The sequence below is a fragment of the Mytilus galloprovincialis genome, chromosome 10 (genome assembly GCF_965363235.1).
Source record: "Mytilus galloprovincialis chromosome 10, xbMytGall1.hap1.1, whole genome shotgun sequence".
In the NCBI taxonomy this organism is placed as follows: Eukaryota; Metazoa; Mollusca; class Bivalvia; order Mytilida; family Mytilidae; genus Mytilus; species Mytilus galloprovincialis.
In genome coordinates, this window is record NC_134847.1 from 76,271,534 (window position 1) to 76,323,267 (window position 51,734).

The following is a 51,734-nucleotide window of genomic DNA, read 5'->3' on the forward strand; positions in this document are numbered from 1 at the left end:
TTACCTTTCTTTCTCCGGAAGAAAATACTTTGAAAATGCAAATGTGCAGTGAAAAAGAGTGTATCGTGATATTTAAAAGTGCAAAGTGCTATTTTTCCATGATAAAAATTAACGAAATTTGTAAGATTTTTTTTAAAAACAGGACGGACCACGACTTTGAAATTAAAAACAAGTGCCATTATCTAGCGTAACAAAAATGTTTCTCTAATTTCTCCTAAATGTATTATTGTATGTTGGTTCTTTCGTCATGTTGTTCTTGAGATCATCTGAGAAATTTAACTTTCCATTCGGAGGTCTCCCCAATTATCCTACAACAAAAAACAAAACAAAACGAATTTAAAAAAATGTTTTATGTAAAAATAACATATGAACTATAATACACAAACCATAGTTATTTCACAGATTAAAGCAAAGATATGCAGTAAATGTACAGTTGTTTAACAATTAGAATCTTAAATGATTAAAAAGAACAGATTACATTGACATTTAAAAAAAAGAGTAATTAAGAATAACCATTATAGAATCAGATTTCCAACATGTCACAAATGTATGTTTTCAATCAAATCAGATTGTAATAAACTTTTTGACAGTTTATGAAAAAACGATGAACTGAACTTCTTTAATTCACGTTTTAATTAATTTAAGTTAAAAAAAATCCGGTCGATTCAAACGGCCACGTCGAGTGCAAAGGGCTATATTGTGGCAATATCGATTTTTGTTATAACCGAAACTGCACAAGAAAAATTGAATGGGTAATGCAACTCAATTAGTTTGTATCCTACATAAAATAGACTTGCAAATAGGCAAGTATCACTTCTTATCATGATGAACTGTTTGGCATAGCTGTGGGTATATTTAATAATAAATCACCATGAAACCGCTCACATGTGATGCACACACGTCCGTGGATTTCATGTAAGGCTTAAATTTAGTACTAGGACTTTACAAGGCAAACCGTTTTGAATTGATTTGAATATAACAAAATCAAAAGAAAACATATTATATCTAAGCAGTTTACCAATGAATATTATGAACGACACACAACTGATTTCCACAGTGTATGTGTTATACCGATGAGTTAAGTCGTAAAACATTAAACCTCTTAAAAGCAACATATTACATTCTGTTTGGTCATGATATATAATTGATATAACAACATTCGTTTGTATTCATTTCACCTAGGAAGACATGGACGTATTTTGGGATCAGTGCTATCATTTGTGTTTCTATCATTGATGCAGTTCAACGTGATTTACATTATTAAACCTTAATGTTGTAGTCAACTTCTAGGAGTAATATAATATTTCAGGCATATTTGAAATGGAAACGGTCATTCTTTTTAATGATACAAATGTTATGACTAAATAAGAATTTTCCTCATTTATGCCAAGCAATTTTCGCTTTCTTTGAATTTCCAGCTAGTGGATCCATCTCTAAGTTTCCTTGCCTAATTGCTTTAAGTTTCCTGTATCTTTCATATAGACATGAAAAGACAAAAATTCCAATTGAAAGAAATGATCCTATGCCGATACTCATTCCCATAAGCTCAGATCGACCTGAAAAAGTAAACATAAGTATGCATTACTTTAAACACTATCTAATAGGCTGTAAACACAATGTCAATGATAGCCCTTTTTGAAACATTTTGGTATACAATTTGGTAAAACTGATATTTTCTGATAAAAGGCCACTTGAAATCAACTGAGATAAAAGATTAAAAAAGGATAATTTTTAACGTTCTCGTTTAAAACAAAGCTCGTCAAAGTATCAGGTCTATAGATTTTGACGCAAAACGCGCGTTTCGTCTACATAAGAATCATCATTGTAATTGATGAAAAAAATATTGGAATGCCGGTTAAAAGCAAATTTGTTGAGCATTACAACCCAAAAATTCCAATTACCAAATTCAAATATGCAATTTATGCTTTGGGGAGATAAATACTTAGTGTTGCAACTTATTTAGAACTTAAACAACAGTAGATTTACAGGTTATGAACATTGAAATGATATTCCTGTATAAGTGCTTTCTACTGGGCTTGTGATACCCTTGCCGATTGAACCTCCAACAGTACTGACATGAGCTTATATACAACAATTGTGTCGATGTCTCTGCTAGTAAAGATTTCTTCACAAAGGGTATTACCCGCCCAGTAGTCAAAACTTGTGTTGCCATAAGTTATCATTGATTTAGTCATAGCTATACATTAACTGTTCTGTTTACAAGACTATGAATATTTCGAAATACTATAGCGTTTCTATCTCAGTCAAAGACACCTTATCTTTATTTGGTGAAACTTTTCCAAATTTTGAAATGCAACAATAAAGTGCTGTTACAAACGTCTCAATGAATCTTGCTTATAATATTTCTTAAAAATAGTGTACTTATGTTATTTAATCGTTCACCTTCCAAACTTAAAACGTCAAAAACGCACTTGTATAGCTTTATTTCGAAAGTTAAAGACAAACATCCGATTTTAAATTCAACGTGTATGTAGGGTGTTTTATTAAACCTTTATTACTGTCGATAAGTGTTATGTTATCAATGGTTTGAAAGATCACTATTACATATCTGTATTAAGTTTGTTATTGTTAGATTACTCACTAAATGGTAGTCCAGTGCACGCAGACTCGTCACAATCACTGCACCCACAATCCTCGAACCCATCACATAAATAGGCCCGCGTTAAACATATACGATTGTCACATTCATATTGAAAACTTTTACAACCTGTAAAATAATGAAAATGATAGTACATTTGGTCAACATTAATTATGATTTTATAAATCTACTAGTGTTGATAGTCAGATTGAAATATATTTCTTTTATAGACAATTGTAGACTGGTATTTTTGTTGTGTGTATCGTGTATCTGAGATCGAATTGGCCGTTTCAGAATAATATTCGTGTACTTGTTTCTGGTTTGCTGCAAGCCAAAGTACTCGGAAGTCAGTCAAAAGTCTTGAAAGCCAGAAGTGCATATAAAAAGTGGTGGATGAAATTGGAGAGTTTCATTTCTTTCTGAGACTTGTGTCCCATATCAATTGGTACAACAGAACTATTTTTCTGAGTGTATTGAATGAATGCTTTATCAACGCATATACGTTCTTTTAATATCAGCATATTGACATTGATAAAAAAAATAGTAAGTATACTCACTTTCTAAAGGTGAAGAATAATTACTTATGACTGAACCTGAAACAAACAAACAAAAATGACTTTTATAGTTTAAAACAATTACTTCTATCATTTTCATCAATAGCTAATATTAAAACTTTACTATAAGTGACTAGTATGGTATCTTCTTTTTGTTTCTCAATCATATCTTCATGGTGGCTTTTTTTATTTGATGATATTGATTCTTTTTCGATTTTGTATACTAGTACTCTATGTTGGTACACAGTATGATTATAAATTACAGAGATATAATTTTGTACATTATTCATACCTGCGTATACTGTAGAAAGTTTTGCTGTCAAACCGGAAGTTGTTATCTCTCCATCACTTTTAAACTGAACCCACATCCACCGAGCAGTGGAAGTGACTATGGAATTAGTTAACGTTGTGCATGTTTTACCTAATACTTCATCTGCGCTATCACTACCGTCCCTTACCTAAAATAACGTAATTCTGTTTAGTTTCAGATTCAAAATGAGAATTTAAATTATAAAACAATATTTTCTTACATTAAATGGGGTTTAGGTTTTGATACCTTATACCAGATTTATTGTATACGTTTGCTTTATTTTGTATTCAAAACCCCCAGGTCAGTTGCGCTATCGGTTTATTATCAAATGTGAAATTTTATTAGTTAAATAAACAATCAACATTTTGAATGAACAAAGCACATATTTAGTATTTATGAACTCAAATGAAATTCACAATTGATTTGTTACTCCCTATACCCCCGAAACACTTCAGGGGTAATATCCAAAAATTGTGAATAATACAATGTGAGCTTTGATATCCCTATCAATGAACACTTGCACATCGTTGCATCTGTGTCCTTAATTAATGTGAATACAAATGTTACATATACTTTGATGAGACAGTCAACCAACGACACAAATAATCAAAAAACATCTGGAGGTCAACTTACAGTCTTCAGCTAAAACAGTTTTCTATACATAGGTCATGTTCTCAATTTCACAGAGTCTAAATAATGGCAACAGTAGTATACCGCTGTTCAAAAGTCATAAATCGATTGAGAGAAAAGAAATATTGGCTACAAACTAAAACCGAGGGAAACACATCACTTATAAGAGGAAAACAACAGAACAAGTGCAACAAATTGAAACCAAAATTTAAAAGAGCTGCAATCATCACCATGTAGTCGTTATGTCAGTTTTCAATTTGATTCTGTTATAACAATCTAGACAAAATATGTCTCCCTTTGCCAAATTGTAGACTTGTTCTAAATAAAGGCAGCAGTAGAATACTGATATTCAATAGTCATTAATCGAATAAGCGAAAATAAATTAAATCGAGGGAAACACATCAACTATAAGAAGCAAACAGCGGAACAACAGAAACACTGAACTGCAACAAAAACAAACACAAACATACATAGAAACGGACTTATTGACAACAACTGTCAAATTCCTGATTTGGTTCAGGACATTGGAAGAAAAAAATGTACTGTTGTCCGTGCAAAGCATGATTCTTTTGATTCGTTCATTTTCGTGGGTATAAGTTTTTCATAGAATGAGGAAAAATTGTGCTTTTACTGATATTTTATTTCGAGGTTTTGCATAGTCCTGATTACAATCCCATAGAAAATATATACATCGACAAATAAAACATAATATAATTTGATTTTTTTTTAAATGATTCTACGCATTTTGCTCAAATGAATTTGCTCTACCTGCGAGATCTTCATTGTCAATAACAGTTTTGGCACTCCAACCAAGGAAAACAACTCGAACAAATTAACCTCTATTACGGAGTTTGTAAATAGACTATTTTCTTAATAACACTAATACCCTTACCGTTATATAGTCTACACAACTTCCACTTAACTCCTGACCTACAAAGGACGATATGTTGAGTTCTACACGATATCCACTATCTGCTTCAACTACCCATATACAGTTGGAATAAGGAGCATATGAGTTTGATATCGATATACTACTGGTAGATGAACTACCAAGTTCTATGTATTGTCCACAAGCTGAAAAAAAAATACATTGATTATTCCCAAAAAGTAGATGCTCTTTTTAAAACCCGCAGTGTTTGTTATAGATTACAAAATCACTAGAACACACCCGCGAAATCGCGGGCATATACAGCTTGTGAATTGTTGTTGGATGATTTTTTGTAAAAGATATTATGTATGAAGAATTTAATAAAAGGTATCAAAAGCCCTCTCCCTTTTTCCAAAGTCCGATATTTGTTTCTTTTCTGTTAAATTCAATTATAGTCGTGTTTCTGGCCGACCACAATTATTCTTCTCCTTTGCTACAATGCTTCTTTTGGTAAAAGTCAAATCAAATTAAAAATTTGCACCGTTTCAAACATGAAATAAATGTAACTGCTTATATATAGACCATTATTAGTATAATAAAATATGCTTCTAGGACAATCCATGAGTGCCTTTTCTTTTGAGAGTCTTATTAACATATACCGATGGTAGGATATGAATCATGTATAAATGACTAAGACCGACTTAGTCTAATTTGAGGGGTGGTCGGACGGGTTCTGATCCCGAAATCCCAGGCTTAAAATCATGAAATCCCGAGATGCAGAATTTAAAGAAATTCATATCCCGAAATCCTGAATCGAAAAAAAAATATTCCCGGATTCCGTAAGGATCAATCCCCAAATCCCGAGCTTAAAAACACCCGATCCCGACGCCCCGAAAAAGGTCCTGTCTCCCTCTAATCTCTACCTTACTTCATTTTTCCCAAATCACTATTTTCCCTTCCAACCATAAATTTTTATGCCCCATTTATGGACATTATATTTATTAGTCTGTGCATCCGTACGTTCGTTCGTTCGTTCGGTCGGCCGTCCGTCTGTCCCGCTTCAGGTTAACGTTTTTGGTCGATATAGTTTTAAATGAAGTTGAGCATGTTTTACTTATCAATTATGCAAGTGGTATGACCCCTTGAATAGTAAACATTTCAAAGAAAACAGTAGACAGAATACAGAGAGTCTCTATATATTGAAGTAGTATAATCGTAGTTTACATGTAGATAAACGCGAAAAATAATTGTCCTCTATAAGGAGGTATAATAGTTGTGGTTCTTGCGATCTAAACACCATGATATTGAGAACGCTCTGATTGGCTTATTTATTTTTCATTTTTGTTATCTATCATACGATTGGTTGTATTTGTGCATGTTTCAAACCGGAAGTCTTATCTATGACTAAAATTCAGTCTGATGACGGAATCATATCCGGACTCCTTTTTTGTCGTTTTTCTCCCAAAATAACTCAATCTGAATAATCATAAGAATGGATGACAAATGCGACTATGCATGTTACCTATAGGACATAGAGGCATGATGATTGATTTATTGTGGAAGGAAGAGAAGCGACACATAAAATGAGGTCTTCTCGTTTAATAGTATAGATGACATTTGTTTGCCTTCAAATACACCTTTTCTATTCGAATGTATTTTTCTTTCGTTATCGTTCTTTTGCTCATACACGCATTTGCAACTTGTTTTCATAATTCGGAAATATGTACAATAAATTCCAACATCAAAATCTTTCTCAGTTTTTTTGTACATATTCAAAGCAGATAAATCGCCAAAAAAAAAACAAACCTGAACTACAACTATTTATGTCATCAGTGTTTAAAAAAAATAACCCATCTTTGTTTTATTAGGGAATAAATGACTAAAACAAAATCACCTCGTCCCAAATCCGAAATCACACATATAATAGGGCAAAATGATTATTTGATCGGGTAATTAATGAGGACGATGTAAGGTTAAAAAATGGACACAGTTTACTAAGCTTTATCAGGGGGGAAATAATCAGATTACTTAGTTACTTATTTAATCTATTATATTCATTGACCTTGATTTGTGTTTATAATCATAAGAATAAACACACGAATTTGTATTTTTAAACAGATCTTTCAGGGGTATAATGATAATCCTCTTAAGAACTAGGTGACGTAAAATGCCTATACTGCAGGAAAAATGAACACGTTTGGTCAATCTAATCTTACTTAATGAGTCTTGTAGCCTGTCTGGAGCAGGGCATTGATCAACGCTTTTGGTTTGATATAGATTAATCTTTTTGACAAGTATTGTGTTATAGGTTTGGTGTAGAATAATCTTTTTGACAAGTGCCGTGTTAATACGTTTTATGTAAATTTCAAAAACAAAGGTAATGAACTCTAGCAAATAGTAATCAAAGATACCAGGCTTATGATTTGAAACGCCAAAAACCTGAATGGTTGAATAAATTTCGCTTTATTTTGAACTTCAATAAGCTAAATTAATAGGTATAGTAGTAAGTTCATTTAATATTGATAAATCCACTAACACATGTGAAAAACTAGTATTAAACATGATTTACTTTGAACAAAAATTTATTTGATAAAACAAACTTTTAAAACATACCAGTAATAGATGATTTATATGAATATGAATAAATGTATATATAATGCATAGGTCAATTGTCCCTGTAATTATAACGATTTAAAGATCCCATTGTCGTAGGAGCCATAATGGCTGGGTGGGGGTCTGCGAGTACTTTCCTATCGGTGCTTTGTTTTTCTTTAATTTGGCTTTTGTGCTTCGTACAGGTGAAATACGTGAAGCCATTTCAAACTGATTTTTACAATTTGCTATAAAGTTGTACCGTTACAGCAAGGGTGAGGATTGAGCGGTCACAGAAACGTTTAACTCTCCACATTATTGATGTCGCTGTTCCCAGTCGGGTGCCTATAATTCAGTGGTTGTCGTTGGTTCATGCCTGTCATATTTGTTTTTCGGAAATTGAATTGTTATATTTAGGCAGTTACTTTTATTGTTAGAATTGTTTCACATTTTTCATGTCGTGTTTTTTTTATTGTTGGATATATAATATCGACTTTTTATCGTTGTCTACGGCCACATTGTGGCCTATAATTGGTGATGTCCACGTTATTTGAATTCTGGTGGATAGTTGTCTCATTATATATCTACTATTTATCGCAATTGTCAAGATGATATGATGAATTATTGAATAAAACGATACGTATTCATGACTACTGGTTTAAAGAGAGAAGAGGTTAATTGCCATTTTTGAAGTAGAAATAAAATTGAGAAATTGCTGTTCAATATCGAGAAACTAATTTTTCCTGGACATTTGGTAGGGTAGAAATACAAATTTCATAAAGGATTTTTGTCTAGTTCTGTTGGAAATTAGAAAATCATAGACTATATTTGTAAGGCTTTTTTAACTAATGTATACTTGATTTTGTTCTTATTTTACTTGATTCACGCATTGATTTCAAAACTGAAAATATATATGTTAAAAGAAATAATGTCAAAGTGAATCGACAGTTTGGTGTTGAATGAAGACATATACAATAAAAGACACCGTTTTATTTTACAGAACACTTACGCTAACAATTAATGACGAAGACATTTCACTCACGACTATTCAATTGTGATAGATATTGTAGAAATATAATTGTATAATTCATTGCACAACACACTGTTATAAATTATATCATTATCCGATAATTTAAAAAGATTTGAGTATTTAACACTCTCTTCTGAATGCTTAAGTTTATGCACTAATTTGAAGTCTTATGTGGTTTTTGAAGTATGTTTTATAATATTGTATACGTACATAATTGAATTAAAAAGCCCAAAACAATCGAGTAGGTTATGATTCAAATTGCATTCTTAGCCCAACATAATTATGTCATTTACAAAGACTGATTTATTGTATGCTATTCGTCCGTGTTTGTCATATCTATTTATTCAATTGATCATCGAGTATGATAGTGTTTAGTTTGCTTTGTTGAAGACTCACACGTGTTACATCATAATATTTTTTTCACTATGGTGTTATAGATGTTTTCTTCTACTTTCAAAACCACTCTTAATGTCAGATTTACAAAAGAATCCCTGTTGAAACTCTAATATAATGACCATTGGCTTAACGATTAAAATACTAGTATCATCTTTTAACTTACTTTGAATATTGGGGTCACAATGATCCATATTTGCTGTTTATGGGCGTTTTATTATTCATTCATTTACATGTATTGTCACGGTTTAAGTTTTAATGTTTTTTAATTGTTTTGACTGTTAGCACAGTGTGTATTGAGCGTTCAATGTTCCACTTTTGCTACCCATCGTATTGTTCCTATCAATACTTAGAACTAAAATGCAAGGAATACAGTCTCGTTTTAATGCATCAATAGAATTATTATTTCCAATGAGGTGATTTTCATTCAAACCAAAAGATATTTCTATACCGTGTGGCAACTTCTTATGTCTTGTAGTCATGAAGACTTCGATTATTTTCATACAAAGATAATTCACCATGTTTGTTATTTTGAAGTCTTTTTTCCTTGAAAAGAGCAATAATACTTTTTTAGTATTCCAGTACAGATGGTATCTATTAGTCAAATGTTGTAGCAAAATAGTGAGACAGTTAAACCATGACCAAAAGGTGTATGTGTCTATCTGTATTGCAATCTCGTGCTCAAATACATTGATGTTAAATGCAACGTTAAGTATAAAGATAGCATTGTTCGATTGATATTTATCTTATCCAGGTTTTAATTCATGAAGTTAATTGTACCAGCTAACGCAAATTAATGATGTAATAACCCATTAAATCAATTAAAGTTGATTTGTTAAATTAGGTCCAAACAAAGGAACGTTTTTATCGCATAGATTACAATGATCTTTTTGCTGTTACAGTATATCAAAAGGCATGAATTTGGCAGTGTTATATATACACAGGGGCAACGAGGATGGGTTCAATATGATGAAGATTATTGTAATTATATCGATGAAAAAAAATAAGTTTTACATTGCAATAATACATTGCTTTACCTATCTTCAAAATAAGTCAAAGGGTTTGGCGTCTATACTAAGAGAGATTCGGTCAACTTTCTGCACTGAATTCAAATCAAGAATCCAAAAAAAAAAACAGAACCAAAGAAAACTTGATCCTGCTCTATTGTTTTGGACACAGATGACACTGACAAAAATAACCAGTCTAAACCAGTCTATTGTTATCAATTAAAATTCTTATTTATCGTAACTCGCTTAATCGATATAAACTCCATTTTAATTGGATTGATTTTGTTATTTGCGTCTATATTGGTTGCAGTCTTTTTGACATATTCAGCCTACTATTGAGTCACACAACATGAAAAAACATTAATGATCAAAATGTTAGAAAATACCAATGAGGCCATTAAAAAAATTAAGCAGTAAATAGTTAACAAAGGTACCAGGCTTATAATTTAATACGACAGACATAAGACTCACCTGTCAAACTCATATCAAAATAGTTATAAATCCAAAGAAGTACAAAGTTGAAGAGCATTGAGGACCTAAAATTCCATAAAGTTATGCCAAAGTATTTCAAAATATTCATAATTTTGTAAACAGGAAATTTATAAAAATGACCATATAATTGATATTCATGTCAACACCAAAGTGCTGACTACTGGACTGGTGATACCCTCGGGACGAAACGTCAACCCGCAGTGGCATCGATCCAGTGGTGTAAATATTTATCAAAGGTACCAGGCTTATGATCTTATTCGCCAGACGCGCGTTTCGTCTACATAAGACTCACCAGTGACGCTCAGATCAAAAAGTTATAAAGTCAAAGCTGTACAATGTTGAAGAGCACAGTAAAATGATACAATCATGAGACGGATAAAAGACTTCACGGATAGACAAACAACCGTCCTCAAAATACTAAACAGAAAACAAAAGACTGTGCAACACGACCCAAACCAACACGTCAGGTTTGCTTACATGTGTCACTAGTTGTATGTTTTTGTCTGAAGTTAAGGATGAATCATTTTAAAAACATTTTTTCTTATTTTTCATGTCTGAATCGATATAATATTTTTTTATGATTTTAAATAATTATTAACGTAATTCTGTTTTATAAAGTGGCGGATCTTGAAATGTTAACAAGAAGGACCTGACTGCCTTACAAGGGGGTCCGCTTCAGGCATGCCTTGGTGACTTCCTAAATAATCAATCATTTTTTTTCCACACAAGAGGGGGCGGGCACCGTGGCCCCCTTAAACCCGCTTCTGTTATATGTTATTATATATTGCATGTCTACCATAAGCATAGGTCTACTTCGTTGTCAATATAATGGAATTTGATGCGAATGTCATACAAGTGAGAGGTTTAGCTAGCTTTTAAACCAGGGTTTTATCACCATTTTCTACATAAGAAAATGCCTGTACTGAGCTGTACTAAGTCAGGAATATGACAGTTGTTATCCATTAGTTTGATGTGTTTGAGCTTTTGATTTTTCCATTGATTTAGGACTTTCCGTTTTGAATTTTCCTCGGAGTTCAGTATGTTTGTGATTTTACTTTTTTTTCAATGCATGTGCATAATAATACATAACCAAGGAAAACGTCAAGAAGTATATACAATTTAAAAAAAAAATAGTTAAATTACGCAATATGTCAAAAAAAAAATCTCCACATATTTTTTTATCAGGTAGTTATATTTAAACATTTCATATGACCTCAGATGTTTTCTTTAACAAAATTACATGTATCTATTCAACGGTTGACTAGCTTTAGATACATTAGTAAGTTTACTGTTTGGTTAAATCATTAATCCTCTAGTAATTATATTCGATTTTATATGGACAGCGAACAAAAGATCTTTTTGTCACTTTTTACTTATCCTTTGCAGAGTGTAAATTATATTTGAAGTTCAAATTGTTTTTGTTGAAATAAAGGCTTTAATCAAACTATCGTCCTAAATGTTTACCTTATTAATCTCAACATTTGAATAAATTCTAACGAATTTATCTTAATCATCTACGAACTGGCTTGCCATCTATTCTGGCCATAACCATTATAATAGCTGATCTGCTCTTTTCATATTTTGATCTCTAAATATGCTTTAGTAATAACGATCAACGATAAAAAAAAAAACAAAAAAAACAAAAAAAAAACAAAACAGATGAACAACAAATAAAGATAAGGCAAAGGCAAAAATCATTCGGAGTTCCGCAGACCGTCGTATAGTTCATATAGTTTGGGGGTTTTGACTCGGTCATCACATTGCATTTCCATGACGACTCACCTACATATTTTTACATGTATTCTTTTGCTATCATCAAATAATTCCCATAAAAGGATAAGATTAGCTAAATCAGTAGTAGTAAAATCTTACCTCTGACTAGTAAAACGAAGCATTGAAGCCAAACTGTTGCTGAAAAATAGAAATATATGTATGAATACAAAGTTAGTGTTGATACATGGTATGACTATAAGGAACTGCTTAATGGTTTTATCCTTGTATTTACATTTAAGCTTTCAATACATTGTATTCTGTCAACAGTTTACAAATAGCGAAAAGTGCTTTACAAATATTGTATTGGGACAGAAAACGTTACTGTTCATTGGTTCTGATGAAGGTTCCGTGTTTTATTTGACAGAAAATGCATTTATCGTGGATTTATATTCGTTTTATTTTTCCAACCACGATTTTCGGAAGATTATTTCTACCAGAAAACTGAGTTGTTAGTCTAGAAAGACAAATAAATGTAAATATATATAGATTAGATCGTTTGGTTTCCCGTTCGAATGGTTTTACACTAGTATTTTTTGGAGGGGCCCTTTATAGCTTGCTGTTTGGTGTGCACCAAGGCTCCGTGTTGAAGATCGTACTTTAAGCTATAATGGTTTACTTTTATAAAGTGTGACTTGAGTGTAGAGTTGTCTCATTGGCACTCGTACCACATCTTCTTATATCTATGAATATTATAGGTTGGATCTACCCTTTCAGCTCAAACATACTATTCTTCCTCCGCTCAAACATAAAAAATCAACGGTATTCTTAAATGAATAAAATTAACGGTGTCGTTTTAATTGATGTTCACGATGTTTCATGTAATATCTTATTGTTTTTAGACTTAAAATAATCGTGTCTATGGCATATCATCGTTAGTCTCTGCAAAGCTCAACTGTCACTATCAAACTTAACTTGACCAATATCCAAATCAAGGTCAAGGTTTTCTCTGACCGTCCATGATATATCAAATAACATGACATCGTCCAAAATCACCGAAACTTTTTCCAAATCATTTGTTGTCAGAATTCTCATTAAAGTCCATCCAAGTCTTCAGAAAGATAGGATGATATTTTATTCTGAATAAGACTATTGACGGTTGTCACTATAAAAAAACTCCATCAAAAACTTTGAACAAGAAACCTTTGATATTGACAAGAGACGATTTAGAACTTGATATAGTGCATAGACTTTTGTCTACTGATGATATCGCTCTTGCCAATCTCAATAAGATTTTTACAGTGTAAGGTACTATTTTTAGGACAAATTGTATGAGCTCCAACTCAAAATATGGACAATTTCATGTTAAGAAGGTGAGGAAAAGTTCAACCTTTAATGATAGACAAACATTATTTATCACAGCAATGAAAATATTGATTCTTATTTTCCAATTGCATGACCAAAACAGATCGAAATTAGAACCTTACTATGGGTAGGAATAAGTCAATTTCGAAGTATGGAAGATTTCCAAAATGAAACATTAACGACATAAAATTATGACTTTTTGTATAACCAGTTCAATTTTATAAATTTGATTTTGTGACTTTTTGTCTAATTCAACTAAATAAAATTGAGAATGGAAATAGGGAATATGTCAATGAGACAACAACCCGACCAAAGAGTAGACAACAGCCAAAGGTCACCAATGGGTCTTCATCGCATGCAGCGAGAAAATTACGCACCCGGAGGTGCGCCGCAGCTGTCTCCTAATTATTAATGTGTACTTGTTCAGTGAAAAAGGACATCATAGCCGACTCCAAAACATATAAATTAATGTGCAGTTTTGTCTTCTTTTTTCGACTTTTTGTGTGTGCCTCTTTCTGTTTTCCATGAAGTATATGTCCCTTTATGATATTCGTTTCAAATTCAAATGAAAGAAACACTCTAGAATATTTTTTTGTACTGGACGTTCTGTTGCAGTATTTGTTACTGATTGAATAAATGGTATATAATAATGGTTCCTACGGGAACTGTTATATAGCGTTATTCATAACAAAGGAAATGTTTACCTAAGATGTTACATTAATGTTTTCTTTAGAACATGATTAATGAGACTATATATCAATACACGCATAAAACGTAACAGCGTAACTAACTATTATAGGTCTAAAACATGTAATAGGATGATACTTCAAAGTATTTTATTATTGTTATACACGCTAATGACAATGAAGTTTGCATTCAATTATCTTTTTTCATTGTATTTTTTTTTCAAAACGTAAGAAACAATAGACATATAATTCATATTCTCGTTGTCACATGTCAAACGGAATATTTCATCCTATAAGAGTTTCAACCTATCTAAGTTCTTTATATTCATGGGATTTTGTAATATACTATGTTTTGTGATATTTGGGCTCCTATAATATTTCATTGTTCGTGGAAAAATGCGATGGGAAAATACATTATCGTGACGTTATTTCGGCTATTATCAAATGGTGAAATAATTAAATGTATTTATGCAAAATCCGAAATCATAGTAAAACATTATGTAATATTTAAAGTATGGTTTACATGCTAATTAAGTGGGGTCATTTATTATAAAAATATCTTTCACAGTTGTTTGATAAATACAAGCATAAATAACAATCATATCGTATTTGTACTAATGTTTGCAAATGAAACAAGATTTACGCATTTAAAGTTAAAACCGTCTTTATAATGTTGTTTTGAGGTGTGTGCTTGTTCATTAAAATGTACTTTGAAAACAGCATTGATTAGTAGAAATAACGAGCGCAGATGTCACATTGCCTTTATATCGGTTGAAGGTGAATTTATGTATACGGTTAATCTCATACCATTATAAAGGTGTTACATTCTTCATGTGTTCATCCCCCCTTTTTTCAAAAATAATGTTTTGTATAAATAAACTCAAAAGTGTTTGTTCTTTAAGGAAAAGGAATGATACCATATAACTTGTAATTTTGTTTCACAGTATAGTTAAAATATCATAATCTACAGACCTACATGTTTGTATCATTTTTAGAAGATTAAATAACAGTTTGTTTTATTTCATATCGGTTGAGAATAAGAATCTCTTATTGGATATTATATGTTTTCGTTAATTATAAAATTAAAGATAACATATACTGAAAAATTGCACTAAAATAAATGGCAGTATTTCTACGACTGGTTTTCACTCTTTGTCATAGAAATCGTACAACTACTCGAGTTCGCTGTAGACATTTTGAATTTATGAGAATATTCCAAAACATGGTTTCTCAATGAAATAAACATAATAGTTCTTGAAAAACTGGCCATTATTGTGATACATGGACTGTCCGTAGGGCAGTGGTATTGACTGCGACAGCAATAATGACCTCGCCTTCACTATCTTAGTCTATACCACTGTCATGTGGGCATATATCACGATAATGACCAGTTTTTCAAGAACTATTATATAAATAGTACCGATCTTTTAACATTACTGCATGCATAGGGAAGACCAGAAGCAGGTGAGATATTGTACAAAGTGATAGAACTTGACTCCCAGACGGCAAAGGCGGACTTAAGGGGAGGGCCCAGGGCCGGGCCCCCTTTTGTGGGAAGTATCTTATTGGTTTTTTAGGGAATCACTGAAGCATGACGCAAACGGGTCCAATCTTGGGCAGTTCATCGCCCCCCACTTGTGAACATTTCTGGATCTGCAACTGAACTGTCTGCTCATTTACGAACTCCTCTGCGTGAGTTTTATTGACCTCTTGATGGAGGAGAAAGCGTAGTTATATCGGAGCACGAATCTTTGCATAGATTAAGAAAATTAGAATCATACACATTTGTGTTGCCGTAGAACGGTCATCAAGACCAATTTCACCCAGTAGATGCAAGGACAATAAGCCCCCAAAAAGGGAACGAAATTATATATAAGCAACATAAAACCCAAAATAACCATGGAGCTTTGTGACTATTAAATAGCTGTCAAATGTCAACGTTCTCACAGGAAGCTAAAACCTTAGTGAAAATAAACTCATTTTAGAAATCAGGAGTGACATTTTGTATCTGCGCCAGACGCGCGTATCGTCTACAAAAGACTTTTCAGTGATGCTCGATGTGATAGAAATACAGAATTTTCCAACTTATAAGTTTTTTTTTAAATGTATCCCAAAGATAATGCTAAAACAGAAGCCTAATTAGCAAATTATTTATTTACTATAATATTTAAGGACACCTTACAACTTACTTAAAGTGCTATCATGAACCATTCTGACCAAACTATTGTTCTTGTCAAATCTCTACGTAATAACACACATCATATAATTGTAAAAACATTAAAATATTGATCTCTTAAGAACTTTTTAATAACAATTCAGAAATTATTAATATACTTTAACAATGGATACGATGAATAAGCATTATTTATCTTTGTCTTCAACAAAACAATTCATTACAATGAAACCGGAAACGCCGAAAAAGATATGTTTGCCAGTATCGAAGCAACCCTATTGCTCCTTTTTTAACATTTTTTTGTTATCATTCACTTATATCGTTTTACGTAGTTTATGACGATATTATTGATTTCATAAATATTAATATAGCCATAAATGCTCCTTCAACATCAAGTACAATACATCATGTTCTAAGGCGAAGAGACTCAGTCACGAACCTGTATAAGTCAAGAAAGACAGTGATAAAAATAAAATTACATATTTCAAATTTGATGGCTTGAGGTAGAAAAGGCTTGAGGTAGAAAAAAATCGTATTTGTCATAGATGTGTAAAAACAGTCATGGACAGCAATTAATGCAAGAACTTTAAGGGAATAAAACCAACATGTTGGTTCATTCGAAATAACCTGATTTGAAAAATAGAAAGTAAAGCAATATCACTTAACAAATGTAACATTCTTTTTCTCCATTTTAAAATGTTTCTTTGTGCGAAAAAACTTTATTTAGACAAGAGTGGAGAGAGAGTTCTAGTGCACATAATGATTATAATCAGAGTTCGTCTATAGCAATTGGGGAGAAGGCGGAAAGGGGGGGGTCTGCCGGAATGCGCAGAATATTTGACGCAATACGAAAAACAAACCATTGGAATGTAAATACCTTTCTTGTAAGAAGTTTTCTTTATCCGTCTGTGATTGAACAAAATTGATTAGAGGTAAAAAAAAAAAAAAAAAAAAAAAAAATCGACAAGGTCCCTAATGCATATACTGAAAATACTCTAGAGCAATATTTGTACATGAATATAAATGGTGTGGAAATAATATAATGTAATATTATGAACTTGATCTGATTAAAGGACAGAGCGGTTAAACTTAGAAATGCAACATCGAAATATATCATTAGTGAATTCTCCTTGTACCCGTATATAAACTCTCTGTGAATGTTTATTATTTCTCTGACGTAAATCGTCAATGGTCGAAGAACAAATTTAATTTACATAATGGTTTTTACTATTTGTTAAACAAAATTGTATCAATAATTCCAATAGGATATTGTAAAAATATTAATTAGAGGGTAAATGTATTGATTCTAATATGTCTAGTATAGCATAACGTTTTGTCAGAATGGTCATTTAATTATTGTATTCTACTCAGACTTTTTGCGCGCTATGGGATCATACTCTTTAAATGTGCACTCAGATATATCCATGTTCTTAACAACTTCCCTCTGTCACCTTGGAAAAAAGAACCAGGTGTTTGAATGCATTTCTCAAGTTCAAGGTAAAAAAAAATGTAGTTGGTAGAATTTGTACCCATTAATCCCTCTGTAGAAGTCCAGCTAGAATTCGCCATATCCAAGTGGGAGTTTTGGCTTATTCATAACGAGAGATGTGGTGTGTGGCAACCTCAAAACACAATAAAAACAATTTGAACTGCAAGTCTTATTTACATGAGAAACGATAGGAATCAGCAGAAAAAGAAAATGGTATTTAAACTATGAATTGATGTACATATTTGATAATAATTTCTTTCCGTGTTCAAATATATACAGGACAAAATGTACAAGTCAATGATGTATTTGAAGAGAAAGTGCCAAATAACGTAATGTCAGGATTTGTTACTTATTCACATGTACACCATGAGGGAAATGTTGGGTAGCAAAAAGTGTAAATACTTTGTAGTTGGGGTGGGGGTGGGGGGGGGGGGGGGGGAGTCGTGGGTAAATCACTTTAAAATAACGTGGCTTGACCATTTGTCTGGTATAGTTTCCCTTTGGTTTTTATTAAATATAAGCTTAAATCCGTTTATTGGTGTCTCAATATTATGTAAGTAAATATGTTGAACAATATATTCCGTTGAATATATATATATAGTTGAATAAACATGTTATATATTACTAACTGTTTTAATCTATTACATCCTGAGCAAGACTGACCTTAAAAATTCTGATTATATATTCTAATCGGTCTATTGAACAGAAATATAGATATTATTAAATAGACCCATATCTGAATCGCGTGACAACCTGGTTCGCCTACATTATATAGCAGGTCTATTTATAAAAAAAATAAGATGTTGTAATTTCCGAATATGCCAGTTTGCAACCAATTTTTACTTATTCTAAATACACCACATGACCTGGACCTCAACAAACAAACAAGTAGTAATCAAAGATAAACAAACTACTTTCATTACAGTATCTGCTATCCAAAAAGAGGAGATTAAAGACACTAAAGATGCAATCAAAAACCACAAAAACAGACTATAAATGCTATGGCCAAAAAGACGAGTTGCAAAAAGACAAATAAGTTCACAAAACTCTACACAAAAAAGTCCTATTTTAGCATGATGAACTCTTCCGAAAACGAGGTTGAACTCAAGGACCAGTAGTTTTCTGTTCCCCCAGTGACGTCACTTGTGCTTCTCGTGTTAACGGTTACATTCGCTGCCATGGATTTCCAATCAAGAATACCCCCCACCCCCCACCCAGAAATAAGAAATAGTGATATTCTTTAGCCATCAACTAAATCATGATGGTGTCATAGAGATAACTATACTTAACAAATGCAAACACTTCCTTGAAAGTTTTTCATTCACATTTATATGAAACCTGAAGATGACGAATATGAGGGGGAGGACAGGGGGTACCCTTCTCCCTTCTCCCACCCCTCTTCTCCTTTCTCCTACCCCCCCTTCTCCTTTCTCCCATTAGAATAAAACATCTCCTTTTGAGATATTTTTTCTTGAAATATTAGATCATTTTTTAAAAAGAGAGATATTTTATTTTTTCTCCTTTCTCCCAGCCTTCCTCTCCTTTCTCCTACCCCCTTTCTCCTTTCTCCCACCCCTTTCTCCTTTCTCCTACCCCCTTTCTCCCTGTCTCCCTTACCCCTGTCCTCCCCCTCGAATATTGTGACTGTCAATTAGTTTATTTTTTAATTGAAACCATTATTGCTATCGATCTTTCTGCATAAATAATGACTTATTTTCAAAGTATTATAAAATTCCATATCATATATCTATTACATAATTAAAAAAAATCTATAATTGATGAGTTTTTACAAGTTTTTGGTTTTAACATGTCTTCGGTGTGATAATAAACTCGACTTTGCTGAATACAAAAACTTCTCGTAAAAGGTCATTTCATATCCCAGATGGTTTGAAAGTGATAATATAACTTCCGTATAATAACGAATTATGTATACCTGTATACAAAGTAATACAGACATTAAATTCTCTGAATAGGGGTTTTCCACTGTTAGTTTGTATCTGTATATGATAAAATATGGCTGAACCTATTTTTATATTGATGAAACTTGATCAACCAGGATTCGGTAAAAATAAAACCTATTCAGTTTATAAGTGTATTCATGTGTCACTGAAATTAATTGTCAATTCTCATTTTGATATCAATCTAAAGCAATAGTCATTTTTTTTTCCAGTGACCGTTAATAACACGTAAACAGATTTACAGAATTAACAATTATATTGGACAAGCACAACAGACTACACCAAATGCCAACATCCGAATTTTCTGAAAAAATAAACCCAGACTCTCAAAGAATCAAATATATTTGAAAGTAAAAAAGAAAACTCCAAACCATCAAAATCCAATTTCACGAAAAAATAAAATTAGAAAAAAAAATGGACACACAAAGACAAACAATATGAATTATCAGATATATTTGACAGCACAAATCTACCCCAACCATGCACCTAAATCCGACTTCTCCGAGAAGAAAAACGAACGCATATAGACAAATAGCAGTATTTACCAAACTTTGGACAACACAAAAGACCTGACTGACGCATACAACACAGCATGTCTTGGCAAAGGGACACACGAGGTGGGGTTAAATCAAAAGTGCGTACACAATTGCCCTTTGCTTATATCTACCATATGTTGTAAAGGTACAGCTCGCGCTGAACAACGTACAAAATTCATTAATCAACAGGATGATACAATTTGAACAACTTTGAGACGTGTAGTATTGTCTCTAATTTTTTCATTGAAAGCCCCCGATCCTAAATTAAAGACTACATTGTAATCATATTTGTTTTGATACTAGCGATGTCAAAGCATCAACGTTAATTTGGTAAAAGTTTTCTTTCACCAGGTAAACTTGATCTATTTGAAAATCGTATGTATCAAAAGTTTTCATCAAAAACTTGTTTAAGAAAATTTTGATCCGGCTATGTTTTTTTTTGGAAAAAAAGTTTGTTTCCAGTTTTTGGAGAAAAAAATAATTTGTTTTTGATTCTGAGAAAAAAAAATTGTTTGTTTCACCCTCAGCTGCCACTATATGTAATGCTAAAATTGAAAGAAAAAAATTGTTTTCGACTTGTCGCGAAAAAAAAGTTTGTACAGAAAAAAAAAACCATAGCCCCCAAGAAAATGATAAAAGTGACAACGGGCCTTTAGATAAGATAACAAAGAGCGGTATGAATAACAAAGAAGCTAAATTCATTCAAGATAATAATAATCTATTTTATTATTGTGTCACATATTGATTGACATACATATCATACAACAATATTAAAACACACATAGAACAATCAATACCCAGTTATATCATTTGGCTTATGAGACAGATTGCACAAAATATATATACATGTTCTTAAAAATCCAACGATACCTTTGATGATACTGTATTTTTAAAACTTATTACTATGATTTTAGAGTATTTTTAACATGATGAAGAAAACTTAAGTAAAAAATATTTTAAAATTTTTCGTAAAAAAAATATTTACTTTACATACATCTAAAACTTCACACATGCATACATCTAAAACTTCACACATATATGTTCAAGTATGGACATCACAATATGGCAACTAATTACATAACAATTATTTATGTAATAATTATGTCATAATGAAATTATCACAATTTGATAGATTAATCCTTCTTCTTTCTTTTGGTACCTCATTTATGAAATTTAAAGAAAGATGAGTGGAATTACATCTGTTTAAGGATGTACACCTCTGAGAAGCCAAAAATTTCTAGAATTAAACTTTTTTTTCTTAACCTGATTTTTGGGTTATTAAGACTGTAACAAAATAATTGGTGAAGAAAAAATAATATGGTGGTGCACTTCTTTTTTTGCTACGGACCTTTGAAAATGCCCAATTTTGATGATTTTCCCATTTTTCATTGATTTTTTGGGCTATTATCGTGAAAAAAAATCACAGTTCCACAATTAAACTTTTTTTCTTACTTTCTATAAAGATGAAGTGGACCAATCTGAATAAATTTTACTTACAAAAACTATAGGTAGGTGTTAATATAAGAAAGTTTTATCATATTTTGACACTTTTTTGTGTAAAATTTACCATGCTGTCAATTTTGTATTTTTGTGATTTTTCTCCGTTTTAAGAACAAAATGCATATTATTTCAATTTTTTGTTATAAATGATTGAAAAAATACATATCTAAGAAATTTGAAAAGACCAAAATGATATGGGATGTACATGATTCTTGTAAAATCATTTTTGGTATCCCTCACCCATTTTCGCAAAATTTTGGCTAAAAATACTGACTTGATTGGTTGTAAAATTTGAAAACTGGATTACTCAAAAACCATTCATTGTAAATGCACAATTTTTTCACAGATTTATGTTTGATTATAATATTTTGTAAAATTCATTGATATTTTCCACTTCTATCACATGTTTTGGAAATAATTCAAGAACGAGATTTCAACGAGACTGAACGAGACTGAAAAGTCAGAAGAATACATCCTTAACAATCTTTATCACGTCACAACTATCAAAACATGGTGTATTAGTATTACAATTGAGAAAGTTCATCTGTTAAAAGCTTATTCAAATAATAGTACATTTAAGGTTTATTGGACAATATATAGTCGAGTTTTGGCGTTTTTTTTTTTTTATTTTTATTTCTACCGTTTATACATTATGGTATGTATACGTTTCTACTTTTTATGAATCAGATTTTAAAATTTGATTCCGTCGATCAATTATTTTGACAGGTATGAAATTAGACGTTCACTCCATTTGATTTAAAATTTTCTTTCAAAGTAATACGATATCAAAAGTAAAATATAATTATCAAGCCTGTTTCACCAAGATGCAGTACAGTAAACTTTCGGTGATTAGATATGCACTGTATTCCTCATGATTTAACGTAAATTGTGAGTTGACTGGGTGGGAAGAATTTATTTAACTGGTGCTTTTGTATATCAACAGATTTAAAAATGTTATGTTGAATATGAACCATGAACATATATTTTTCAGTTTCTTTTGATTCATATGCAATTTATTTGGATGTCATCTATATATTAGCCCTTTTAAATTTTGATGTCATATTTACTTGAATGTTTTAGATGATTTATAGTTGTTTTCAAATATTTAATACAAACTTTGAAAGAAGAACAAATTGAATATCATATCATTTGGGTCTAATTGGCCAAATTTCTTGCGTACAAAATTATAATAAATATAAGATGATGTGGTATGAGTGCCAATGGAAACTCCCCATCCAAGTCACAATTTGTAAAAGTAAACCATTATTGGACAAAATACGGTCTTCAACACGGAGCCTTGGCTCACATCGAACAGCAAGCTATAAAAGGCCCCAAAATTACTAGTGTAAAACAATTCAAACGGGTAACCAAACGATCTAATTTATATTAAAAACGAGTTACGAGAAACACTTATCACATCAACAAACGACAACTACTCAACGTCAGATTCCTGAATTAGGAAAGGTGCAAACAAATGCAGCGGGATTATACGTTTTGACAGGTACCAACCTTCACCCTTATCTGAAACAATAGTGTAACATCACAACATAGAGACACACTATAAAAAATCAATTGAAATGGCTTAACTCAACCAAAAGACACATTAACACAAGTGAACATACATCTAACGAATAAGCCTAGTATCTTTGATCAGTATTTGCTATACCCCCGGGAAAACAGTAGATGATATTATATGACAAGGTATTTTCTTTATCCCCGAGAAACCCGGAGTTGATGATATTAGATGACAAGGTATTTTCTTTACCACCAAGAAACCAGTTGATGATATTACTAGTAAATGGCCAGGTATAATTGGAAACTAATTATGTATTGGGCTTAACTGGTTCCACACGTATTAATACCGGGAGTAAAACAGTGTTTGTTTTTATGAAATAATTGTATCAAATTCCTATTCAAATAAAAATAAAACGTTGAAAATTGCTTTTAGAAATTTATTTAACTAGCTAATCGGATCAGTAAATACATCTAAACTTGAAAAGAAATAATGTCATTCGTAATGGAGGAAAAACTTTAACAAAGATATACTTTAATCCTATAAATCAGAATAACACAAGATAAGATGATCATATTGTAAACGTCCAGTGTTAAATATTTCAAATGCATATCCAACTAAAACTTGTTGATACGATATGAAGATGGACCGTGCATTATGTCTAACGTCAAAGTTTATAAGCAACCAATGAAAAGAGTGCGCATAAAAGCAATGTTACTTTACTGGGACACGTTATTCTGACGCAGACCCTACTAGTCATAGCTCTTAATTCTAAATGTCATACGTCAGCGTCGAAGCAGCAGATAACATTTTTTTTAAATTATGGTAACTATTATAATTGCACTCAAAGCGAGCACGCTACCAAGAGACACCGAGAAGGTTGAAATACACATGGGCATACTAAAAATCATATAGATCAGAGTAACACATTGATATTGCAAAGATACCGTTATTATTTTACATTGAAAATTAATATTTATGTCCATTAACATGAGATCCACTGATCAGTATCAACACTATCAATAGTATAAAATGTTATTCGCCTATTGAAACAATATGTGCCTTTTGAAACCAATTCATTCGTAATTTCATATAAATAAAAATGAAAAGATTTTTTTCAATAATCATTTTATTGTGTCAATTTTCAACTTGCTGTACTAATTTGACAATTAGATTAAATCATCGATGAATAATTGGAAATAGAAATATTGAAATTAGCATTGATTTTTCCGTGTCTAGAATGTAATTCAAAGCTTCATTTCCTAATGGAATCAATTTCTACCAATTTCTTTTCAATAATGCAGATATTTAAACTGTATAGTGAAATAAAATGATAAAACATTTAGCCCGTATTAAAATCTCAGTGGGAATTTCTTATCGAACAATTATATAATAACTTGACATTGCATTTCCAGTACTATCCAATTAATTTCATAAATGCTTTGATCATTTTATAAATTTGTGCTCGGATAAATGCTTTGATCGTTTTATTAATCAGTGCTCGCATGTATCTTTATGAAAACGTTTCACAGTTCTTTTTACAGCTCATTTAGCATCACAAAAGCTGTTAACCGGTAAATGATATATTTTTGATAAAAGGTAGTGTGAAGTTTGTACGGAATGAATAATTTCCCAAGGATATAGTGTTTTTTTTCAATTTACAGAAGACAAAATCACAATGCATGTTTTCGGAGAATGCTACTTTCATCAAGTCCTTTTAGTGGTCTACAGAATTTGATTTTTAATCTTTCCAATTTACCCATGACTGATCATGACTATTCAAGATTTCTCAAAGTCCAACAATATTAATGAACTACGAATTGATGAACTTCTTCTTGTCTTGACTTTTTATGAAATATTTGTCAACGGACGTTTAAGCAATTAACAACGAATCATAGTGTAAAGTTTTAATGTTTTAAGCGTCTTAATATCGTTATCTAAATATAAGATTTTTTGTCTACGTTTTAACTGTCTGTTTTAAGCAACCCTAATTTTTTATTTTATCTATTATTATTACAGCGAAATACTTTATCTTTATATGTCAAAAGAAGTATAAAATAAATGTGACTGCTTAAGTAAAAACCGTCGGGGTAAAAATAACAGTTTTTATGAAAAATTTTCAAGCTAGAAAAATTAGTTCAAAAGACGTGCATCAGTATTGAGGATCGGTTAATATATGTAAAATGTTCATCACTATACATGGTAGTATATTTTACTCAAAGAATCTATGAGGGTGCAGATTGAGGTTTACGGAATAGATATTAAAGGACTTAAAACAATAAAGAATAGAGAAACATGGCAAAAAAAAAAATAAAGAATAGAAAATAATGAGATGTATGAATATAAAGAATAAGAGACAAAAAGTATACAAAGAAAAAAGAAAAATGGTCTTAAAAATAAAGTGTACATTGACCTATAATGGTTTACTTTTATAAATTGTTATTTGGATGGAGAGTTGTCTCATTGGCACTCATACCACATCTTCATAATACAAGAAGCCCGTCCAGACTCTCATCTATGGGAACATTGGAATTACATCCAGTTTCTTGTTTATAAAAACTTTCAAAATATACAAACGGATTAAAAAATCTTTGTTTCATTGAAAAAAGAAAAAAAAACCCCACCTTATCTAATACTTAAGTATGTTTAATAGTTTGAAACTTATACGTAACCTTTCAAAACCTTTTCATTTTTATTATAAAAAGGCTTCTCAATGCATTATCTACAACATTTATCTACATCAATAATCAAACCAATTTGTTTAAATCACGGACAATAATACATATTATAAAACCAAATAACTCTTAAAATACACAGTTCACGTCGGGTTTTGACAAATTAAATGCTCATAGTTGTGTATAGTTGTATTCATGATATTTTAATATCCAAAGTACTTTAAAAACAGTTAAAAACCGATAGCTGGGCCTTCCTTTGTCAGTGTCAATGTCAATTTTTTGATAAATGAATTCTACATAATCGTTATTGTTTTGCTATAGTTGAAGTTCAATTTTACAAGTCTTTCACTATGGGGAAGATAAACGCGAGCACACATGCAACAGAATAACCTGAATCATTATTTATTGAATCAGAAGGAAAAGAAAAGAATTCTGTCGTTCAAGGACTAATATTATCAAAAGTTTTACACGCTATACACACACATGAATCATATCTATTGGTAGCCTTTTTGGTTGATTATATCTAAGGATCTTTAATAGACTTTGTATAATTGATAGTCAGATAGTAGCTTTTCGTCGATGGTATTTAAGTCGTACAGAAAGGCAACAGAAATAGAAGAGGATTGAATTTAATCAGAATACAAAAATTCCAATTCAATTTTAAGGTATCTTTCTAAAGATATAAAAAAAAAATGAAATTTAAAGTTTTAAAAGTGTTGTCCAATATCACTTCTAACGTATAATGAGAGATATGTTGAAAGAGGTTTGGTACTCGGTGAAGATCTCTGAAGGTGTTACTGTTTTTTTTTAATTAGACAGCTGAGTAAAAAAAAAGTGTATCTGAGCCCCACTTTATTTTCTTTATATATTAAAATTCTCCCCCTTTTTTGACTCCACATGCGTTAACAACCTAAGTTAAGTGATATTGATATTTCATGTCTGTTATGTTCGGATCATTTAGTTCTTATTTCTGAATCTACCAATGGCTTACAAAAATGCCCTGATAAGCTGTTTATATTTCAGTAGATGGTTTTAACAGTAAATATTGAGAAAACAAAAGTTATAATTAAAATAATCTGGTAAAAATACTCCATGTCTTTCATCCCACCCCTAAACAAATTCGAGATCAAAAATTCAAACCAGGACAAATATACCTTATCCGTAAAACAAATATACTAGGATCAAAAATACAAATTTCACTAATTATGTCTTCAATTATATAGTCTTAGCACTTTAAGTACATTATATTTTTATCTTTTCGGCGTTAATCCCCTTTTTAAAATCTTATTCAAATATGTGTATATAAAAAGTACATTTAAACTGCCTTATTTTTTGCGATTTCACAAGAAAATCTTGTTAAATATTTCTATGAAATAGGATACAAATCATACTTATAGTGTTCAGGACTTAACTGTGAATACAAGAATTAAATTCATTTATAATGTGATTAAAATGGATTTTGATTTTGATATTTACACTGGAACTTAAAATACATTTATTAATCGTGGACATTAACACAGCAGTAAAAAAATATAATCTATGACGTAAATACAATTGTAATTTGAAATGTTAATGGGTGATGGTATTTCAGGTTAATTGAATCTGTTGTAACTGTCATGTTAATAGAAATTATAACAGTTTTTTCGCTATGCATATTTTTCTGCATAAGAATTCGTTTTATCACCAAACATAAGACAAAACAAATCTTTTCTGTGTTCTTGTGTTTGTGTTAAGGTATTATTGATAGCAAGACAGTGGTGATTTTGAATGAGCAGTATTAACTGCTCTCCCACACTACTAACGAAAACTAGAATAAAAAAACGGTTTATGATAAAACTATACGACAAATTTTACATTTTTACGTCTTGTAATCTTTTTAATATATAACATAGCTAAGATTGACCTTACTTCAGTTATGTCATAATGAAAACACAAGCAGATTTGAAAATGATTAATGCAAACATATAACTATAATGACCCTGTAAGTATAATTAGTTAGGTTAACAACATTTTAATGTTTTATGCTCTATTATCTACGAGTCGTTATTCGCTTTTCTCCCGGTATCAGAGTGTACAATTGATTGCTGATAGAGTGTTGGGGTGAAACTCCACTTGCGGTACTCATGGCTACACCTTTTCGGACAGATTTTATTTCGGTGGAGGAAGTACCCGGAAAGAACCAACGAAATTCGACATGATAAAGTGTCAGTATACAACAAAAACACACAGAACAATCTTACCAACAAAACAAAACTTACCTAATAAGACAACATTTTTCGAATATTTTAATAAATCCAAATTTTTCCACATATCTATATAGGTTCAAGTTGAGCCCTCATGTCGGTCCAGCGTTAACTGTTTTTGTGAGCCCGCCTGATCTGATCACTTCTTTTATTATTTAATATTTCCAATTGATTGAATATAATATTAAGACATTTAATATACTCCCATTGTTTTAATTCCATACAATGATATCTATCCTCTAAATCGTTTAATATAATTCATTCTACCCGACATATTCCCATGTATCCTCCATGTATACCGTTTATTGACTGACGATTTAAATTTTTGTTTTGGATAATCCACTCTGCTTTCAATGTCTTTAAAATCCAGAGTTTAAAGTAATGTAGTTTGTGTTGAGAACTATACCAAAGGGATTTAGACTTTTCGCTTCGCTTGACTGGCAAATTCATTTAAACGACATTTTCGTATTTCTGTATCATTTTACTTTTAATTAAAACGACAAACATGATCTATTACTCTCACATGAAAAAAGTAGCCTAGTACGTTCATTCTTCTCTACGTACTAAAACATATTCTGTTACGCACGGTGAACTGAGTCTCCAGGTATAAACCTATAGAGAGATATTCGTTTTTAGGATCGATCCTAGCAGACATTTCAAAGCCATCGATTTCCATATGAAGTTACATGGAATCGACAAAAATTTCATCGTACGTTCATTTTACCTGTTAACGATATATCTTAATGGAACAATTATGACAAGTTAATACAATCTACAGGCGTAAAACGGTAATGATTTTACTGCGATTAACTGTTATGATGATAATATTTAGATAAAACAAATAAGAAACTACAAAATGTGCACAAGTATTGGATGGACAATAATTATTTTTCGCTGTCCCTCAGTTTATTCGATGAGGGTACATTATATAAAATTATCTGGGGAAATAACCTGAAGGTCGTTTTTTTTAAAATCATTATTATATCAGAGAATGACTTGACGGCTTATTGATGTTGCAACTCTTGTTACACAAAAATATTAAAAAAAGTAAAAAGTCAAAGGCCATGTAAGGTAATATTTGCCTGACACTTCCCAAAACCTAAGGCTTACAATTCATCGGCTGACGACAATTTACAACAGTTCGAAATGAATCCTGGCCACTGGCAAATCGTTCACCATGCTGTTTTATTTAAAATCAAATCCAAGTACAACGCACATGAACGAAACTAGATGTGATGAAAACGTTCCTATGAATACTAGGCTTGATTAAACAAGTGTGTTTTGCGATATCGGGCCCCCTTTTCAATCTCGTTCAGTTGACTAACGTAAGGTACATGCCATCTTTCCGTATGAAGAAAAACATTATTTGCGTATTTTCATTCAGTCATACTTTTTTGTTTTGGTAGAATAATACACTAACAAGAGACGACAGCTTTTTCTCTTTAAAACTTCTTCACTTCGAGAGGAACGTTTTGATAAGTATGAATCATTCAAGCGTAAAAAGATTTAGAGCTAAGCCAAAACTTTGTGTAACAATGCAATTTAATTTTTAACAAAAATCCATCTATTAAACTGTTTTACGATTCACTACACAAATTACAATAAAATTTACTATATCATAAAAGTACTTCATGTTTTATGTAAATCTTTAAATATTTATACATGCATTTAGTATATATGAAGTAATCATATGTTTTGAATCATCAGTATTTACAAAGGAACACATTCACGTTACATTTTTCATTCAATTTAAAAAAAAAAGAAATTAGGTATCCATAAATTAACAGTAAAAAGATGATCACATTTCAATGATTTAAATCATCCCATATTTGATTTGACACAATCTAAACGAAAAGAAATTTTTTCCTTGTTGATTTTGATGAATGTACCATTGATTTTGTAAAATAATAATCAATGTCTTAGTCGCCATGTAATACAGGTGTTTCGGAGGAGTTTAAATATCTTTTCCCTTCCTACGAATGTGACCTACCAAATAAGACTATTTACCTCTATTTGTGACATGTTTCCCTATTGTGTCTGTTTGTTTTGTTCACACATCGTTGAAAATATAAAGGAATTTGATGCGACTGTCATACAAGCGATAAGTTTAGCTAGCTTTAAAACCTGGTTAAATCCACCATTTTCTACATAAGAAATGCCTGTACCAAGTCAGGAATATGACGGTTGTTATCCATTCGTTTGATGTGTTTGACTTAATGATTTTACCATTTGATAAGGGACGTACCGTTTTAAATTTTCCTCCCTATAGAGCGAGAGCTTTGAGTATCAGAAAAACTTATCTATCATGCCTTTCACAGGTAGATAATCTCACCAGATTTCGTTTCGATGATACATTGTTTTTGCTATCTTTTAAATTGATAACCATCCTATTAAAAAAAGACAGTCATGATTCTTTATTTGATAATTGATGTCAAATATGTTGCGTTACATCTTTCTTTAAAAAGAGTGTACATTCATCAAAAAGTTTGATATGTGCATTTGCATAAAGGTCTCATATTTCAATAAACATGATATTTTCATTACTGAAAAAGTTTTACCACATAAAAGAAAATAAAGATAAAGATGTTTTTATCCTAGTTAAAGGGCTCATCACGATTTTTTTTTAGATATAATACCAGAAATAGTCAGGTTTATAACAACTGGGCTGCGTTCAATATCGTAGCGGCTACGTAGCGCTACGTAGATTTTCACTATTGAACGTGTAGCTATATACTAGTTGTTACATAGATATTGATAGCAGATACGTAGCGGCTACGTAGCTGCTACGACTTTGAACGCAGCTCTGATCACTTATGAGGCTTTTAAACTGTATTCGCGGGCCACAACCGAGTATAATTAATCATCAAAAATACCAAACTCAAAAGGAAATTCAAACAGTTTCGAATTGTAATAACTTTTGTCGTAAACATAAGACCCCTCGCGACATGACTAATGATGGTCTTATGATTGTCAACTTAAATTTTAATTACTTTTCATGACTTTTTTGCATAATTTCATATTAATTGCAATAAAGATATTTTTTGTGTTTCTGGGTTAGCTAAATAGTAAAGATTTTATTACTACGTGAATTAAAATTTGAATCTCCTGTGACATACAATTTGGATTTCTTTTCTAACTTATGGTTTTGTACAATAAATATACATATTATTTCGTTCCTAGTACTATATTTACGTATGGGCACGGGCATTACGTTAAGTGGGTACTCGATGTACCGAATCTAAAACGTATTCACAGCTAAATAACAATGCGTGTATCATGATACACGAAAGCAAAGTTCAAGATTAATCATATATTACAAACTAAATTTAAACAAATTATCAACTCATATTTCAATTCCTTTTTGTATAAAATTTCATGTTCATTATAATGAAAAAAATTAAATATTCGTAAATATGTCAAATATTAAGTATAGTTTATAATTAATATGGTCATACTTTTCATTTTCATACTTATATTTAATACTTTTTAAACATTATTTAAAAAAAAGCGAAAATAATGTTCACTTATGACAGTCAGAAGATCATCATAGCTATGACTCTCTTAAGACAGCTTTGATTAACATCCTATGACATATCATATGATAGTCATAAGATGATCATAAAATATGTCCTAAGATATATCTTATGACATATCTTCTGATACTTTCGAAAACCAGGCCCCAGTTATACGATTTGTCTTTTTTAATCATAAATGTACCATTCAATAGATCTTATTACAAATATAAAGATAGATTGAAGAAGTACGATTCTGTATTGGAATAACAAAAAAACCCCATTTATTCTAAATTCTTACCCATTGAACAATAGAGATAGATATCATACGTAACGGTTGTTTTGCATTCATTGAGACTAGTACTTTTGTGGATCAATATCAATTCATTAAAGGAGAGTTTATCTTTTTTGAAAGTAGGTTACTATGTTATTTACTCAATTGAATTGTGTTTTGTATGCAAATTTCCTCTTAGCATTACACAAGTTCATGACGTGTGATGTTGCAGTCTGAAATTTACTCCGATGTACAGTCAGAAACTAAGTTTCATTAATTTTATACGGTTTAAATCGTTATTGGTTTACCTGAAACTGCATTTTAGCTAGTGGTGTAATGGTATTCAAGCTTTGTCAAAACTGGTTTTTATTATGTTTTCTTTTATTAAAACATTTGGTGATCATGCTACTGCTAAAACAACAATATATTGAACAGATCATATCCACGACCTTGGCATGTATCTTAATCCCTCGATAATTGGTGATGCTACTGCTAAAACAACAATATATTGAACAGATCATATCCACGACCTTGGCATGTATCTTAATCCCTCGATAATTGCTGATGCTACTGCTCAAACAACAGTATATTGAACAGATCATATCCACGACCTTGGCATGTATCATAATCCCTCGATAATTAATGCAGTAAACGTTTTAATCATTCATGTTTTTTGCTCTCCAAATAATCAGATAACTGATGTCAATAGTAATTTTCTTCCTTGACGATATAATGTTCCTACGAGAGAGATTCAATTCATTTCAATCTGTATCATACATCAAGGGTATTAAAGTTGCGATCTTTATATGATAGACGGCCATTTACTGATCTGAACGATTGATTACAAAGAGATGAAAACGTATAGTAACAGACATCTTCGATCGAATCACATCTTCTGTTTTCCTAAAAAAAGATGAAAATAAGAAATTGGAGTAGAATTGATACAGCCAAAATAAATTGTCCGCCATTGAAGAAATAAAGACGTCACAAAAGGTTGAAAAATAACTTACAACCTTCGTCGATTGAACATTAAACGCAAAGAAAAGAGGAACACTTGAAATTAATACGATATAAAATTAGGTAGCCAATCTGGACAATAAAATAGATATATACAAATATTTTCGGCGAATCATAACTAAAAATAAAATATCTTGGTGAAAATCTCGGATCTTTATTTCTCAAGTTAGGTCGACTAATCGATTAGTACTTACTGAATATCCAGTGACAATTACTTCATGCATATTAAGAATGACAAAGCTTTAGCAATGAACAAAGGAGGTATATTCTACACAGTATGCCGTTGCAATGAAGATCGGGTTCTTTGGACTGCCACTGAGAATGAGCTTATATTTGAAAAGGGCAGACATATAGCCTTGTAACTGACCACCTTCAAAATTGTTACAACACGGTTATTTAATGTGAAGAGTTCGTGGTACTCTCTCTACTTTCTCCACATTTCGACCCGACTTACCTTCATATTTATACATTGCAATGGAACCAACCAGACGCTTCACTGTAAAAACGGTTTTGCTGCCGACCGGAAAAAGACCATCTTTTACCCAGTTACCCTTAGGGTTTAATTTGCAAATATAATGTAATTCAGTCAGAAGGAAAAAATCATTACTGTCATTCAAAACTATTACAGAAACTTTTTAGAAATCTTCATTCTTCATATAAATCATCCTTAATATTTAGAGGATCGCAAACACCTTTCAGATAATTCATTGTTTAATCTGTAAAAAAAAGTTTAAAATGATATCGCTAGAACATTGCTATTTTGATTTGAAATTACAATTAATTTTTCATTCCAGCAAAGGCAATAGTCTGTCTTCTAATTAGGAGAGCATAATATATTAAGTAAAAACTGAGCCAGGATTTTGAATTTATGGATACAGTTATAACTATCACTTACTAAAAGGGATAATAATGAAAATACAGAACTCCAAGCAAAATTCATATAGGAAAATCCTTTATCAATTGTCAAAATCAAAAACTTAAACACATCACACGAACGAAAAAATGTCTTATTCCTGAACAAAACAAACAGACATATATCTTTACACAAAATCCATTGGATATTGCATGTGTACTGATTGATAATTTAGTCTAAGATGGATGATTTTTTCTTATATTAGTTGTTTTTGGCTTCGAACTTGCGGCCAGTAACTGCGAGTACTATCAGATCTGCACATAGTGATTTTTGTTGTCGGGATGTACATGCATCTTGTCACGTCCATGTGTTTCCGTTTTATGTATTTAAATTTGTATCCATCTGATGTGTTAAGCTTTTTTCGACTGATTTTTATAGTTCGTTCTTAGGTTGTTCTGTTACACCATAACCCGAAGTTAGGGAGTCAGGGTCGGGATCCCACTAACATGTTTAACCCCACTACATTCTGTTTGTATGTGCCTGTACAAAGTCAAGAGCCTGTAATTCAGTGGTTTGTTGCTGTGTTACGTATTTGTTTTTGCGTTCATTATTTTGTTGTACATGGATATACCCCTTATTTTTCACGTTTGAATTGTTTTACATTTGTGATTTCGGGGCATAAGTACCGAGTACCACCACTGTGATATTACCAAAAATGTTCCAGACAATAAAGGTTAACACTGTTAAGGCAACAGTAGTATGCCGCTGTTGGAAAGTCGTAAATCGATTGGGAGAAAACACATTCGGGTTACATACTTAAACCGAGGGAACTATAAGATGACAACAACAAAACAACAGAAACACTAAATCGCTACTAAAACCAAACGACAATGTATCACATACAGACACGAACTATAAGATAACAACTTCCATATTCCTGACTTGGCACAGGACATTTAAAGAAAACATGGTGGGTTGAACCTGATTTTGTGGCCAGCCAAACCTCGCTCTTTTATGGCAATGTTAAATATAACACTAAAAGGACAACATTAAATGGCAGCAGTGCAGTACAAATAAATGCAAACACATTAAGGGCATTGAAATACATAAATAAACAATACAATAATACATTTCGACATGCTTATAGTTATCAAAGGTAACAGGCTTATCAATTAATACGCAAGACGCGCGTATCTACATAGACTCACCAGTGACGCTCAAATAAAAAAAGTCAGAAATAATTAACAAAGACAAATAAAAGCACACATTGATACGTTATTAAGATAAAAAAAATAACGTGGGTACGTAAAATCTATACTTCAGGACCATCATGTATTATTTGTTTTGTTGGTAAGTAATATTTATCAACAAAGTCTTGGTATCTTTCTCATAACTTTTTAAGAAAAGGGACGAGACGTTCTTTGACTTAACCCTGGTTCATTAACTTTCTGCTGAGACACTAGTGACGTATTATAATGTCTGGGTAACCGCTGCAATCTATTGAATGCCAAATAAGTAAGGAAATGTATATCCTATAAGCCGGTGAAGTTGGTGTACTGCTACCAAAGGTACTAGACTTATAATTAAGACTCATCAGTGACGATCAGAACAAGATTGTTAGAATGCCAAACAAGTTTAAAGTTGAAGAACATTGACGAAGGTTGGGTAAATTAATAATTTCAAAATTAAAATTGTCTCGCTTTTCATAGATTTTTTTCTACTGAAATGACCGCTTGGGTCAAATTCGAGGTATAAGTAAACAAATGTGGTAGTGGAAACCGTGTCTGTTGTTTCGTAAATTTCTTATTCTGAAGGAAATATTAATGGCACCCAATCCGAAACGTTTGGATTGTTAATTGAAAGAGCATCGTCAATTCATAATTGTGAGGTTAAATTATCTAGCTTCATTGATCTTCTTGTTATGGACAAGTGTCTGAATGAATTCTGATTCATATAGAAATAAGAAGAGGTCGATAAGGAGAGGCGCGCAGTTCTTTCCTATAGGAATGCAGACACATTTGTTGAAAAAGTCTACTAATAAATTCAACAAGTACGTTGAGTAAGAAACTGCAACATACTAATCACTTGCTCCTCTGTATAGCGTGTTTTTTAAAAAAAAATTCACAATTAACAAATATGGTATCCCAAAGTAATACATTTATAGCGGAGGCTACCATTTTTATATTGAAAAGCATTGGAAATTATTTCTTTTAAACGATTTTTCAATTACACACGGGGGATGGTGGTAAGCTGGGTTAAAAATCAAAAGTTTTGATAGAATTAAATACACAGAAATATCAAGACTTCAAACTATCCAGAAGGTCCTTATATTTTTTAGAATCCACATATGGTTATTGCCATAACGCCAGTAAACAGTTTCAAAGTATTTTTAAGGCCCCTTTACACTGCAGATAGAATGTTTGTCAATGAAACAGAATATTCTTTGCAAAACATGCAAATTTGCCGCCAACGTATCGTTATTGGTTTGGAATTCTGTGGAGCTTAGATTTCCAATACAGATTTCTTGCTTATTATCTGGAATTTAACACAAAACTTAAACATAGTCACTCTTGTTTCAGATCAAGATTGAAATTCACAAAAGCTATGTTATTTCTTTACTGTTCAAGATATTTAATGATAAAATATGGTTCCAAGTGAATTGCGGTTACTTCCATTCGTTGGTTTAGGGCAAGATAATCATACCATTGAATGGAACATCCTTACTATCCAATATGTGCACAATGATGCTATTATACATCATTGAGTTCCATAAGGACAGAAACGCTGAATTTAACAAGATACGCTCAAGGAAAGAGAGAAAAGACGCCTTCAACTATATGTTAGAGATCTATAACTAGTATTTAATAGCATGTATGGTTAAACATTGACAAGGTAATGTAGCACTAGTCCATAAACATTCCTAAAAAGTAGTATACCGAAACAGATTCACACATACACAGTTCTACCAGTTAGCAAAAGGAAAAATCGTTCTTATGTTAAAATAACATACAGTATTTCTTTAAAAATCTAAACAAATTATGTAACCGTCATTAGCATATCGTAGGGTAGTTGTATTTACGTTAATCCCAAATTACTGAATTGGTTTTTAGTCTTTGTAATTTTCCAAAACATAATTTGTATTGACATGATATAATGAATTATCCAAACATGTAATAAAGGCAGTAACAGTAGTATACCGCTGTCCAAGAGTCATACTTCGATTAAGCGAAAACAAATCTGGGTCACAACCAAAACCGAAGGAAACATCAACTACAAGACGAAAACAACGGAACAACAAAAACACTAAACACACACCAATAAACATAGAATAGTTATCAAGGTACCAGGATTATAATTTATTACGCCAGACGCGTAGAAAGTGCTAATTGATAACAACTGCTTTATTTCTGATTTGGTACAATATATTTTAAGAAAAAGTGGAAGGTTAAACCTAGTTTCATGGCAAGCCAAAATTCCCTCTATAAATACCGCTAAAATGACAACATTGAGTGACAGGAAAACAGTACAAATAAATACAAGAACACCAAGGACAGAGAAATACACAAATAAGTAAGCAGTTTCATATGCAAAAAAAATAACGTCGAGATAAGTAATATTTCCTTCGAAGACTTTCTTAAAAAGGTGCCATACAATGAAATACTTTTGGGTAATGGCCTTCATAGTAATAAAAATTCAATTATTTTTTAAAGCCAATTAAACCTATGAAAAAGTCAGTCTTTTTCACAATGAAAAAAAAACCAGCTAAATATTAAAACCAAATGGCTGCCGAAAAAATTTAAAATCAAAACAACGATTTAAAATTGTGTCCTTTGAATAATGAACCGAAATGCAAGAATTCCAAAAACAACTTTAATCTGAAGATGTATAAGAATATGCATCAAACACGTGTTTATTTTATGATAATACGATTGGTATTGACAAATGTTGATGTGTATATTGACATCGACAAATAGATGTTAAGGAGAAGTGTTCATACACTGTGATGAAAAGGATGAGGATTTTAAATGATCAAGCCTTCTTAGGACACTTCTTATCATTGAAATTATTTTAATTGTTTTTTAAGACATATGTATGGTTTTGACGAGATGTAATAAATTATCCAAACATGTAACCTTTGACACTTTTATTGTCTTAACATAATAACTCATTTAGAACAATTTAAATCTACGAGAAACCCATTGTAATGAATCTAAAGTTAATCAATTAAAACAATAATATGTAATGATCACGAAAGAACAATAGGAAATAAACTCATCATAGATACCAGGAATAAAATTTAATATTTACGCCAGACGCGCGTTTCGTCTACAAAAGACGCTCGAATCACAAATGTTATACAAGGCCAAATAAAGTACGAAGTTGAAGAGATTTGAGGACCAAACATTCCTAAACGTTTTGCCAAATACAGCTAAGGCAATTTATTCCTGAGGAAATTTTCAAATTTTACAGTGGTATGGATAATAAAAAAAACATTAATAGAAAAGATAATAATAACATGGCAGAATGATAGAGATATTATAAAAAGTTGAGACATGTATTGTCGAAATGCGCATCTGGTGCAGAAAAACTGGTACCGTTATTGTTATTACTAACACTGGGTCGATGCCTCTGCTGGTGGACTGTTAGTCCCCGAGGGTATCACCAGCCCAGAAGTCAGTACTCCGGTACTGGCATGAAAATACGGATGTTTTGTTTTATTAAAATTTGCTGTTACAAAATGTTAGAAATTATTATAAATTAAGGAATGTATCTCCCTCATGCAAAGCTCTGATTCCTTTCACGGATTTGGCTATACTTTTTGGAACTTTTGGATTATAGCTCTTCATCTTTTATATAAGCTTTGGATTTCAAATATTTTGGCCACGAGCATCACTGAAGAGACATGTATTGTCGAAATGCGCATCTGGTGCAGAAAAATTGGTACCGTTATTGTTATTAGCTGTATTTAGTAATTTTTGGGGGAATTTTGGGTCCTCAATGTTATTTTACTTCTTAGTTTATTTAGCCTTTTTCATTTGGTTTTATCAAATTGTCACTAATATGTTAAGCCCCAATCCCACGATCGCTCCACGCTCACCGCGATCTTAAATAAATTCAAATCGTGGTGTGGTCGCGGTATGATCGGCATGAAAATGTAAATTTCGTTGCTTTCATGATGCTACTACGTCCGCATTACGCTTCTATAACGATCCCGCTACGATTATACTACGTTCTCACTTCGCTTCTTCTGTGACCTCACTACGCTAAACAAGATCTTCCTACGCTCATCACGTGCTCACTACAACCATACCACGATTTATCTGATTGCAACACGATCTTACCACGCTTCTACTGCGACTATAGCACGTTCTTACCACGACTATACTACGAGAAGCATGTTTGAGCCGTTAGAGAAAATAGACAAGAAGTCCGAATTACATACAGACACATAAATTCTTGAGAGATTTAAAATATTTTATACGAAATAACAATGAGAATGATGGTCGTAGTATGAACGTAGTGAGGTCGTAAGAAGAGCGTGACGAGGAAGACAAGGGCGTGCTAGAATCGTACTGTGGTCTTGAACAGCGTGGTGTAAACATAGTATGGTCGTAGTGGAAGTGTAGTTGGGTCGCGTTGAAAACGTGATGGTCGTAGTTAGGTCGTACTAACGTCGCTGTGAGATTGTAGCGCAGTCTCTCCGAATAGCATCACGCTCTCGCTACGATGGTACAGCGATCTTTGCGATATGACCACGACCTCAGTGCGCTCTCACTACGCTTCTATTACGACCTGACTTCACCACGACCGCACCACGATTGTTTTGAACATGTTCAAAATTGGCCACGCTCATCACGATCTTGAAGACCTCACCACGACCGCGATACGACCTTACTGCGATCAACACGATCGTACTACGATCATCAAAATTTGTATTTTTTTTCACAGATCGTATTGCGATCGTGGCCAGCCTAGTGGGACTGCGGTATAAATAAAAAGCACGTCTGGAATACATTTACTGTCTTAACATGATATAAATTATTTAAACATACTTCATCTAATAGTTTTATTGGGTTTACATGATATTTTATTTATGACAATTTATAATGAGAACACCGTGTAAATGGAAGTAAAAAGTGAGTCATTATAACAATCTATAAATTTTGGAAGACTTAAATTTTTTGTTGAGACTTTTTAGTTTACTAGTTCCCTTTAAGACAGCATAAGCATACCCCGAACCGAAATGGAGAGTTACCCTTTATAATGATTGAATAACAAATTACCAAGCACTAGAATAAAAAAAAGAGAGTTACCCTTTCTAATGATTGAATGATAAATTACCAAGCTTCAGAGTCAATAAAAAAGGAGAGTTACCCTTTATAATGATTGAATGATAAATTACCAAACACCAGAGTAAATAAAAAAGTAGAGTTACCCTTTATAATGATTGGATGATAAATTACCAAACACCAGAGTAAATAAAAAAGGAGAGTTACCCTTTATAATGATTGAATGATAAATTACCAAACACCAGAGTAAATAAAAAAGGAGAGTTACCATTTATAATGATCGAATGATAAATTACCAAACACCAGAGTAAATAAAAAAGGAGAGTTACCCTTTATAATGATTGAATGATAAATTACCAAACACCAGAGTAAACAAAAAAGGAGAGTTACCCTTTATAATGATTGAATGATAAATTACCAAGCTTCAGAGTAAATAAAAAAGTAGAGTTAATAAAATCTGATGAAATCAAACGTTACTAAATGAAAGAAATAACTGTTAAATTCTCGTCTTTGTACACGCATTATATTAAGTTTTTAGCTGAAGGCCACTGTCGATTTTCATATATAAGACAAAGGCAAGAACTGGACCTAGCAGAAACAATGACATCTTGTTATTCGAATTCATAGCGACATATTTGCAGTCAAAATAATGATATATTTGAACGAATAACTGAGAGGATACCATCTACATAGCGTAAAGTAAAGTTAAGTGATAGACATACATTCATCTTCTTTTCATTACTTTGACAAGTTCCAAATTACAAAAAAAGAGCTGGCAGCGCGTACTCATAACAATCTGGTGAAACTCACGCTAGATAAAGAAACTCATCACAGATACAAGGATTGAAATTTCATATTTGCACCAGACGCGCGTTTCGTCTACAAAAGACTCATTTTTTCCTAAAATAACTGCATTTTAATTATTCCGTTTAACCTTTCTGTTTAGATTTATTTTTATTTTTAGATTAAACTTGTAGAAAAACATATCCTCCAAATAAATCAAATGTGCGTTGTCAATTCAGATATCAAGCATCTTGATAATGTAGGTTCCAGAGAATAACGTGATCTCAAATCATTTTTATACAAAGTATCTAAACTCTACGAAACCATCAGATGCGTAGACCTTCGGTCTCCTAGATTTTCCCCTTCGATAAAGGGTAAAATTATTTGCATCATAACACCTATTTTTGTTAAATTTTAATAGCTCATAAAAGTACATTAATTACATTGTAAGCAGATTCTAGATTTACATTCTTTCTATTTGAAATATGAACGATACTTTCAAAAGTCTGTATGTTAGGCCTACTTGGGATGAACAAAATCAACGTTTTTTAATAAAATGTTCTATTAACTATGTTACATGTCTTGTTAACTTAAAACACTTTTATTTTGAAACATAAAACTTAATTTTCGTAACTTCATCACTTCGAAACCTTGATTTGATAACTTCCTTGTAAACAGCAATCGTCCATCAAGAAAATCGCAATTTAAATGAATGCTCTTGAATTAACAAAGAGATATATTTTCCATATCCAGGAACTCCAAAGAAATGTTCACAATTGAGAAAATTACATCATATTTTGTTTTAAGTTTTATTCACAACCGATCCTCATTGTCAATCCTGAGTTCGAGGTATCAAAGGAAAGGATAAAAGACCTATCATTACCTTAAATTGAATTGTTTGGAATTATTACTTTCTAAGACGACTTTGTGTAGTGACCTATAGTAGTCAATATGTGTGTCATTTTGGTCTCTTGTAAAAAGTAATCGCACTGGCAATCATACCTTTTTTTTTTATTTGTTACAAATTACAAAATATTGTTTCTCTATAATATTTTAGATGTAGAATGTTTGCAAATCGTAACGGTTTTATTCCTATTTTCAAATTAAGTTAAAATACAGACCGTTACTTCTCTGGTTCATCAATAATAGTGGATAATAATTTTCGTTCGCTTCACCTATGAAGTTTCTAAGTCCTGATATTCAATTTTGATAAACTTGAATGAACGATAGAACGAATGAATTTAACTAAAATATAGTAATAATGTGGTATTGTCCGGATTATGAATTGCCGAGAACGCTAAACATTTAGAGGGTAATATATGTACTAGAATCAAAATGTCCCAAAAAATTACCTTACGAAAACAATGTATTCATTTGTAATGGTTTATGTTATGCTACTACATGTATATACAATTATCTGTCGAAAGATCTGTATTGAAGGGATAGTCTCCCTCAAAGTTTAATTAGGTAATTAATATAAACATATTTAAACAAAATGACTGTACGATTAAAATCATGCAGAACAATTGGTACTGTGTATGTTAAGCATAAATCCTTCCAATGTTATTCTATAATGCATATCATAATTCTACTACTAAATTTAACCGTTTGCATAATCTTAGAAATCAAGCATAAAAGACAGTTACATACATTTCCGAAATCAAAGATGCTTTGTTACTCCAGCAAACAAATCAGTCTATTTGTCTGGAATTATTCGTTTAAGCACTTGGACGTAAAAGTCACATAAAAGAAAATAATAAAAAAAAACTAAATCAAAGACAGAAACAAAGGCAAAACATGACAGCATCACTGCAAATGTTATTGTTTAAAAAGTTACTCGTTATAGATATCAGGATTGATATTTTATAAGTTTATACAGCAGACGAAATTTTTGTGACACTCAAATCGAAAAAGCCCATATATAGTACGAATTTGAAGAGATTTGTGGAACATATATAAATTCCAAAAGGTTTTGCAAATTACAGATCAGGTATTGTATTCTTGTGATAGAGAATCCTTAGTATTTAGAAGAAAAAAAAGTTTGGTATGATTTAGTGTATAATTACCCATCCACATATAATCATTGATAATTAATGTCAACAAAGAAATGCTGCCTACTAGGCTGGTGATACATTTTGGAATGAAACTTTCAACAACAGTTGCATCGACCCAGTGGTTATAAAAACTCATCATAAATGGGTTAAATTTCCCTAAACAAAAGACGAAAGAGATGATTTCAGCTTCCCAATTGTAAACTTTTTATTTATGAGCAACATTTCAGCTGAGCCTCCATTATATTCGGGATTGTATTTTATATCATGATTTATTTGAGAGAGGGTTGTTGCTCATAAGGAAGCTATTAAACCTATAGTTCATCACTGCAGAGAATTTTGGAACCTATAATCAGGTTAGCACTAATACGTGAGTTTAAGTATAAACAACATGACTCTAGGAAAGCGATTCATGTTTTATAAGTGGTAACCTCTGTAGGAAACATTTCACCACTTACTTCACTGTTTTCCCCCTTAACATATCTAAATATATTAACTGTCTTGACATGATATTATAAATCATTTAAAGGAATACAGAATGGAAACGGGGGAAAAACAATCCGATCAAATAGCAGAAAGCAGCACAACCCTTATCCGGTAATGTAACCTAGTTAAGCGAATTTAACTGCACACTTAACTCAGAAACATACAAATAAACCAACAGTTAGAGAAAAAAAACACACAAGACTAACAAAGGTCTAACGTTCCTGACTTTGGACAGGTGCAACAATGCTGCGCGATGAAGCATGTTGTGTTAAATCCAAAACCTCCTTCTATACCCCCACCAAATGTGGAATAAACAAACTTACATGGTCATTATATGGCCATTTGTATAAGTTTCCTGTTAACAAAGCTTTGAATTTATCGAAAAAATAAGGATGTTCTTATCTAAGGAAAAGATTACCTTAGTCTTATTTGGAACAACTTTTTGGAATTTTTTTTATCATGAATGCTCTTCATCTTTGTACTGGTTTGACTTCATAACTATTTTGATATGAGCGTATGTGATGAGTTTATGTAGACGAAACGCGCGTCTGTCGTATTAAATTGTAATCTTTTGATAACTATTTACAGCAATACGCACATTCAAACTCAGTTTAAAAGAAGTCTAAGTACAATGTCAGAAAAGGTTACAGAAGAAACTAAGCAAAATAGAAATCATCAACACAAATAACGAAGGACTATAAGCAGTTACTGACACATGATTCCTCGGACAGTTATATTGTATTAACATGACACTTTTATTTAGAACAATTCATTACGAGAGCTCTAATTGAATACATGTTTAAAGTCAAAATCATAAAATGGCAACTTGTAAATTGTCGATAGAACAACTTCAATTTTTCTGTTTTAACCGTTTCTTTTTAAACAGCAACATTTTATCTTCAGTTGAACTTTATTAATTTCTTCAATGACTGACAGTTATCAAAGGTACCAGACTTAAAATTGAACGTGTCATAGTCCTGGTTTTTGATGACAATACACCCTGATTGAAAGAACGAACGAATGCACAGAACCAACGTGTAGAACGATGTTGTATTGCCAACAGCATTTACGCACTGTCGAGTAAAGCCGAGAAATATAAATAGGAAGAAGTTAATGACCAAAAATAGTAGGCTGAAACATATCCAACAGGGAAAAAGTTCAAAACGCTTCTAAAAAGATAATTCTGCAGATTAATCAAATATTTTAGATTTTTGAGGAATTCACAATTTTCATTATTGAATACATCTCAGTTTGTTGTTCAATCTATTTTATTATACTTCACGTTAAAATGCCATATTTTGATTGGCTAATACGAGGGTGTCATTTTACTCTATCACATAGCTGAGAGGGTGACAATTTTTTTGAATGTTACCCTCTCATCTAAACCAATCAAAAATCGACAATTTAAAGGACAATGGATTGAATTTACATCAAGTAGTTGAATACCATGCCTAAGTTTTACGTTTTGGATCAAATTTTATTATTTAACTGTCAAAATAAAAAAAAAACATATTGTTGTTTATTTCTAACACTCGTAACGTTGTTATGTACGTGACGTCATAGAAAATCCTTTTGAAATAAAATTAATCTGAAAAAAACAAAAATGGTAGGACGTTCAGTATAATAAATTAAATAACACATAGCTGAGAGGGTGATAGAGCAGATTGGTACCCCTTGAAAAAGCATTGTCAACCTTGGCTTCGCCGCGGTTGACAATGTTTTCTCGGGGTACCAATCTGCTCTATCACCCTCTCAGCAATGTGTTATTTATATAATGTCACATGACCGCATTTAGCAAAATCGTAAAAATGATTCAATATCAATTTTATAAATCAAAATTCTAAAACTTACAAAGTCAATGTAAAAAAAATCAAACTGCTTACCTTTCTTTGTTTTGTTTTTTTATAAAATGTGTTTTGTATCTAGTCAAAAGTATAACCATGCTAAAGTCTTTAATTTCAGAAAATAAGAGGTGGAAAGCTGTTGCTGATCCAGAAATGTATGTCCTTCTCAAAAGTGAAAACTGTAGTATCTCTAAAACCACAACAGATATCGCAAATCTGCTAAGTGTAAGATGATCTGCAGATGAAATACAACACTTTAGGGGGAATACCATAGCTAATAAGGACACAGTGCGTGCTTAAATAAATCATGCATAACGAACTTGTGAACTGAAAGTCCCTGACATGGGTCTTCCACATTTCCACTCATGACCACTTGACGTTGTAAAAGTTCACAAAGGCTTAAGTACCTTCAGAAGGTCAATGTGAAATTTCCTTTTAAACTTGATATTGATCTCAAATAGAAGGTCTTAAAACAATGTTCTTGCTTGTGCGTTCAAGAGAGCAACATATGATATCTATAAGGATTTCATTTGAATAATTGTCCGCATTGTTTCCGATTCATCTCTGTTACTACAATTCCTTTTCAAAATTCTATGCCCAAACCGCCTGTTGTTTCACTTGCAAATACGTTGGACAAAAGATGAAGGAGCTTCAAATTGACTCTACCAGGAGGTAAGATCACAGATTCACATACAATTCATACTCCATTCGCTTGAGGAGTGGACCCCCGTTTGTTTTGTGTTTTTGTTAGTAAATATTCAGTAATACATATATCATTTTCATTAATTTAATGTGTTCTGTTTGTTTTCGATGCGATATTACAATAACAGAAGTTCTATAGATAAATTTTATTATTGTGGCAAATAATGATAGGAGATCAAAATTGATCTATGAAACTGTTTTTCTAATATCGTATAAGGAGGAAAAACAAGTGAAATATTACAAAATATCTGCTAAAACAATTTACCAAAAACTATACAGAAAAAAGGGTCTTGTACGCCAGACGCGCATTCGTCTAAAAAAAAAGAATGATCAGGGACGCTCGAACCATAAAGATTTAAACTGCCACAATAAATACAAGTCTCTCATTCAAGTTGGAGAGAACTGAGGACCATATATGCAGCAAAACATTTTCCAATTTCAGCTAATGTTATCCAGGGATAGAAAATCCGTAGTATTTCGAAAAATTCGAAATTTTGTAAACTTAAGCGTTCTAAGCTTTATTTTAGTCCAGTCCACATGCCCATGAGACTATGTGATAATAATTTGAAAAACGAGTTCTTAAGGTATTTAGGAGTATGAAGTGGTGGCAAAGAATATCAATTATAGTCATAAGAAACGAGTGACCGGTGAAAAATAATGTTTATCCAATTCTTGACCCAATGCATGTATATATCATAAATTTAGTCTTCTGTGCACGATTTTATCATTTTTTACGCAACCATATCGTTTAATCGTCAACTTTTTCCTCTCTATTATGAAATGAAAACATGGCAGCTACTTAAATGTCGTGTTTAAAAGCCGAATTTTACCGATTGACAGCTTATAGTAAACAATCAACAATTAAACGTGGATATTGAGCACGTGTTTATCATGTACAATCAGATAATAGTTTATTGACGTTACGCTCGATGTTGGTGTCACTTTTGGTAACGTCGTAACGTCAAAATCATGTTATATGATTGACGTTTTGTAATATTGACGTCCATTATATTTAACAACTTAACCACAAGTTTAACACTTGGTTTTCTGTTAATAAAAGGAGATACGGGTGTGTGCCAGGGGACCTCTAGACAAATGGAAATATATATAAGGAATACGTATGGTGTTTTGTGAAAACAGAAATTGTGGGATTTACGCTACATTCAAGTCCACGCGTATGCATTCATGCACAAATTTGTTTTAAAATAATGTTTACCGGTCGAAAAAACAAGATTTTTTTTATTATTAAATTGCACTGAAGAGGAGAAACCCTTACAATTTTTAGATTTTTTTTATACTTGTTCTTTTTGTTTTTAACTTTAAATATGGCTGTAGGGAGTATAATCTTTTTATATCAACCTTTAACAAATTATCTTTTGCGTATTTTCAATGATTGTAAGATTTTAAAGTCTGTCAAAATTCTACGATAACAATATTTGATTGTCAAGTTTGATTTTTTGGGGGGGAATTGGATGGTTATAAAAGGCGCGCCTCCTGGTGCAGGATATTCTCGCTGAATTGGTGGCCTTCTGCTGCTGTCTGCTCTTTAATTTGGTCGGGTTGTTGTCTCTTTGACATATTCCCCGTTTCCATTCTCAATTTTATATTTTATGTTTTACTTTGTTCTGTATTTTTTTCTCTCTCTCTCATTTACCTGTTTTGTCGTTGATGGTATCTTATTTAATTGTTCTTATTTGGCACATTCTTGATTTCTCAACGAAATGATTTTCTGTTCCTTAGAATACAATTTAAGTAAAGTTGTACGTTAATGTCATGCGATTTTCTCCCGAGTAATTTTTAAAATTTTGCATTTCTCTAAAATATCACAAACAAAATATTCATTGTTTAATGCAAGAGCTATCAAACGCGAGAGAAAAGATAAATAACGCGTCATACATTTCTAAATCACTTCTTTTATTATCAATTGGAGAAATAAAAAAAATAATAAAAAATTCTTCAATGTAATAGATATTATTGCTTCGGACAATATTGATACAATATTGAGAAAGTTCTATAGTGCTCTCATCCTGTGCCGTGACACATTGTTAAGCCGTGACACAATAAAAATTTCAAATGAAAATCAATGAATCAGTTCACATAAATTAACACATTCCAAAACATTATTATTCTCTTCTTCGGTTATAGGTTGCATTTCTGTAAATATTGACAATGCAATTTCCCATAGGAACTCCTTTACGGCTAAAACTGTACCACTTTTACCATGAAGTTTTGAAAAATATCTTATCCTAGAATTGAAAGTTTATATGCACCACATTTTTTTTCAAAGATCAAAATATAGGGCTGTGCGGCATATTTTCAACGTTTATATGCCCTGAACTTCTCAGGGTTTAAACTGACACTAATTTTCTTAACTACCTCCACCTCGAATGAAAGGTTACCACAGATTTCAATGTAAACAATATGCACGTGTATATTTACTGGTAACATTCCCAAGTTATGTCTCTGTGAGATGGAACACAGAGAGCATAACTGGGAACCAGTATGTAAACAAAATTAATTTTCTATGAATATTCAAGATATCCCCAAAAGAGGCGTGGTTTGAGAAACAGCTGTATTTACAAAGTGCAACAAAAAATGAGCTTATTTCTTTTCAAAACATTGTCTTGGCATACATACAACACGGAAGCGCTTGAGACAATTGTCTTTTGATTTTTAAAAAGACTGTACTGTAAAACGTGATGTTTTTTTCTTTATGAAATAATGTCCATTAATTACAGATGTTCCATCAGAAAAAGTCGACCCCCCACTCATTAGTTTCTTCTCCTTATAACATAATTATGACTCCCCGATGTAGCTTTAAGGAGGAAGAGACAATTTTCCTCATCATCACATAAATTGCAAAAAATTGACCGGTATTTATCATATCAACGAATGTCTCATATCTGACATCTTCTAATGTCTCGTCCTCTGAATTGGAATCCTAGCTCTCGCTCTACTTTGACTTCCAACGAAATGCCACCTAGATCAGTAAACAAACAATGGTCATGCTCAAGGCACCCGCCACCATAGCATGACACGGTTCGAACTAGTACCGTTTGTAGATTTTTTGTTTCTACTCGATGTATGGTCCGTATCCCCTTTATTGGTTTAAAAGATTTTCTATTTCTAGGAATTTCTTCTACATATTTAAAAATTCTTCGATTGCACGCATATGACAGTGGTGTTGTTAATCGTTAACCATTCTACAGCCGGATGTATCCGAAATTGTCTGCGTATAACGGCTATATCTGCTTGATTTTTCAAAAGTCCACCAGCGGCATACTGTGGACCTTTCTATGACAACTTTTAAAATAGTTCCTAATTATTTGTTTATATCCAAATTCGGCTACAGATTCTACTTGGGTACCAATGCAATGACCTATAATTGCATTTGTCTTCGTCATTAGAACTTAAGTCTTACTAGTGGATAAACGTCTCATTGGCAACCACACCATATCTCCTTATTTATATATTTTGACAATATACAGATTATTTCTAGTAGTATGTTTTTGTTCTACTATTAAGTATATGGCGTTAAAGAGCTTGGGTTGCGGTTTTTGTTGTATTTAAGTCACATTGTTTGGTATGGTGACACAATTATCTACTATATCGACTTCAATATCTAACACGTCGACCTAACATCTGACAAGTCAGTATAATTATCTAACAAGTCAACTTGAAAATATCAGACATGTTGAGTTGAATATTTGACATGCCAACCTGAATATCCAACATGTTGATTTAATGTCCAAAACTTTCTTCATCAATATCTATGTAAGGCAACATACAGTATCGATGATTTTTATTTGATACATATATACTTTTAAAATATTACTCATAAAACGGAAAAATTTCAACCTATGTTTGGAAATATTAATATCCAATTAGCTGTACGTATAACATATCTCCGTATTTGCTTGTTTACATATCGATATGTGTCAGTGTGTCCGTATTCGTATACATATATGTATTTCAATACTTTAATTAATACGAATATCCATTATGTATGATATGCTAGTTGTACTTGAGGCGATAATTATGTTCTCCACTGAAGCTATTAATTTTGTATATACATGTAGAATTTTGTTGTTGTTAGGTTTCTGTTTCATTAGCTTAACAAAAAATGACACGAAAGAAAAAACATTTGAAAGAAAAAGTATATTCTGAATTAAGTTTTAGATGTTTTTATAGCAAAATAAATACGTTTCAAAAACCGCCATAAAGCAAAAAAAAAACGGTGAACGTCAAAAACGTCAAATAAGCGACGCTGTGACATTTTGGTAGACCACCATGTGACCAATGTATTTTGATAATTTGTACATTAATCTTTATCCTATTTATATTGAAATGTTCCTTCGGTTTGAGAATTTCCGATTATCGCTTAAATTTTCTTATTAATTAGACAGTTTTCACTTATTTCTAAAGATTTGTAACAACTTGTTTTTTAGTATTTTAGAAAAAAATGAAGATGCCATTTTTGTGACATTTTGGTAGACACCCTTTCAACGCATCAGTAATCGAAATAAATTGACAAAAATTTAAACGAATGCATACTACCGTTTCTTTTTTATTAGGAATTTATCATATTGGCTTCATTTCTCCGTTCCGAAATGCACAATCCCGTTTTTTTCTTCGTTTTCTTTAAAAACCATCGAAATTACTAACGTTAAACGTTAGTTAAAAGTTTTGTGACGGGAGCCCTGTGGGGACTCATATACATAATTAGATTTTATGTACTGCTAAAAAAGTGACTGCTATATGAATAAATGCAGTTCAAATGTTCCAGTTTAACGGACATATAGTATTTTCGGACTAGATACCATGCTTTACATATTTTTACTCGGTATTGTTAATTTCAAGTAGAGCATGTTTTTTTTTAAACGTTGTTGTGACAGTGTTTTTCGGGGCTTTGATTTTGATTATGATGTCGAAGTTCTAATTGAATTCGTTCTTTTAAATTGGGAATCAATGTTTTTAAAGCATTTTCCAAGTTCGTTTTACATAATGATAATTGATATAAAGACTTTAATGACAAACATTCATGCTATCGATGGATTCTCATCTGTTATGCCGCAAAGGGCTTATATTTTTCCTTTAGTATCTACAAGCTGTAATTATAAGGACAAATCCATGCGTATTGCGATCACCGGATTTTTACGAGTGGGTAACTCTGAGGTCACTTTGCCTACGAAAAATATATCGTCGAATTGCTTCCTGGAAGAAAGCAATTTAAATAAAGTAAACTTCTTCTAAATATGAAGAAATTAAAGAATTTTCTACAGAAAAAAGTATATGTACATCAGTTTTATAATGAAAACTATCCATTTAGTTATAAAAACATATGCATTATTTTTTTTAAATGTAAAACTATATGTTATTCGGTAAACACACAAATAAACACACAAATAAATCAAAGATCAAGTTCTCCCACTTAGGCTTAGAAACGTCAAAGATTTTATTATCCATAGATGCTGTATTTAGTTTCGTATAAAAAACTAGGGGTCTTTCCTCGAATAAAAATAGACATAACAGAAAAATCGGGGTGACCAGATGGAAACCGACGGGCGTTTTTCTAACCTCAAAGTCGCATCATTTGACA

The 51,734-nt window shown here is 31.8% G+C and overlaps 1 protein-coding gene across 1 annotated transcript; it reads right to left on the minus strand.

Annotated features, from left to right (window-relative positions):
* Nucleotides 1-332: 332 nt before the first annotated feature.
* On the minus strand, nucleotides 333-28,863 carry LOC143048413 (dorsal-ventral patterning tolloid-like protein 1). Its single transcript, XM_076222095.1, has 7 exons — nucleotides 28,339-28,863; nucleotides 12,348-12,386; nucleotides 4,986-5,167; nucleotides 3,446-3,611; nucleotides 3,157-3,192; nucleotides 2,603-2,728; nucleotides 333-1,556 (listed from the first exon to the last, which is right to left on the minus strand). Exons 1-7 carry the CDS (start codon nucleotides 28,388-28,390, stop codon nucleotides 1,378-1,380), a joined length of 780 nt encoding a protein of 259 aa, XP_076078210.1. The 5' UTR covers nucleotides 28,391-28,863; the 3' UTR covers nucleotides 333-1,377.
* Between the last annotated feature and the right edge of the window lie 22,871 nt (nucleotides 28,864-51,734).

What these genes read in the sequence shown, in the direction of transcription:
- LOC143048413 (XM_076222095.1), bottom strand. Translation starts at nt 28,390, where the DNA reads ATGTGGAAAAATTTGGATTTATTAAAATATTCGAAAAATGTTGTCTTA. An exon ending in GTTGTGTAGACTATATAACG is followed by an intron (nt 3,612 to 4,985) that starts GTAAGGGTATTA and finishes ACGTTATTTTAG; the next exon opens with GTAAGGGACGGTAGTGATAG. An exon ending in ACTTTCTACAGTATACGCAG is followed by an intron (nt 3,193 to 3,445) that starts GTATGAATAATG and finishes TGTTTGTTTCAG; the next exon opens with GTTCAGTCATAAGTAATTAT.